Source organism: Drosophila kikkawai, chromosome 3L (genome assembly GCF_030179895.1).
Source record: "Drosophila kikkawai strain 14028-0561.14 chromosome 3L, DkikHiC1v2, whole genome shotgun sequence".
Lineage (NCBI taxonomy): Eukaryota > Metazoa > Arthropoda > Insecta > Diptera > Drosophilidae > Drosophila > Drosophila kikkawai.
Window position 1 is genome coordinate 28,339,904 of NC_091730.1, and position 71,387 is coordinate 28,411,290.

The following is a 71,387-nucleotide window of genomic DNA, read 5'->3' on the forward strand; positions in this document are numbered from 1 at the left end:
TTTCGGGGGCCCAGGAAACATACGTCTCCTGGCGGCAAGCGGCGGTAGGAGCATACTTTATTTTTAGGAAATTCGAGGGTACTTCACGCCATTATCAGGCAGTCATTATAATTAGGAGCAAAATAAGGGGATCAGCCGATTCCGTGCTATCCTCATTTGGCACAGTGCTTAATTTCGACGCGATTATAGATCGACTTGACTTCACGTATAGTGACAAGCGAACAATGCACGTCATAGAGCAGGAGATGGGTACCCTTAGACAAGGGAATCTCTCGTTGCTGCAGTATTATGATGAGGTCGAAAAGAAGCTCACGCTCCTTACCAACAAGGTGACCATGTCGTACGAAGCCTCGGCTGCGCAGGTTTTATACGAAAAATTCCGGGATGACGCCCTTCGCGTATTTATCTCTGGATTAAGACGCAGTCTCACTGATGTCCTCTTCGCGGCTAAGCCCAAGGACATGCCAACAGCACTTGCATTGGCCCAAGAAGTGGAGGCGAACCATGATAGGTACACCTTTGCTTCAACATTTGCCAGAAGCCAAGAAGATAAAGACAAAAAACAATTTCCGAAGGCACAGGAGCGTCATCAAACCGCCCCTCATGCCAATTCCCAGCCTAGTGGCTGTAAAAATCCCCACTATTCCAAACAACACAAAGTCCAGGTACACTCTGCCCCGCACAGTGATAGGCTTCGTAGAAATACGCCCGAACCCATGGATATCGACCCATCGCTGTCCAAAATGCTTAGGCCATCGCAGGCCCCAGCATACCAAAATAAGAAGCCGACCGCGTCTGACCGATCCGGCCCACCCAAAAGACAGCGAGTAAATCACATTGCGCAAAGCGCCGATACTACGGCTGACACCTACACCACCGCAGCTTCCAGCGCGGCAGTAGAAATAGACGAAGACGCCATCTGTGAGTACGACTCCGATGCCGTCCATTTTTTAGGGGAAAATCCTTGCTACCCGTCATCAGACGAAGAGTAGCGGGGATAAGTATGAAACTTCTTGTTGATACGGACGCTGCCAAAAATTTCATCTGTCCTCATGAAGGATTGAAAAGCGTACCAGTCGAAACCCCCTTTAAAATCCATTCCATTCACGGCGTTACCACTATCACCAGGAAATGCTTCTTACAACTTTTCAATTTTAAGGCCACGTTCTTCATTTTACCTGACTTGTCTTCCTTTGATGCGATCATCGGCCTCGACCTACTTAAACAGGCAGGGGCATCGCTTTGCCTGGCCTCTGGCCATCTCAAATGGGGCAATAGAGAAGAGAAAATTGAATTCCACTCATGCCCCGATGTTAATTTTACTGAAGTAGACTGCTCAGAGGCACCGCCTTTAGTTAGAAACGCATTTCTAAAAATGCTCCGCGACAGGAAAAAAGCCTTCGCGGACCCCAATGAGGCCTTACCATACAACACGTCGGTGGTAGCTACCATCAGAACTGTTGATGAGGAGCCGATCTATGCCAAACTTTACCCATATCCAATCGGAGCAGCCGATTTCGTCAATAACGAGATTCAAGATCTGCTAAGTAACGGTATCATACAAAAGTCGAAGTCCCCCTACAATAACCCAATATGGGTAGTAGACAAGAAGGGCACCGACGAGGCTGGAAATCGAAAAATGCGGTTGGTATTGGACTTTCGCAAATTAAACGAGAGGACGATACCCGATCGCTATCCAATGCCGAACATATCCATGATACTGAGTAACCTAGGCAAGGCCAGGTACTTCACTACGCTAGACTTAAAGTCTGGCTACCATCAAATTATATTAGCAGAGCGCGACCGCGAAAAAACTTCCTTTTCCGTCAACGGAGGGAAATATGAATTTCGCCGGATGCCATTTGGATTGAAGAATGCTGCCAGCATCTTCCAGAGAACTATAGATGACATTCTGCGAGAGCAGATGGGCAAGTTCTGCTACGTTTATGTGGATGACGTCATCGTTTTTTCAGAAGACGAAAACGCCCACATCCAGCACGTAGATTGGGTTCTTAAGAGCCTACACGATGCTAACATGAGGGTTTCAACACAGAAGTCTAAGTTCTTCAAAAAAAGCGTTAGCTTTCTCGGGTTTATTGTCACCAACAATGGTGCCACTACTGACCCGGAAAAAATTAAGGCTATTCAGGAATTCCCTGAGCCTAAAAACGTGTTTGAAGTCAGGTCATTCTTAGGCCTGGCCAGCTACTACCGATGCTTTATAAAAGATTTTGCGTCAGTAGCTAGACCTGTGTCGAACATTCTTAAAGGGGAGAACGGAAGTGTCAGTAGGCACAGATCCAAGAACATCCAGGTACAATTTGATGAGCAACAAAGGTCCGCTTTTCAAAAATTGCGTAACATTCTGGCTTCCGAGGATGTCATCCTCAGATACCCAGACTATAAAAAGGCATTCGATCTAACGACGGATGCCTCAGCTTACGGCATTGGCGCAGTGCTATCCCAAGAGGGACGACCTATCACTATGATCTCGAGGACCCTTAAGGACAGAGAAGTTAATTATGCTACCAATGAAAGGGAGCTATTAGCCATAGTTTGGGCACTGGCCAAGTTGCGCCACTATTTATACGCAGTCAAAGACATAAACATCTTTACTGATCACCAGCCCTTGACCTTTGCAGTGTCGGAATCCAATCCGAACGCAAAAATCAAAAGGTGGAAAGCTCGCATCGACGAGTCCGGTGCTAAAATTTTTTACAAGCCCGGCAAAGATAATCTCGTCGCAGATGCCCTCTCCAGACAGCAACTTAACGTTCTGGGAGAGGAGGAAGCTTTTTCAAGCGCAGCCACAATTCACAGTGAGCTGTCGCTTACCCACACAATTGAAACTACGGACAAGCCCCTTAATTGCTTTCAAAACCAGATAACTCTGGAGGAAGCACGCTTTCCGTCCAAGCGCAGCTTCGTTCTCTTCGGAAATAAGAGACGGCACGACATCAACTTCGTATGCAAGGAGTCGTTGCTGGAAGAACTCGCAGACATTATCGTCCCTAAAGGCGTAAACGCCATTCATTGCGATTTGCACACGCTAGCGATGATACAGGATGAATTAGTTCGGCGATTCCCAGCCACCAAAATTTGGCACTGCAAAAAGCGTGTCACGGACATTTTTGCGGTTGCTGAGAGACGAGAAGTCCTCACTGCCGAACATAATAGGGCCCACAGATCGGCCCAGGAAAATGTTAAGCAAGTACTCTCAGAGTACTACTTCCCAAAAATGACTAAATTGGCGAGCGAAATCGTCGCTAATTGTAGAACATGCGCTAAGGCCAAATATGATAGACATCCCAAGAAGCATGAGCTTGGCGAGACACCAGTCCCATCTCATGTAGGGGAAATGCTACATATAGATATTTTTTCCACGGACAAAAAGTATTTCCTTACATGCATTGACAAATTCTCGAAATTTGCCATGGTCCAACCAGTTCCATCTAGAACCATAGAGGATCTAAAACCGGCATTACTAATGCTGATGAATGTTTTCCCTAAAGCCAAAGTCATATATTGCGACAACGAACCATCGTTGAACTCGCACACTATTTTGACCATGCTGGAAAACCATTTCGGCGTCAGCGTTTCAAACGCACCGCCCCTCCACAGTGTCTCGAACGGACAAGTGGAGCGTTTCCACAGCACTCTGGTGGAGCTTGATGCCTTAAAATCGATAAAGGTATCAGTGACACCGTGGAGCTAATCTTGCTGGCCACAGCCAGATACAATAAATCTATCCATTCGGTCATCGACAAGAGGCCGGCCGATGTCATTCAAACACAGTCGGATGAGCCGCTTTATGAGGTTCAGGATAAGATAAAACTTGCCCAAGATAAGCTCAGGAACAGGGAAAATGCTTCCCGACAAAACAGGGTGTTCGAGGTTGGCGAAAAAGTCCTGGTGAAATCGAACAGACGACTAGGCAACAAACTCTCCCCATTGTGTGAAGAGAAAGTCGTGGAAGCGGACATGGGGACCACAGTCCTCATTAAGGGGAGGGTGGTCCACAAGGACAACCTTAGGTAGACGAAGCTTGATCTTACCGACATTCGTCTGATAATTTTTACTATCTTTTTTATATTTTTTATTCCTAGCCACTTGGCATAGTTTTTTTTCATTTTTTTCTATATTTCTTTTCTTTAGCCGCTTGGCATAAGTTTTGTTATTATCATGGTTTTCACGTTCATTATTCATTTATACCCATTTTTATTCACTATGCTTTATTCTTTACACTTTGGTGGTGGGCTACCCCATTTTAATCAAACACTACAATACATCCAATATTACAGGTTCGCATTCATATCCCTGTTAGTCCTGCTTGCCGTAACAGCGGGACATGTCACCGACTACTCGCAGGCCAAGTATATTCCCATCATTGATGGTAGAATTCTAGTTTGGCAAGAATTAGCGTTCGTCACACACTCAGCAAATCTCTCGGAGTATAGGCGCGTGGTGGAGGAAACGGGTAGCATGATTAGCATGTTTCCCCATTCACATATGCAGAAACTTTTGAGCGTCGATGTAGCTCATCTGCGTGACCTGCTCGATTCGTTGGGCATCCATCACAGAGTAGCTAGGAGCTTAGATTTCCTAGGGGCAGCATTAAAGGTAGTGGCGTGAACGCCAGATGCGGAGGATTTTGAAAAAGTTAAACTTAATGAATTTCAATTAATAAATGCAAACAATAGGCAGATAAATATTAATAATAAAGTACAAGATCAAATTAATAATATCACTAGCACCGTCAACCAACTTCTGAGGTCGGCCAAGGGAGCCCAAATCGACTCGGGGCATCTTTATGAGATGCTATTATCCCGAAATAGAATGATTAGTATGGAGCTGCAGAACCTATTACTAGCAATAGCTCTGGCTAAAGCCAACATCGTTAGCCCCAATATACTAGATCATGCAGACCTGGAAGATATATGGATAGAAGAGCCCACAGATACCCCCATCAAAGATTTATTGTCCGTTGCTTCCGTCAAGATATTACAATCCGTTAACCTTTTGCATTTTGTTATCAAATTCCCTAAAGTCAAGTCAGCTTGCGTTAAAATCACTGTTTTCCCCGTGTCACATCATGACACAATGCTTAGACTGGAGGACCAGATCATTGCGGATTGCAGCGGAGAAATTCATACAGTCCAGAATTGCTCTGTAACAACGGGAGCCACTTTCTGTCGTCTGGCGCAAAGAAGATCATGCGCCCAAGAACTCCACGCTGGACGGGTTGCACACTGCGACATTCAACCCAGCGACCTGCATCCGGTCACCTTCGTGGACGAAGGTATTATCATTATCAACGATCGCCCGGCTCATGTGTGCGTGGACAACGGCACTTGCGTTCACCTGCGAGGAACCCACCTTGTCACCTTCGCCGAATGCGCCACGGTCAATGAAACCCGGTACGCCAACTATGGCGCGGCCCAAAAGAGGGTCCCAGGAGTGGCTAGCGCGCCCTCTCTCAATATCACCCTAGAACATGATATACTCAGCCTCCCTTACCTTCACCGCTTGAGTGAGCGTAACCTGGAGCATATTAAGAGATTCGGGGAGGATATCAACGACTATCATTCACATCAGATAGTACTAGTGGCAGGAGCCATATGCTGCGCGTTGATCTGCGTCGGCTTAACCTATCGGCGAGTCATCCAGGCCAGGAGATCTACGGCCCAGATAACAGAGATGATTGCCCAAATAGGGTCGGCCGAGGGCGGCCTTGTTCCTGAGGGGGGAGTAGTTAACTAACTCAGCCGGGCAACGGCAATGACCGTCCGCCCGAAAGCTCGCTCCGGCCAAACTGCTGACACAGCGTCTGGCCGGAAGCTCATGCATAGCCGGCAAGCACTACCCATTGGAGTGGCCGCTATGATATTCACTTTTGTTAGCTTTTAAGTTCAGTTCTGATTTTATATTCATACAATAAAGAGCTGCTGCTCAATTTATCATACTCCAACTACCGTCGTTAAAGATTTATCATTTGAAAACTTTCTGAGTCTCTAGGCCAGTAGTTAAAGAAGGGTAGTCCCCCTTCCAACGTAATCTTCATAACTTGTTTGGGAGATTCGTCAGCCAACCGGCTAGTGACTATCGCAGCGGACACGCCCCCTGCGCCCAGTGGATCATCTGCTGTAACTTACCTTGGAGAAACCTAGGCCAACCGGCCTGCAACATAGCGGCGAATATTATCACCCGCTCCCCTATCTATATCTGCAACTGCGAGGGACCGTCTGAGGGATCTCTATTGCCGCCGGCAATACACAATTGAGAATTAATATATCAATTAATTTGTATGCCGGCAAGAGTATTTTAATTTTGTGCATGAGGCCATTGAGCCAGACGCGGTAGAATGCTTGAGAAACGTCTAGAAATTTTGCGCTGCAATATTCTCGATGTTCGAAGGCTGTGCGAATTTCTGATGTTATTCTGTTAACTTGCTCTATAGTTCCATGCTTTTCTCTGAAGCCAAATTAATGAGCTGGGATGATGTTGTGAGCTCCCAGATAAGGAATTATGCGCTTTAGTAGGCATTTTTCAAATAACTTGGACAAGCATGATAGTAGACTTATTGGTCGGTAGGATGATGGAATCGTGTGGTCTTTTCCGGGCTTCGGTATTATTATAATTATAGATTTTTTCCATTTAGTTGGGTAATGGCCGAGACTTATGATCCCATTGAAGATTTTACAGATGACCTCAATAGCACAATTCGGAAGTTCAATTATCATTTTTTGAGTTATTAGGTCATCGCCGGGAGCCTTTTTCGGCTTCAATACCCTGATGACCTTCGTGATCTCGTTCGGACGAAATGATGTTGGAGTAGATTCCGTTTCAGTTTGGTTTTGCGGTAGTTCAAATGGATGTGCAGCAGGGTTCGGCTGGAAAACGCCCTGGAGATGTGAGGCAAAAGTTTCGGCTGCGGGCCCAACAACCAGATGATTTTCTAATCGGGGTAATGGTTTCAGTCGGAGAGCTTAAGTTTGGGTGAGCTCTCCATAAGGGATGCTTTGTGCTGGTTGGCGAGAGTTTCTCAATATATCTTAATTGTGCATATTCGGCATCATGCTTCAGGGCCCGGCTTAGTTTGCGTGTAGCATCATTTAGACGTTGGTTTGAGCATGGCGATCTATGGTTTTGCCACAACCGTCGCAGACGCCTCTTTTCTTGGTTAAGCTGTTCAATCTGCTGGTTCGTTTTGAATTTGATTTTTTGCACATCCTTCTGTTGTGGTGTTGAGATCCTGGCTGCAGTCACAAGTACCTCTTCCAGAGCGGAGGTGGTGGAGTCGATATCGGCTTCAGTATTGAGCTGGAGGGCTAGCTCTAGAACTCACATACTTTTTGTATTTCATCCAATTGGTTCTGTGCGACGTCAACCAGTGAGAGCGATCCGTAGTTTTTGGGCTTTGAAGGAGGGTTATCAACAGCGGCGAGTGATCTGAAAAAAGGTCCGGAAGGGCCTTGGCGTTTATTAGATTGCGTGGGATGTTTTTTGTCACCGCAAAGTCAATTAGATCAGGTATTTTTCTGGGGTCTGCTGGCCAATAGGTGGGGCTACCAGGGGAAACGTAGTCGAGTTTATTTCTCACATTGATGAGAGCGTTATACAGTTGTCTTCCCTTGGGGGTCACGAGGCGGGACCCCCAATGCGTATGCTTGGCGTTGTAATCTCCTGCAGCTATGAAACGATCTCCAAGAGAGTTGTAAAAGTCCATGAATTGGCCTTCAGAGATTGTAAAGCGAGGTGGGCAGTAGACAGCAGCAATGCAAAGGTTGCTGTTACCTGACTGCACTTTAATGGACGTAGCTTGCAAGTAATTTGTTGCAAACCTTTGGTGGAAGTGGTGTTTAATGCGTTCTCTGATAAGGATGCCGGTCCCGCCGTGGGCTTTACCGTCTGAATGATCTGTGCGGTGGAAGGTATAACCTCTTATCTGAAAGTTGTATCTGCTTGTGAGGTGCGTTTCAACCTGTAGCATGGCGTCGATGTGGTTTTCGTTTAGAAATTGTGTTAGTTCAAGTTTATGCCGTGAGACGCCGTTGACATTCCACGTGGATATACTTAGATTGGACATTGATTATTTTGACTGTTGTGCTACAAGCATAAACTTTTTATATACAATTTTCTTCATAGGAACAGTATTTTGTTATCGGACCAAAAATGGTATCTATTATATTTTATGTAGGTGTAATGATTTTTCGGCTAGTGGATTGTCAAAGTATTAAACTTGTATTATAATTGACTAATAGTCGTATGGAGCTGAAAAATCTGCAATTAAATCTGTAATGGATGCGGCAGTGTCATAATACTATCAGTGTAGTTAAGGCGAAAGCCGTTATTTGGTATTTAACAAGCAAACGGCATTTTAGTTTAATTATTAATTTACTTTATAGAGTTTGTTAAAAAAAAAACTGCTAGCAATACGTGTCAGTTTTACCGAATTTTCTTCAAACTATTTGATTACATTGGCTTCCGACCGAAATGTATAGTAATTTCTCCCGAAATTTCTTGCAAGCAAATTTTTCTTATGTTTACACTCCTTTAATTTATTAACATACAATCAGACCTGCTCCGGTAATCGAAAACGGCAAGATTTTTTCGTATTCGTTTTTGAAAACGAGAAATTGGTGCTCCGGTAATCGAAAACAAAAGATTTTTTCGATTTGAAAAACGGGCACCTTTTTCTGGCCGGAATGAAAAGTAAATGGCTTTTTTATATGAAAGCAGATCTTATTTACAAAATGAAAAAAAATAGTTTACTTAGTGGTCTATTGATGTTTATTCCACACCACCATAAGATCATTCTGGCAGGTAGTTATTTTATAGAAAATTTATTTTTGACCCCACCTCAGATTTGACAACAAAATTTTTGCCGTGTTCAACCAGTTTTCTCGTTTTGGCGCCAAGGTTGCCATATTGGTTTGGTGGTGGTGTAACGTGGTGTAACGAAACAGCCAGTTAAAAATACTTATAAAATATAAATTAATACATTAATAATTTTAAAGGACCGCCAAAATGGTTCTTTATAAATAATGCTATTTAATGTGATTACTTAAATGGTCCAAATTAACCAAATAATTATTTGAGACCACCGGAATTAAAACTGTGAAAAGTGTGGCAGCATCTTAGATGCCTAGATTTACTTAACTCTAGCATTTTTTGCCATTTTCTGGCTTATAAAAAGGGCAATTGTAAATATAATAGGCAGTACTTTACGTTGATTGCTTATTACCAAAAACACAAGTTAGCTGCTTGAGCAGTGAGAAACGATGAGAAAACGAAACCTTCCGATATCAGAAATTTGCCGAAAACCGAAGCAGCTAAAAACGAAAACAGTTCGATTTCGCCCAAAACGAAATAGAAAAAATTTTACGATTACCGGAGCAGGCCTGTATATCTCGGTATACCTTAGGGCCTCCGTGCACGTCTCAATCTTAGAAGACCTCAGGGCCTCTAAAAACATCTCTCTTTTAGAAGACCTTAGGGCCTCTACAAACTTCTCAATCTAAGAAGACCTTAGGGCCTCTACACACTTCTCTATTGTTAGAAGACCTTAGGGCCTCTGCACACTTCTCTATTGTTGGAAGACCTTAGGGCCTCCGCTCATTTCACTAACTTGAAAGACCTTAGGGCCTTCACTAACCATAGCCTAACTTGGAAGACCTTAGGGCCTTCACTAACCATATCCTAACTCGGGAGACCTCAGGGCCCTCTCTTGCCCTCTAGAAAACCCGGCCACACGGAACCCCGGCACGCGAGCGGACAGCGGACCCCAGTGCGACGAAACGCATCTCGGGAAGGACGACCCACTCCGAAGTGCAGCGAGGCTGAGCGGATATTCCTAATTACAGATCAAACCCCGTCTCACCTCTTTCTCTTATCTATCTTATCTTTCTCTTATCACCTCTTTTTCCCTTATCTACAATAAATCGATCAGTCCAAGTATAACCTAATTATCGGCCTTCTCCTCTGGAACCCGGCTCGGGAATTTCCTTGCAGCAACCACCCAGACAACAAATAAATTTCTGAGACGAACCCTGGCCATCCTTGAGCCACAGGAATGACTAACCGTCACAGTGGCGCCCGAGCAGATTGAAGTGGTTGCAAGGAACAAGCGGATTAGCTCGCCGAGTTAACGATAAGGTACAGGAGGGACAGAAGTCCGGCAAAAGATATTGTTCCTGCAGGAGCTTATGTTCCCGCCCCCCGCGACTCCGAAGCGCTCCCGCTTCTTCAAAGCTCCTCAGCTCGCTCTCTCGCTCCCGCTCTTCTAGCGGATGCTTCGGCTCTGGCCGATCGTCGCATCGCTGAGCGGCCGCTCCCGCTCTCCTAGTTGTTTGATCTCCCACTCCAGCTTGTACATTTTAATTCCTAATTAGAACTCGAATAAAGCGGATCATACGATTCTATATATATTGAAAATTACCACGCCCCCCCCCCGGCCTACTTTCTTTGCATTTGGTGGTGATTTTTCTCTTGCGCGATTTCGATATTTCTACTCCGGTGTTCTTTTCACTGACTGCGGCGCGGGAAGTGGTTTTTTTTTGTGCCTATCTGGAAATTGAAGGAAGTCTTCCCCCCTCGAGCCGAACATTTTGGTCCTCCAGAGCCGGATTTGTGGATTTTTGGATTTCCGGATTTTATTGGATTTTTGGATTTTTGGATTCCGGATTTTTTCCTTCCACACCAGCAGTTCTCGGCGTTTTATATTTTCCAAGATAAGTACGAATTATTCCGTCGCCCCCTCACTGCCGGTCTTCAGCAGTAGTCCGAACAATTAATTTCGGTCACTCTGCTGCAAGATTAATTTCCGTGTCGACTCCAAGAGCGAGTTTTCCTGACAACGGCAGTTGAGGAATTTTCCATTTCGTTTTTCCATTTCCTACATTTTGCAATTTTCAATCCGTCTCCGTTTTGATCGTCGCCATATTCTTTTTCGTCCGCTTTCCTCTACATATTGGCATATATCCGTACATCAATGTACAAAACGGTTCCGACAGAAAATTAAAATTCATACATACATATGTCCATACATCTGTCTACATAAAGACATTGATTTTATTTTACACAATATAAAAAGACAAAATTATTAAGATTCCGATAATAAAAAATTACAAATAATAAAGAATACAGTCCGCTGCTAATATATACACATATATTATTATATTATTCCATATTATATTTTTCTACATTCCACATACATTTACATACAACATTAAAAAAAATAAAGAGAACCAAGAAAATAAACCATAATAAATAAAGAATAAAATATTAAAACAAAATTTTATAAGCCAGTGTCCGTCTTTTTTCTGAATTTTATTGGTGCGCTATATACATACATACATACATAACCAAGAGCTTTACATTCTTTACAACGAACATTGAATTGAGAAAAAAAGTGCCAGGTGTTCCGATCCCACCATTCCGATCGAATTACTTTTTCCATACAATTAATAATTTTTTTTTTGTTAATAATTAACGAATTAATTGCGCATTTAATAATTTTTAAAGTTTTGCACGCGATAAATATCCGCGACCATCAAGGGTACTCCATATATTTTCTTTGCATTTATTGGGTTATTATTAAGTACGAAAATAATAAACAAGTCGGCAATTCCATTCCGCAATTATTTATACATATAAATAAATTTCCATTCTCGTCGCATTTGCTCCAGCTAATATTGGCTCCACTACAAATAATTTTTCGATTATCGTCGCATCTACGTCAAGTAAATTTTTTCCACTGTATTTACTTGCAATTCTGAGATTGTATATTTCCACCATCTACCATCCGAATTCTACGGCATATTCTTGCAATCCATATTTGTTTCGATTTTACCGTCTCACATTGCTACTCCTTCGATTTAGTTGACGGTACTGGGAGCAAATAATTCTACCATTCGAATTCTACAGCATATTCTTGCGAACATCCTTTATTTTGAAAATTCTGCTCAATCCAGCAGCTTCATTCACCTACTTTGTTGGTCACTCCTGCCTACTCCCTAAGGAATATAAATATGTCAGAAGGACAAAGGTCAATTCCCCTAGACGCAAGTCAGAAGAGGGAGATATCCAGAGCCAACGGCCCTCTAGATGTTGCTATGCTTGAGTTTATAGCAACTAGCAACCGTCTCATCCAATTTGAAAGCCAGATCTTTGCGGCATCCACTTCCAAGCCCAATTCATTCACATTAAAGATCCGTCTAGATCAGATCCAGTCCTTATGGGAAAAGGTTGAACGGGAGTATGAGACCGTTTCCAGAGCAGCTCTTCACGAGGGAAGTAGCGGAAATCTTCCGCTACTTCAAAATAAATACGAACACTATTATGCGGTGTACGAAAGATGTGCTTCCAAGCTGAGCGAAGACATTGACCGCGTGTCCGTCTCCAATTCACAGGCAAGAGCAGCTCCGCCACCAGAGACATTCTCGAGGGGCTGCGATCTTCCGCCATGCAATACAGGAATCTTCGACGGAGATTATCTGCGCTGGCCCACATTTCGTGATCTGTTTACGGCCATGTACGTGAACAATTCCAACTTAACTCCAGTGGAAAAGCTTTTCCACTTAAACGCCAAAACTAGCGGCGAAGCTCACGCCATCGTTACGAAGTCTCCACTGACCAATGATGGCTTCCAATCCGCGTGGTCAGCGCTTCACGATCGTTTCGAAAATAAACGCGCGTTAGTAAACAATCAACTTAGGAAATTATTTAACATGGCGTCCATTGAACGCGAATCCTCGGCAGCCTTGAAGGAGCTGCAAAATACAATCCAAAATTGTCTAACATCGCTGAGAATTTCCGGCCTTTCTACTGAGAATTGGGATTGCCTCCTTGTCTATTTGTGCTCCACAAAACTTCCGAAGCTGACGCTTTCATTATGGGAGCAATCCATCGAACAAAAAACCGAAATTCCTACGTGGCCGGAACTTGATTCATTCCTAACAGAGCGCTATAGAACTCTGGAAGCCATAGATTCTCTCCAGCCTACTGTGACACGTTTTCGTTCATCTAAACCGATAAGTTCCAACCCATCGCCACGAGTACTACAATCCTTTAGTACGAGGATTCTACATACGTCCAAAAGATGCGATTTGTGTTCTGCAGAGAACCATCCAGTGCGTTTGTGTCCACGCTTCCTTCAGATGACGATAGTCGATCGATCATCTTATATCACGAAAAAGCAGTTGTGCTTAAATTGCTTTGCAAGCGGTCATCCACTCCGTAATTGCACAAGCGCCCACAATTGTCTTACTTGTCACGGTCGGCATCACACTTTGTTGCATCCAAGCGACTCATCTTCCAGTGTTCCGATTCCTCGTGATGACACCCGACAAATATCTCCACCTATCCAACGGATTTCGTCGTTCTCTACACGAGTGACCAATGCGGCCGACTCCTTCAACTACTGGGTTCCATACAACGACGGCAAAAGCAGACGTTCCCGAGGTATTTCATCCTACCAATGCCGAGTCTGTCAAGGGAACCATCCTCTTCGGAAGTGCCACCGTTTTCTTCGGCTTGATGCGAAGAAACGGCTCCAGGCAGTCATCGACAGGAAATACTGCGTCAACTGCTTGGCCCACCACCATTCTGGAGGATCTTGCCGTAGTAACGACCGATGCCAGTCGTGTGGACAGGATCATCACACACTTCTACATGCCGACGACCGCTCAGCGACTCCAACACTTTCTCGAGCGAAGGACTTCTGATATTTTGCTGCGTATCCTCGCAAGGGGGGGAGAATGTTCAGGTCAGGAGCTTATGTTCCCGCCCCCCGCGACTCCGAAGCGCTCCCGCTTCTTCAAAGCTCCTCAGCTCGCTCTCTCGCTCCCGCTCTTCTAGCGGATGCTTCGGCTCTGGCCGATCGTCGCATCGCTGAGCGGCCGCTCCCGCTCTCCTAGTTGTTTGATCTCCCACTCCAGCTTGTACATTTTATTTCCTAATTAGAACTCGAATAAAGCGGATCATACGATTCTATATATATTGAAAATTACCACGCCCCCCCCCCGGCCTACTTTCTTTGCATTTGGTGGTGATTTTTCTCTTGCGCGATTTCGATATTTCTACTCCGGTGTTCTTTTCACTGACTGCGGCGCGGGAAGTGGTTTTTTTTTGTGCCTATCTGGAAATTGAAGGAAGTCTTCCCCCCTCGAGCCGAACAGATATAATACCGGAAATCGTAATATTCGAGGAAGAGGAGCAAAGACAGCAACTCGCCGGATCAGCGGTGAGATACAGAAGGGACAAAAACCCGGCAGAGATAAGACCGGAAAGCAGAGAAGAGGAGCAGAGCAGCGAGGAAGAACAAACAACAAGCGCAAAAGCTCGGATCAGAGCAGCGAAAAAGGAGAAACTAAACAGAACGATGGAAAAACGAGAAAAAAAAAGAAAAATGGAGTGGAGAATGGAAACAGAGGTGGTTGACCGAGTACGAAGCTGGGGCATCCGGTACCAAGGAACGACGAACCCACTGGAATTCTTAAACAAAATGGAGCAGTGGGCGTCCGGATACGGTATTCAGGAGAACTAGCTAATTCAGACCATGCCGTACAAATTGGAAGGAGCCGCCATTAACTGGTGGAACCAACTAAAATCAGTACATGGAAGCAACTAACGGCGGAACTGCTAGAGTACTTCCTGCCTCTAAGATATGAGGAACGACTGGAAACACAGATCACACGGCGGGAATCAGAACCAGTAAGGGAATACGCGATGGGACTAAGGAAGCTAATGCGATTGACGAAACTGTCAGAGGAGGAAAAGCTCGACCGCATATTTACCTACTGTAGAAGCAAGATCAAGCTCTACACGCGGAGATCAGGATTTAGGTCGCTGACAGAGTTCCTCAAACTAGCAGAGGAAGTGGAGGAGATTGAAGCAGCGGAAAACCAGACGCGATGCGGCTGGAAAGGCCATGCGGGTCTGTGGAAGAAACGACATCAGAAGAATGGAGTGCTGCAGAACAGGACCGGGAAACGCAGGAGGCCTGATAAAGCTGGCAGCTCAGGTGACAAGTCTAGAGCCAGCACCGGGAAAACAACTGATTTGTTTTGAATGATCACAGCAGATATCCAATTCGCGGGAAAAGCATTCAGCCTGACATTCCTGATACTGAAACAGGTCGCAGGCGGGATATTTTTAGGAATGGATTTCCTGGCTGCGGTGCGGGAAGTTGGAATTGGAAATAACAACCATAGAGGACAGGGAAAGTGAGGTGGATCCTGCAGCCAATGGAACCGACACCGAGATGCCAGAACCATCAGATGCAGAAATACAAGCGTTCCTGAAAAGTCAAAGGCAAGTATTCCAGGGGTTACAGGGAGTAAGTAACATTACGAGACACACGATATACTTAAAGGACGACAGACCTATAAGGCAACGGTATTATCCACGAAACCCAAAGCAACAGGCAATAATTAAGCAGGTGGACGAGTTGTTGGCGTTAGGGCTAATATAGCCTTCGCGCAGCCCATATAGCGCGCCAGTGGTACTGGTAAAAAAGAAAAACAACACGTGGAGGATGTGGATAGACTATCGACTATTGAACGAAAAAACGGAGAAAGACGGTTACCCGGTACCAAGGATGAATTAGATACTGGACCAATTAAGGGAAGCAAGTTTCATAATTACGATAGATCTATAATCAGGATACTGGCAGATCCCAATGGAGAAAAACAGCCAGCAATACACGGTGTTTACAGTACCGGGGCGGGGGCTGTTCCAGGATTGACGACAGCACCAGCAACATTCCAGCGGGCACTAGACACGATAATAGGCCCGGAAATGGAACCGTTTGCGTTTTCCTACCTAGATGACAGTGGTCATTGGACGGAGCAAGCGAGAGCATCTAAGGCGCGGTAAGTAACGTGGAACGGACCCACAGCGCCACAGAAAAGGAATGCCTCGCGATATATTGAGGCATCAATAAGTACAAGATGTACTTAGAGGGCAATTAATTTGGACGTGAGACGGTTCGTCAGGGAATGCCAGTGCTGCCAGCGATACAAAGTATCTCAGCAGAAAACAGCAGGCAAAATGTTGACAAGGATCGCGGATGCACCCTGGGAAACGATGTGTGTCGATTTTGTCGGATTTTGTCGTTGCTAGTGATAGTAGATAAATTCTCTAAATGGGTAGAACTTGCAGCAATCCGACAGGCAACCGCAGATGCGTTCTTAAAAATCTTTAGAGAAAGGGTAATAGCAAAAATTGGGGCGCTAAAGATACTGATCTCGGACAATGGGGTCCAGTTCACGGGGCGGAAAACAAAAACCGCTATGGGAAAATGGGGCGTGCGGCAACAATTTACGGCGCCGTACACGCCCCAGGAAAACCCAACAGAGCGCACCAATCGCACCGTAAAAACGATGATAGCGCAACTGGCAGAAGAGAAGCATAAGAAATGGGATGAGCACCTACCGGAGCTAATGTTGGCGTACAACAGCAGCACGTCCGAGTCAACCAAATTCAGCCCGGCGCAGCTGATATTTGGGAAGGAGTTAAGGCCACCAACACGGTTTTCGACGCCGTAACGGCCGGGTCAGGACTAACGGCAGAAAGTGTGGTTACCAGATGGAAGAGGCTGAGCAACCTTAGAGAAGAAGCCACAGCGAACATGCAAGAAGCAGCAGAAAGACAGAGGCAGTACTACAATTTGCGTAAACGAGAGTGGAAGCCGGCACTTACTTTCCAAGGCGGCGGACAAGTTCAACGCCAAACTAGCGCCAAAATATGACGGGCCATGGAAGGTAGGAAAATGCATATCCCCGGTAATAACACAGCATGGATCACGCAGGATGGAGCGACAACTTGACAAGAGCCAACAAGGTGACGCTGGTGGAACACAGCGCCTACAAAAGGAGGGAGGAGTGTGACGTACAACGCACAAATAAGTAAATATAAACATGGTATATATATATTATATATGTTAGAAATAGAATTAAGAGACAAAACACATTAAGTCAAAGAAACAAGGAAAGAATATATATATGTTAGAACTAGAATTAAGAGACAAAACATGAAGTCAAGGAAACAAAGAAAACATTAAGAAATACAGTAAACTGCCCGCAAGTCAAGAGCGCTAATTCAAATTCAAATCAAATAACGCGCCATAATCAGAGACAAAGGGTCACACTGGCCCAATAGGCGTCTGGCCACACTATTATGGCAAATTCCTTCGGGTGCGACAGCCACACTCGACCGCTCCAGAGCTCTATACATATAAGGCGAGCTTCAGCCCTTGGGAGGCACAAGATCATTCTGGCATGTAGTTATTTAAAAAAATATTTATTTTTGACCGCACCTCAAATTTGATAACAAAATTTTTGCCGTGTTCAACCAGTTTTCTCGTTTTAGCGATAGGCCGATAAGTTCACAGCAAAAAGTTATCGCCAAGGTTGCCATATTGTTGGTGGAACGATACAGCCAGTTAAAAATAATAATAAATTATAAATGAATACATTAATAACTTTAAAGGAGCGCCAAAATGGTTGTTTATAAATAATGCTATTTAATTTGATTACTTAAATTAACCAAATAATTATTTGAGACCACCGGAATTAAAACTGTGAAAAGTGTGGCAGCATCTTAGATGCCTAGATTTGCTTAACTCTAGCATTTTTTTTGCTTTTTCTGGCTTAGAAAAAGGGCAATTGTAAATATAAAAGGCAGTACTTCACGTTGTTTGCTTATTACCAAAAACACAAGTTAGTTCTAACATGAGAAACGATGAGAAAACGAAACATTCTGAAAGCAGAAATTTGCTGAAAACCGGAGCAGCTAAAAACGAAAACGGTTCGTTTTCGCCCAAAAGTGGTAATGCTTGAATAGTGGAAACACCTTGTTGTCTTCTATACTAGGAGCCGATAGAATATTTTATTTTATCGAAATAAAATACAGTGCAGTTTTGTTTTATTTACAAAGATGGCGGACAGACTAACGCAGCTGCAAGACACTGTCAATCAGGTATAAATGTTTTTAACATTTTTAAAATGCATGTTAACCATTCTATTTTGCAGCAAGCGGAGCACTTTTGCAATGCGATAGGTGTTATTCAACAAACATCTTACCCAAGTAAGTTTGCCAATTTCGACAGAACTGGATCCCAAACGCCAACTTCTAATCAACCTCAAGAGGATTATGCTCAGCTATTTGCGCAATTAATTGCAAGATGCGCCAAGGATATTGACACTTTAATTGAATCATTACCAAATGAAGACAGTTCCATTGAGTTACAAAATTCTAGCCTTAAGAGACTAGAAATGGAAAATCAAGAAACAGCGCTTCAACTTGAAATTGTGGTACAAAAAGGAGAGCTTTTACTGGATAAAATACAGTCAGCTTTAGAAAATATTGCTCAAGCTCAGTTAGACATGCAAACACATAAATCCAGTTTTCACTAAAACAAAATTTATTACTTTCTAAAATTAATAGTTTTTTCATAACTTATGTATTCTTAATGTTAATAATTTAAATATTTACAAGTATAGGTATATATATATATATATATGTATCTATATATTATTTAGACTGTTTGTAACTTAATATATTATCATTACTCATAAAATTACGCATTTGTCTCATTTTACAAAGGAATTGCAAGTAAAATAAATATAGCTAGTATTTGTATATATATGTTTGCGTCTGAGTAAACACAATAAATTTACATTTGTCAAAAACTTTTAACATACGCGTTTCATTTATAGAAGTATTCACATATTTTATGCTTCAGTTAAGGGTACCACGGCATCCTTGGGCTCCACATAAACAAGGTATTTTTTCTTCTTCCAGCGGAAATTTGTAATCGTATGTTATTTCCTCATTAATGCCTATAGGTTGCTTTGAATATATAACAATTTTTTTTTCAGACTCTATAGTAATGACCTTTGCATAGCAATTTGGCTGAAATTAAAAAAAAAAAAAAATGCATTAAAAATTTTAATAGCAGATATTCAGCATTCTTACATTGCAACTGTGATTAATAAATCGAGCCAAGTTTCCACATTTAGTAGCATCGATTATAGTTTCCATGTCAATCCGGAATAAATAAGAACTACCAATTCCAATAGCTTCATATTTTGTTTCTCTTAAATCCGCAACCACAGGTCGTATCATTTGACCTACGTATTCAATAACCATTTCGTCTGCAGCTATAGGCTCCATTGCAAACAACCCCCAGTCATGTATAGCAGACTTAGCAAACTTCAACTGTTTTTTCCGAAACTTGAGCTGATTAAATTTCAAAAGCTCAGATTCGCCCATAGAACCAAACGCCGTTAAAAGTCGTCTCTGGTTTGACCGCGCTTCTCGGGATATGCCTTGCATTTTAGAAATTAATTTATTATGATGATGATTGGTAAGAGCTGTAGGATCATCAGTACGGTCTTCATTGAAAGCATCCTCTGTATTTGCTTTTGTATGATGGTACTTATGTTTGGCCTTTTCTCTGACATCCAATTTATAAAATCCTTCAGTCCGAGCGCAACCAGTTTTATGATGCATTAGTTCGTCATCTTTTCTACGCTTCTTTGGCGGTGATGGCCAAAAGGCGCGGTCAGTTGTACAATGATCTACCCAATGCGTATTGTTTAGAAACATACTAGAAAAAAGAGGCAATTATTATATTTCATGATTTGCTTATAAATATTACTTACGCATATGGTTCTTTTTGCAAATGCTCCGAATAACTCGTTTTTATATAGTTAATGTCTTCAGTATCAATGCCTTTTGTAAGGAAAGTGTATAAGATAACCATTTCCTCATTTTGATCACGAGCTCTATATATTTTATTTGGAACAAAATTCGTCGTCTGTCGCGCTAGCTCGACCAACGACTTTTTAATTGGTTCTATTTTCATCTTTACATTCGTTTTTCGTGGTATTAGGTCTTTCTTTTTTCTTTGAGTACGAGTAGAATCCTTCCGTGGTCTGCCTGGCCCTGATCGTGTTATTTGACCAACACCAATCATATTAATTTCCCGTTTATGATCCAACAGTTTTGTACTCTGATCATCAAGCTTATAATACGGGATGCTGGAGAAAACACACTGCGCTTGCGGAGGCAATGAGTAGCAATGTTCTAGCGCAACTTGGCTTGCCTGTGATGCTTGACTAGATCCTCCGTCTGATGAGGCCGGTGATTGATTTATTTTATTTTCTTCATTAGTATTTGTGCATATTTTTATGTAACCGTGATCATCACCATCGCAAGGTTTTAACGAACGCAAATCGTCCTTCAAATTTGATTTATTATTATATTCTGGTTTCTGAACTATTTCAATGCTAATATGATTTTGCAGATTCGTTTTTTTGGCAGAAAGTTGTTCATCTTGTTTATTTAAATTATTTAATAATACAATCGATTGGAGTTTTGAAATAACAGGATTCTCTGCGCGGTCGTCTAGCAGTGATTTTTTGCTGTCTACTGTTTCGCGGCTCTCATTTAAATGGTTTTCGTTCTTCCTCTCTTGTTCCTCCAAAAATTCCCGTTCAATTTGGGCCATGTACTCAGTATTTCGTCGTCTCTTCTCCTGATACTCACGTTCTTCTTCGGAGTCGCTGTAAATTCGATCATATTCAAAAGCGCATTTTTGTTTATAATCATCTATCTTTTCTATGTCCTCTTCATTGTAGTCTGGTGGGGGAACAGGTGTGGGAGACCGTCGACATTCTTTATCAATTTTTCGTGTAACCCTAACCGCTGACACAAATGTGGCGTCATTTTCGTTTTCCCCTAACCCAAAACTACTATCTTTGCTGATATCTTCGAGGTCAGAGGGAAATGATAATATGATCTTATTCTTTACAGCATTTTCATTTTCTTCATCAGTATCGGAATAAATATTATTTTTTTTCGTCCGACCTCGTCTTGTGAAGCCAAATTCCTTATTTAGTTTTTTGTCTTCATCAGAATCCGAGTATATATTTTTAATTGTCATATTCTCAGTAGGTGTTAGACTTAAACGACCTCTATTTTTTATAAGTTTTTGTCGTTGGGTCCGATCTTTTTGATGACGCTCTTCTTCAAAACTATCATCATCACTGGTCCTTTCGACTCCACCACCTTCATGGATTTCATTTTCAGCTTCACTTGATGACGATGACGACGAAGAAAAGAAACTTGAAATACTTTCCTTTCTTTTTAAATTACCAACAGCTGGCAGCAAATCTTGATTTAAAACGCTCTCCTTCAAACTGGAACGTAAAATATCAGAATTGCCAATATTAGAATCTTCCTTTTCAGAGTCTGAACATTGAACCATTTCCTCCTGATCGCTAAGATCTCTATCCATTGAATGACGTTCGTTCGGACTAGGAGGACTAGGATGTTTTCGAACACGTCGAAAAGATGGCAGCTTTGGCATTGCCGCTCTTATACCTATACTTGAGAATGATTGAAAATCTAAAATTTCACGTTGCGTATTTATGAATTGATTAATGTCAGGAGCCTTCTCATTCCAAACGGTTTCTTTCTGAACATTTGAGGTAGTATTAAATGTAGATTCAGTTATGTCTACTACTGTTTTGGAACGAGCTTTTAATGTATTCTCATCCCACCATGTTTCGAAATTTTTGAAAGCTATTACTTCAATCATCCGTTTATTTACATCTCGTTTTAAGATCTGCTTTAACTCGTCCACAATATAGTTAATAACTTTTTTTAATTTTGTTGTTATTTCATCATTCTGATCTGAAAAGGTATATTGATAGTTAAATGCTTTGTCATATGGATCCAAACTAAATGCAGTAACGCCTGCCAAATACACCGGCTGCATATAAGCGGCGTTTGAAAATAATCGGCTGGTTAAACCAGAGTCCGGTGGGAGAGTGGAAGGATAGTGTCCATAGCCTGTAGCTTGATAATAATAGGGGTGTTGATCAGATGGATTTTTATATATATAGGATGAGGATAAATTATGTTTTTGAGGTATCCCATCTTCCGAAGCCAATATATCTTGGGTCGGATCCTCATGAGAAGATAAGCTCGATAAAGACATGTCATCATTTTTGTCGTTTTGAGTAGTAATATTGATTTTAGATTTGTTTTTTTTAACAAGCAATTCATCGTCACTTGAAATATCACTTGCTCCATGTTGCTGTTGTACAGATATTACACTTCTATGGACTGATTTTGATTTATTCTCTGAATTATTTGAATCTGAATTAATGTCTATAGATTTGACTTGCTTGCCTTTATCTGTTTCGGAGTCACTACTATCCATCTGTAGAAACGGCGGTGCATTTCCAAACGTTTTCCCTTTAAATATTAATGCTATTCGAGTATCTAAGTCTACATTTTCTGGTTCTGAACTTACTTCTCTTTCAGTTTTTTCCTTTGACTCATATTCAAAATTCATCGACTTGGGCGATTGACTTTTCGCGGTCGATGATTGCGAAGATGACACAATCACATTTTTTCCCAGTTTTGAATTTAGATCGTCCCAATTTTCTTCCTCATCTTGAGGTGCGGGTGGATTTATTTGAGAATGGAAGTTTGTTTGAGACGCGCTCCATTTTTTATGTCCAGTCCATGAATGAACATTTTCGGTCGAAGAGTAAGAATAATTATTGTAGCTATAGTGTCCACCAGATAAAGTAGATCCTGAAGCTTCAGAGTAGTATTGATTCTTTTTTAAATTTGAAGAGCTGTTATCAGTTTCGGAATATTCATGATAGTACCGCTTATTATATTTAAGACTTATTCGGTCCCTTCTATCTGTTTCGGTATATCGGTCGCGATCTCTGTCTCGGTACTCACGTTCTTTTGGCGAGTTATATCGATGTTCTTTTTTTCCTCTTAATTGTTCCCTCGATCGTATTCGTTCCCGAATTGTATTTCTTTCTCCAGAACGTTGATAGTCACGATCCCTCCCAATATATACTCTGTCCCTTGGAACTTCAGGACTTTTATCTCTAGACCGTTGTCTATAATAATTTCGATCATATTTAAAAGAAGCGGAATGTTTATCACGTACTCCATGCTCACGACTATAGGTTCTTTCCAATGAATGTCGACTTCGATCTTTGAAATGACGATCTCCCTCTCTATTCCTCTCCCGATCCCAGTTACGTTCTCTACAACGTACATCAAGATTATTTTGTAAAGGGTTGTAACTAGAATTTGAATGATCTAAGGAGTCAGGTTCAGTACAACCCTGAGTGAAATCACCTTCTTTCTGGGATTGAGTAGATACATTGGTACCGGTTACAGGATTTCCCACATTTCGATTTGTTAGGCTTTCGAGAGTTTTTTTTAAAATAGCGCCAAAAGGGTCGCAAAACACATTTAATATCTAAAGTAAACATATTAGAGTTTGATTATGTAATTACATATTAAAGAACATTTTCCATACCTTTCCCATCACCGACTTTTCATTGTATTTTTCCACAAACTGTCTGGCTCCTTTTGCACTTTCAAACACGATGCGGGCAATGCCCATATGTTTGTTTGTTGTAGGATGATGGTAAATATTTATTTCGTCGAATGTTCCACACTTGTCCAACATACTAGACAGAAACTGCCTATCAATGTTGTCATTCAGGTTGACAACGGTAACTTCAATAGCAGGTGGTTGTCCAACGTAATCAGTATCAATTACAAATCTGTATGTGAAGTTTTAACAGTTAGTTTATATTTATATTAATTTATATCCTTACCTAGGTATAAGCAGCATTAGTGGATCAACCGGTCTGGCACGAATACGAATAAGCGGATTGCGAGGGTCCCTTGGCGTAATTGTTGGATAGGTCGGGTCTCCTGGCACAACACCGTCGTAGCGATATAACTTCACGCCGCATTTCACCAACTGTGGATCAGCTAGGAGTTTAAAATTACGGTGCATTTTTGTGTGTGAGAGAGATGAAACATTGTTGCTGATGTTATTGTTATCACGATTGTCCTGCATTTGCCCAATGTGCCTTTTTTTGTACCAAAATTAAACAGCGTCAAAGAGCACGCCTGTTTATGATCTTTTTTATATACGTTGTTCTCTCAGGCTCTATGCACAACCCTACGAGTAATTTCCTAAAATATAATACATGTAATATGATGATTATCAATCATCAATACCACAATCAAGAATCGAATGTTTTTGTTTCCTAAAGGTTGCCTTAGATCAATAAAACATTTATTTCGTTCAACTTCAAGAGGTTTGTAGTTAATATGAAACGGAGATTTGCAAACTCGTTAAGCCAAATTCTTTTGTGTTACTTAGTTCTAGTGTACTTAAAGCAATATATTTGTGCAAATGTAACTTCACATTTTATTGTTCCGAAGAAATGAAAAAATCTTAAATGATATTATTAATACGTAAAGCCAAAAGTTCCAATAAAAACGAGGCCTCTTTTTTGCAGTATCGATTATTTTAAAAATCGATATCGTGAATTTGTTGTCGTTATAGCCTATTCTCATGAAGTATTTTTTGATGAATATAATATACACCACTAATAACCACTTCACATTCCTTTTAAACAAAATGCCAATGGCCTTATTATTAAGTAATGCAGATTTCAATAATTAAAACCTTAAACCAGTTATTATTCTCCGATTTTTTTTTATCCGACTACGCTTACACCGCTCGGCAAACAATTTAATAGGCCGCGATTCGCAGCGTATAACTATGAATTTCTAAATTTATCGTCGAAGTATTCACGCAGTAATGTATGCCGATGCCCTTAAATGCATGTTTCTTTCTTCTAATGCAAAAAAATTTTATAATTATTACAAAAAAAAATTAATTTAAATTAATTTTGCAGTGTTTTGTTAACGGTCAAAAAAAGGTTTGTAGTATATGCTATGTAGATCTATCGATTTTTGCGGCCAATGCATTGGCGTATGCATTACAATTTTGCTCTCACTTGTGAACAACCTTTAATGAAATCTCTAAATAATGCGGTAGTGTCATAATACTGTATGATATTGGTACAACATATGACACCACTCGACACCATCTACCGTCAGGCAATTTAATTTTAAACAGGCAAAAATTTGATTATATATCCTCAAACTATTCCATTTCTTCATATTATAACATTTTAAATGAAGGTGATTCTATTGCTACATCTACATTAGTTGTCGACTTGTGAACAGCTGTTTTGTTTACAATTCGATGGAGACAGCTTCTATCAAGTGGTAATTTGATAGGGTCTTCCCACAGAGCTTGCATCTGCATCCACCGTTCGTTGAACAAACGGTCCATAAGGTATTACAGTTCCGAAATTTCTCATTTTGTAATACATCCCTTATGCATCAACACTTAACGCACGTCCGTTGACGTTAGGTAGGTTATAGTTTTTGGAGCAACTCCGAAAATGTAAACAAAGATGTCGAGGAACAATTGAATTATGGAATTTAAATGTTAAATGTCGTTGGTGTTTTCCGGTATATTCTTGAACAAAAACAAAAATTCCTACTTGTTAATATAAAACGTCTACTTCTACTTGATTGTATAACTTTAGGGAGCCTATAACACCTTGCACGCTCTTCGGAGCTTTTGCTCTTGGTTGGAGAAAAATCATTAGAGAGACTCAAATTCGTCATCTAATTCATTTTTTATTTTTTTGCGGATAAAATTTTAAGCAATCTGTGGTTTTGCTGTTGTTAAAAAGCCTAAATAGTTCATAAATTATTTATTTTTTTCCCACATCAGCCGCTTCAGTCATCTTTGTTTACGTTTTCAGTGTGATCGAACAGCTGTAATCCGATGTCGGATGCAGATGTAACTTTGTGGGAACACGAGTTTCACATCTGAGAAAAACTGCTTCACGCAGATCAACTAAGTGGGAAGACAGTAAATACTGTAAAAGGCTGAAACGACCGAATTTGGAGTAAAATGAATAGTTTATGAACTTTTTAGGCTGCTTAACAACAGCAAAACCAGAGATTGCGTTAGATTTTATCCACACTAACTTAACATGTATTAGATGACGATGAATTTTGAGTCTATCTAATGATTTTTTTTCTAAAGCCTAGTACTGAGACGACAAAAATCCGCTCTAACAATTGTGATAGCTGCCAAACTCCCTATAAAAATAACGCTGTGAAATAGGAAGAAGAAGAACTTTTTCCCTCGTCGTTTTTGCGGGTACGATGACGAAGAAAATGATACTTGGGAAAATTGAATGGCGTTGCCAGATCAAGAGAGTACACAGCTGATATCGTGCTATCACAAAAATTAATTTCATTTATTCTCACAGGCTTAATGGATGGAAAGTTGTACGAAAAAATAATTGTAGGACCGAAAAATTGTGTGCCCGCATGGAGAAAGTGGCATTGATAAGTGTTGTCATGGCGAAGACCATAATATGGGATATAACCCACAAAAGGCATTTTAATGCCATATTTATTAACAAATTTGTTTGCAAACAGCTGTCCAGTGTGACCAAAAAATAAAGAATAGCTTTAAGGGGTTATATACAGTTGTGATAGATGTAAAAATCGATTTTTTTTTTTATTGCATATAACGTAAACAAAGGCTGTCGAATTGGCAGTTGCGTGCGTGCGAAACTAAAAAGCGCGGGAAAGATTTTGTTTACATGCGAGCGTGACAAAATTGTTGTGGTTTAAGCAATTTTCACTAAAATTATGGAAAAGAAAGCATAGGTATGTAGAATATTTGTATTAAAATAGACTTTGTTCATGTTTGATAATGTGCTCTTTGTGTGCGTTTATTTGTGTTGTCCAAAAGTAGAAAAAAGCTAACCTGGTAACCCATCTGTTGTAGACTATAACAAATTTTGTGACAACTTGTGCCAAAAAGTAACTATGTGTCATTAAAGTGCAAAGTGTATATAAACTAATTTTATCAGGCTTTTTTGCATCTTTTTGCCCCTATATATATAAATCCGACATATCGTAGCTGTGATTGAGTTCGCCTATGAGCAACTGCTTGATGTTTATATAGCAAACAATCGTAGAGCATCTGCCGTAACGAGTTGGATCTATGATGAACTGAAAAAATTCGACTTAAGCACGGAACAATAGTGATAGTTTTTTAGATTCTGACTCTGAAAATCAGATTTAAATAGAACTTGATGTAGAAGACGACTGTTAGGAAAATTTTAAAATGAAAAATACTTATATATAGTTATTTTGAATGCATTGTCTTTTTTACTTATTAATATTAAGGTTTAGTGTAAAAAAAATGAATTTAAAACATTTGTTAAATTTAATTTATTTATTACCGTACAAGTATCAATAAGAGGAAACCTACCATATATGGGCGGCTAGGGAAGGCGTGGTCAGATCGGTCTGAAACTTACATATATTTTTAAGTGTGCTGACACTATCATATGTACCAAATTTGAAGAGTCTAGCGTTAAAACTTTAATTTTCGTCGAAATATCGGCTCGCTGGCCCAATGTGCGGTGGAGATATTTGCGTAGAGGCATTAGGAGCAATCGGAACACTGGAGAATAAGTTGCTTGTATGCAACAAAGTGTGATGCTTGTGGTACGTGAAAAAGCTATGTGAGCTCGTGCAATCACGGAATTGATGACCTCTGGCAAAGCAATTTTGGCACAACTGCCTTTTCTGGATATAAGACGATCAATCGACTATCGTCATCTAAAGAAAGCCTGGACACAAAACCACTGGATGGTTTTCTGCTGAACACAAATCGCATATTTTGGGTATTGGACCGATTTTCGTACTATAGGAATGTGGTATTTGTGGCGCCTGCTTGGAAATTGTCTGTTTAGACGATCGGAGGCATATCATAGGAGGCTGGCGAGAATCATTGCTTTCCAGAGTTCCTATGCGCTCCGTAAGGAATGAATCAAGTTCTAGCCACGTTGGAATTTCGATTTTATGTTGAATGGATTGCTCCCATAACGAAATCGTCAACTTTGGAAGAGTCGTTGATCACAAATAAACCAGGAGGCAGTCCCAATTCTCAGTAGAAAGACCGGAACTTTTCAGCGGCGTTAGACAACTTTGGATGGTCATATGCAGCTCCTTTAAGGCTGCCGAGGATTCGCGTGCAATGGATTGTATGTTCAGTAGTTTTTTCAGTTCACTTTGCCCCAATTATTACCATTTAATATAAACCGCCTGCCTCTACCTTATTTTAAAGATTTTGGATGCCTATACCACCTATACACACTCTTCGGGGAATTTGCTCTTTGTTGGAGAAAAATCATTAGAAAAACTAAAATTCCTTGTCATTTAAATTTAGTGCGGATATAGTTGGTAACTGCTCCATTTCAAATTTGCAACTGCCAATTCGACAGCCTTTGTTTACGTTTTCATGAGCCACAGCTGATCGATCATTTGTTCGGATGTTGAATGTGCTTTGACGTTGTGTGGGAACTCGAGTTTCACATTTGTGAAAAATCCCAAACGCTCCTCACAAATGTGCTGTGTGGGAAGACAGTATTAGATGGCAAGGAATTTTAGTTTCTCGAATGATTTTTCTCTAACAAAGAGCACCCCGAAGAGTGTTTATAGGTGGAATAGGCATCCAAAATCTTTAAAATAAGGTAGAGGTAGACGGTTTATATTAAATAGTAACAATTGGGGACATATTGGGCAAGAATATACAGAAAAACACCAACTATTTTGGGCATGTTTGTAGCTTTGGCGCCACATTTTAAATTTAATTTTTCAATTGTTCCTCGCCAACTTTGTTTACATTTTTCGTAGTGTTGGTCAATTTTGCACTGTTAAGAAGAAGATATCAGAGTTGCACCGAAAAACTATCGCCTAAAAAACCGTGGTTAGATTTAGATGGGTTATAACCGCGATCCATTTGAGAAAATTCGGGACAGCAAAACCTTATGGACCGTTTGTTCAACGGACGGTGAATGCGTTTTGACGGTGTGTGGTAGGACCCTATTATATTATTTCATAGCTTCGGTTTTATTTTATGAAAATCGGACGACTATATTATACTACTACCATAGAAACGATCAGTGGATGTACAGAAAAATGTAAAGCTGCGAGTGTAAAACTGTTACTGTCAAATTGTAAATATAATAAGTATATGTAAAATGTAATGAAACTTTGTTTTTTGTGCGTATTCAGCATTTAAATTTATAAGGTTGTTACATAAGATATTTAAATCTACAATAAGCTTTTTTTACATGATTAATACTGTCTTCCCACACAGCGCATCTGTGAGGAACGGTTGGGAATTTTCGCAGATGCGAAACTCGTGTTCCCACAGAGCTGCGTCAATATGCATCTGCATCCGAACAGCTGATCGATCAACTGTGGCTCATGAAAACGTAAGCAAAGGCTGTCGAATTGGCTTTTGGAAAATTGAAATGAAGCATTTACCAACTATTTTGGCTGTTGTACAACAGCAAAAGCACAGATTGCGTCAGACTTTATCCGTTTCTCTAATGATTTTTCTCTAACAAAGAGCGAATTCTCCGATGAGTGTGTATAGGTGGTATAGGCTTTCCAAATCTATAAAATAAAGTAGAGGTAGGCGTTTAATATTAAATATTAGCAATTGAAGACACTTTGGGGCAAGAATATAAAAAATAAACGCCAACAACTATTTTGGGCATGTTTGTAGCTTTGGCGCCACATTTTAAATTCCATATTTCATTTGTTCCTCGCCAAGTTTGTTTACATTTTCGTAGTGTTGGTCAAATGTTCACTGTTAAGAAAAAGAAATCAGAGTTGCACCGAACAACTATCGCCTAACTATCGCGAAACAAACGGTCGTAATAGGATCTTCCCGCACAGCGCATTTGGGAGGAACGGTTGGGATTTAAAAAAAAAAGTGAAACTGGTGTTCCCACAGATTTGCGCTAAAGCGCATCCGCATCCGAACAGCTGATCGATCAGCTGTGGCTCATGAAAACGTAAACAAAGACTGTCGAATTGGAAGTTGCAAATTTGAAATGGAGCATTTACCAACTATTTTGGCTGTTTTACAACCGCAAAAGCACAGATTGCGTCAGAGTTTACATTCTATTTTTAATTCAGTTTTATACATGTCCACCAAATTTAGTTTAAATCGGATGCCTATATCTCATAGCTCAAAGGCTATATAGCGTTGCTTTAATCTCAAATGCACTCGAAATAAGAACATGAAGACTATTCGGGGTTTTACGCGACGTGCGTCGGATGTAATTATTGAAGGAGTAAATTGTTACTAAATAAAAAAAAACTTAAACCTAGCTTGGGAGAGCGGATTGGAAGCTCTATGGACTTAAAGTCCCCCCCTTGCGAGGATACGCAGCAAAAGTACCAGTAAGGGATATCTCTGGAAAGCGTAGGATAACGCTGAGCGCTTGTGGATATGGAGAAGTGATTCTGTCCACACTACTGGCATCGGTCGTCACTGCGGCAAGATCCAATGGAATGTTGGTGGGCTAAACAATTGATGCAGTACTTATTTTGATGACTGCTTGGAGCCGTTACTCGCCGCTAAGGCGAAGAAAACGGTGGCACTTCCCTTGGCAGACTCGGCATTGGTAGGATATTATACCTCGAGTACGTCTTCCTTTGATGTCACGTATGGAACCCAGTAATTGAAGGAATCGAAAGAAGTGGTTAATCATGAGGAAAACGAGGAAATCCTTTGGATCGGTGGAGATATTTGCGTAGAGGCATTAGGAGCAATCGGAACACTGGAGAATAAGTTGCTTGTATGCAACAAAGTGTGATGCTTGTGGTACGTGAAGCAGCTATGTGAGCTTGTGCAATCACGGAATTGATGACCTCTGGCAAAGCAATTTTGGCACAACTGCCTTTTTTGGATATAAGACGATCAATCGAGCTATCGTCATCTGAAGAAAGCATGGACACAAACATATTTTGGGTATTGAATGTGGTATTTGTGGCGACTGCTTGGAGATTGTCTGTTTAGAGGATCGGAGGCATATCGTAGGAGGCTGGAGAGAATCAATGCTTTCCAGAGTTCATATGCGCTCCGTCAGGAATGAATCAAGTTCTAGCCACGTTGGAATTTCGATTTTATGTTGGATGGATTGCTCCCATAACGAAATCGTCAACTTTGGAAGAGTCGTTGATCCCAAATAAACCAGGAGGCAGTCCCAATTCTCAGTAGAAAGACCGGACATTTTCAGCGGCGTTAGACAACTTTGGATGGTCATATGCAGCTCCTTTAAGACTGCCGGGGATTCGCGTGCGATGGATTGTATGTTCAGTAGTTTTTTCAGTTGGGTGTTCACCAACGCTCGTTAAATTTTGAAACGCTCAGATAGGATTTCCTATGCTGAGCGGAAACCGTCGTTGCTCAGTGACGAATTTGAAACTATGAAATGAGCTTCACCACTAGTCTTGGCAATTAAATAGAACAATTTCTCTACAGGGGTCAGTGCAGAATTGTAGAAAGGGCTAGCGAAGATAATCGCCCAAGAAAAATGCACGGAGGAAGCCGACAGCCAGACGGAAAGGAATTTTGGGGTGCAGGGCATTAGACTTGAGCTGCTTTAGAAGAAATTGTATTGATCTGTTTCATAAAATACATAGAAATACTCGTATTTTGCCTTAAGAGTAGGAAATGTGTGCGCCGCGCCCTCTATAGTCGAAAGGCTATCGGTGCAAATGACAAATTTTCCTCTGTTTTTAAAGAGAAATGCAAGGCTTTGAGTATGACGACAGCGAAGGACGTTGCTTCTGTCGATTTTGAGCCGTCTGTATATAACCAGATTTGTTTGCCGATCGCTTCTTTTTCACAGAAAAATAGAGTCAGAAATACGGAACTCGAAGTTTCTGTTTTTGTTGAGATAGCCAGATTGGTGTTAATGTTGGACCAGATTGGTGGCGTTGTTATGATCTGATGTGCGGCAGGCCAAGCCGAGTGCAGTAGCTGGCACATCGCCGAAGCGTAGAGAGGCATTTGTACATGCATTTTTGCTTAAATATAGCACAGAAATCTTTATTTAATTTTGGGATGAGATGCATGGTGCATTCTAATATAAGATCAGATACGCTAGGTAGTACTGCTTCTTCCAAAATGCAACGAGTGGGAGAGGTGGGTAATGCATTGATTGCTCGCCGAACAGCTCCGTGGTAAGGTGGTTGTACTTTTCGTATGTGGGATTTTGCGCACCAACCGTAGATGGAAAGGCCATAGTCTATTTTTGAGAGCATTAGGGCGCGGGTAATGTTTATGAGCGTATTGGTGTGTATACAGGTGTACTTGGAACTTAAAAATTTGATAATGTTGAAGCGGGATTCAAGATGTTTTCTGAGATCTATGCAAGGGTGTTTAAAATTAAGCTTAGAGTCGATGGTTATACACAGTATTTTTAATTGGTCTATACTTTTAATAGAAAGAAAGAATTTTACATTTTTCTGTTGAAAGGGGAGCACCCGAGAAAGCTCCCCACTCGTCCAAATCTTTAAGAATTTTTATAAATTTCTCTTTGACAGTTACTAGGTTTTTTATTTTGGTAAATATGATAGCGTCGTCAGCGTTGATTGATATCTTTATGTTTTTTTACCTTTTTAAAATGCAATTGATTTGTTCGAACGCTATCATGAAGAGCACTACTGACAGTGGAGAGCCTTGTGGCATGCCGTTATATAAATTGTGCGTTTCGGAAGTGATGTTGTTGACTCGAACCTTGAACAGGCGGTTGGTCATAAAGGCCTTTACAAGGTTATAAAGCTTTGGACCGATGCCCCAGCGCTCGAGTGTACAAAGCACTGCAAGTAACCCCACGCGATCAAAGGCTTTTTCGAAATCAGTCGCCAGGAAGGTGACATGATTCCTTGTGGAAAGAGCGTTCGACGCGAAGTGTTGGATACGCAACAAGGCGTCTATTGTGGAGTATTTCTGCTTGAATGCTACCTGGTTATGGGAGATTAAATTATGACGGGCTATGCAATAGTTTTACTTAGGCTCATTGTTCGGCTTGCTTATTGAAATAATAATGGAGGACCTCCATGTATGTGGGTAGGAACCAGACTGCAGCATATTGTTGTATATTTCGAGTAGTTTTCGCTTGAGGGATATGGGGATATGTTTTAACATTGGTGTTGGAATATCATTCCAACAACAAAAAATTTGAAATCAGCTTGTATTATATTAAGACTAATAACTGAAATACCTTTACCTAATTGACACCATGAAAACCCTTTTAATTAGTTAAGACAAAAAACTGAAGACTTATACCTAGTTCACACCTTAGAAAGAAATGATCGTGAAATGGAAACATAACATAAATTTAACTTTTAGTATTAAGTCTTACAAATACTAATGTGCGTCAAATTAGCGTCGGTGAGTTAGCGTCGAAATGGAACGGTGGGAAAATGGAACACTGAGGGATTTTTTATTTTTTATTTATTTCGTTAATAAGGCACTAATTTGAACAAAATAAAGTTTATAAATGCTTAAAAATGAATTTACTATTGATTTTTACTGGGTTTGAGGGGATTTGACCTTTGCGTCTATTAAAAAAAAGCATTTGAAAAATCGTGCTTTCGCAATTTTGATTATATCTCGGCTCACAGAGGATATGCAGCTATACCCGATATGCCAGGATAAAGGATATTTATTGTAGTTTTACTCTGCAAAGTTTCATTTTCTTTTGACCGTCAGTTTTTGAGAAAATCGCTTAACAGTTAACTAACCTCGGGTCGGCTCCATACAAAAAATGGCAGAAAATTTTTAAAGTCTTATAACTCCAGTTTAAGAGGATATGCCAACATGCACGGTATATGGGCTTGTTAGGAGAAGTTTAAAGAATATTTGGTGAAAATTTCAATGGATTTTAACCGGCAGATTTCGAGAAAATCGAATTGCAGTGGGTGGTGTAATTGGGCTGATAACAGAGGCGCGAAGTATGAAAATGGAACCAGCTGTGAACTGGGAACTGTGAGCAGAGAACTAGTTGCTGATCCAAGGAACGGAACCATGTTAAAAAAATACTAGATTTAAAATCGTTAGCCATTTAAGCAATTTAAAATTAAATAAAATAACTGCCTATTAAAGGACATTAGCATTTTGAGCAATTTGGTAGCTGTTTCATCAAAATCGGTTGAGTCGATTAAGAGAAAACGGCAATTTTTCATTTATATACTTATATGTACCAGCAAAAAAACCCACCGACCGCCAGACGTGTGACGTCACACAACCAATGTTTTTAACCAATTGAATGCGCCAACCTTGTTTTCGACGCTAACTTTCAATAAATTATTTCTAGCTTAAATGAGGATATGCAGATTTGCACGGTATATCAAAAGAAAGGGAATTCTATTCTTAAATTTCTATAAAAATCTTAGGTCGATCTGACCGACAGATTTTGAGGAGTTCCTATTTTCCTTTTCCGACCTTATTATTAACTAGCACTGGCTGCATATCGATTAATCCCATATCGATTAATCCGCCCTATCGATTAATCCCAGTCTGGCAGCACCAAATTATCGAAAAGCCCGCTATTCCTGTAATTGTTAATTCTGCGAAAACAGGCGAAACAAACAAAAGTGAAGCTACAATAAGCTATTTTTTTATATACAACATTTCCCAATAAAACAACGTAAGTATGGTCCTTTATTATATGTATATGCGTTTCTTACATATTATTATTATTTCTTGTTTTTATTATTTCAGCGGAAAGAAGTTGTCGTTTTGACAATACATATATAAAAACAGATACTACAAGCTGGATAAACCACATACAATGTGTAAGTACTGCACCATATCTATCCATCTTTACTTGTTTTTAAATTATTTATATTTGCAGCGCACAAATTAATTTCGACTTCGCCAACAAATTCACAAGCTATGGGTAAGTGTAATACCACATATGTAAATACATACGTATTTATGCACATACATTCCTATGGTTATATTTTAATGGCGTACAAGAGCCAGCAGCTGGAGCGATTGCGCGAGCCCAGCAAGTGCACCGCATCTGCGAGAACTGTGTGCAGCAGGTGGAGCAGGTGGAGCAGAAGAATCGAGCCATTCTGGTTAAATAAATATACAAAAATAAAAGGATAACATATGTATAAAAATTGTATATTATGCATACCATGTAATAATTTGGTTTTAATATTTATATTATAAATTTATATGCTTAAAACACTAGTTGTCCGATTTTTATAAAATTTATACCAAAATTCTGTAATATTAAATTAGGCGCATTTCTTAAAGTAGATGAAAATCCGTTGAAAAAAAACGAAGTTATAGTTTTTTTCCTATTAATTTCCTGATCGTTCCTATGGCAACTATGAGATATAGTCGTCCGATTTTCAAAAAATTAAAACTGAAATTCTGAAATAATAACAAAAGCTCATATCTTAAAGTAGATGAAAATACGTTAAAAAACAACGAAGTTATAGTTTTTTTCTATTAATTTCACGATCGTTCCTATGGCAGCCATAAGATATTGTCGTCCGATTTTCATAAAACAGAAATTCTGAAATATTAAAAAATGGTCATATCTCAAAAAGGATAAAAATAAGTTAAAAAACAGCCAAATTATACTTTTTTCTCTTTTATTATTTTTTTGTTTGTGTTTATACATTGTTTTGTTGGGGCTGCTCCGGCTCCTGCTCAAGTTGGCGCTGCTCCTGCTGCTTCTTGACGGATATAAAGGCCGACACCGCCGCCTCTATCTCCTTTTTTTTATCTTCAGGGAGGTCCTTTAAGACCTCCTTGAGCAGCTGCTGCTGCTCCTGCTGCTGCTGCTCCAGCTGGTGCAGCTCTTGCTGCTGCTGCTCCTGCTGCAGCTGCTCCTGCGGCTGCTGCTCCTGCGGCTGCTGCTCCTGCGGCTGCTGCTCCTGCGGCTGCTGATCCTGCCGCTGCTGCTCCTGCCCCTGCGGCTCCTGCGGCTGCAGTAGGGCCAAAAAGGCTCTTTGCAAATTTTTCCGCTCACCGGCGGACACGGGGACGTTCCTGGCCGCCTGGTACGCCAAGGCAAAACGTTGTTGCCGGTTCAGGCCGCCGACTCCGCGGCCACTAACTCCGCCACGTCCAGCGTCGCCGCCATCTCCACCACGCCCGCCGCGACCGCCACGCCCGCCGCGACCGCCACGTCCGCCTCGTCCACCTCGTCCGCCACGTCCACCAAGTCCACCACGTCCACGACGTCCTCTGCCAGTCCCATCAATTATATAGACGTTTTTTACCATCTGCAATTTAAATAAAACACATAATATGTAAGAACATAATATATAATAAAAGAAAACCATTGTCGACAATGGTCAGTAACATATACTTACGTTGTTTTATTTAGAGATCGATCAAAACGCTGCGTACTTTCCTCCGTTTTTGGTCGCTTTCGCAGAATTAACAATTACAGGAATAGCGGGCTTTTCGATAATTTGGTGCTGCCAGACTGGGATTAATCGATAGGGCGGATTAATCGATATGGGATTAATCGATATGCAGCCAGTGCTAGTTAATAATAAGGTCGGAAAAGGAAAATAGGAACTCCTCAAAATCTGTCGGTCAGATCGAGCTAAGATTTTTATAGAAATTTAAGAATAGAATTCCCTTTCTTTTGATATACCGTGCAAATCTGCATATCCTCATTTAAGCTATAAATATTATGTTGAAAGTTAGCGTCGAAAATAAGGTTGGCGCATTCAATTGGTTAAAAACATGGGTTGTGTGACGTCACACGTTTGGCGATCGGTGGTTTTCTTTGCTGATACATTCATAAAAATAAATAAATGCAAAATTGCCGTTTTCTCTTGATCGGCTGAACAGATTTTAATGAAACATGTACCAAAATGCTTAGAATGGCGATTCCGTTTTTTGGGCATAATTGTTTAAGTTCCCAATAGGAGCTGATGTTTTGGCGGGGAATACATCGATGGGGCGTGTGACGCTCGTATCGATATGCAGCCAGTGTTAGTTAATAATAAGGTCGGAAAAGGAAAATAGGATCTCCTTAAAATCTGTCGGTCAGATCGAGCTAAGATTTTTATAGAAATTTAAGAATAGAATTCCCTTTCTTTTGATATACCGTGCATATCGGCATATCCTCATTTAAGCTAGAAATATTATGTTGAAAGTTAGCGTCGAAAATAAGGTTGGCGCATTCAATTGGTTAAAAACATGGGTTGTGTGACGTCACACGTTTGGCGATCGGTGGTTTTCTTTGCTGATACATTCATAAAAATAAATAAATGCAAAATTGCCGTTTTCTCTTGATCGGCTGAACAGATTTTAATGAAACATGTACCAAAATGCTTAGAATGGCGATTCCGTTTTTTGGGCATAATTGTTTAAGTTCCCAATAGGAGCTGATGTTTTGGCGGGGAATACATCGATGGGGCGTGTGACGCTCGTATCGATATGCAGCCAGTGTTAGTTAATAATAAGGTCGGAAAAGGAAAATAGGATCTCCTTAAAATCTGTCGGTCAGATCGAGCTAAGATTTTTATAGAAATTTAAGAATAGAATTCCCTTTCTTTTGATATACCGTGCAAATCTGCATATCCTCATTTAAGCTATAAATATTATGTTGAAAGTTAGCGTCGAAAATAAGGTTGGCGCATTCAATTGGTTAAAAACATGGGTTGTGTGACGTCACACGTTTGGCGATCGGTGGTTTTCTTTGCTGATACATTCATAAAAATAAATAAATGCAAAATTGCCGTTTTCTCTTGATCGGCTGAACAGATTTTAATGAAACATGTACCAAAATGCTTAGAATGGCGATTCCGTTTTTTGGGCATAATTGTTTAAGTTCCCAATAGGAGCTGATGTTTTGGCGGGGAATACATCGATGGGGCGTGTGACGCTCGTATCGATATGCAGCCAGTGTTAGTTAATAATAAGGTCGGAAAAGGAAAATAGGATCTCCTTAAAATCTGTCGGTCAGATCGAGCTAAGATTTTTATAGAAATTTAAGAATAGAATTCCCTTTCTTTTGATATACCGTGCAAATCTGCATATCCTCATTTAAGCTATAAATATTATGTTGAAAGTTAGCGTCGAAAATAAGGTTGGCGCATTCAATTGGTTAAAAACATGGGTTGTGTGACGTCACACGTTTGGCGATCGGTGGTTTTCTTTGCTGATACATTCATAAAAATAAATAAATGCAAAATTGCCGTTTTCTCTTGATCGGCTGAACAGATTTTAATGAAACATGTACCAAAATGCTTAGAATGGCGATTCCGTTTTTTGGGCATAATTGTTTAAGTTCCCAATAGGAGCTGATGTTTTGGCGGGGAATACATCGATGGGGCGTGTGACGCTCGTATCGATATGCAGCCAGTGTTAGTTAATAATAAGGTCGGAAAAGGAAAATAGGAACTCCTCAAAATCTGTCGGTCAGATCGACCTTAGATTATTATAGAAATTAGAGAAATGATTTCCCGTTCGTTTGAGATACCGTGCAAATCTGCATATCCTCATTTAAGCTAGAAATATTTGGTTGAAAGTTAGCGTCGAAAAACATCGTATGGAGCACGTGGCGTTAGGCTCAATATGCAGCCAGTGTTAGTTAATAATAAGGTCGGAAAAGGAAAATAGGATCTCCTTAAAATCTGTCGGTCAGATCGACCTAAGATTTTTATAGAAATTTAAGAATAGAATGCCCTTTCGTTTGAGATACCGTGCATATCTGCATATCCTCATTTAAGCTAGAAATATTTGGTTGAAAGTTAGCGTCGAAAAACATCGAATGGAGCACGTGGCGTTAGGCTCAATATGCTCCAGTGTTAGTTAATAATAAGGTCGGAAAAGGAAAATAGGATCTCCTCAAAATCTGTCGGTCAGATCGACCTAAGATTTTTATAGAAATTTAAAAATAGAATTCCCTTTCGTTTGATATACCGTGCATATCGGCATATCCTCATTTAAGCTGGAAATAATTTGTTGAAAGTTAGCGTCGAAATTTTCCTACAGCGCATTCAATTGGTTAGAAACACGGCTCGTGTGACGTCACACGTCTGGCGGTCGGTGGGTTTTTTTGCTGGTACATATAAGTATATAAATGAAAAATTGCCGTTTTCTCTTAATCGACTCAACCGATTTTGATGAAACAGCTACCAAATTGCTCAAAATGATAATGTCCTTTAATAGGCAGTTATTTTATTTAATTTTAAATTGCTTAAATGGCTAACGATTTTAAATCTAGTATTTTTTTAACATGGTTCCGTTCCTTGGATCAGCAACTAGTTCTCTGCTCACAGTTCCCAGTTCACAGCTGGTTCCATTTTCATACTTCGCGCCTCTGTTATCAGCCCAATTACACCACCCACTGCAATTCGATTTTCTCGAAATCTGCCGGTTAAAATCCATTGAAATTTTCACCAAATATTCTTTAAACTTCTCCTAACAAGCCCATATACCGTGCATGTTGGCATATCCTCTTAAACTGGAGTTATAAGACTTTAAAAATTTTCTGCCATTTTTTGTATGGAGCCGACCCGAGGTTAGTTAACTGTTAAGCGATTTTCTCAAAAACTGACGGTCAAAAGAAAATGAAACTTTGCAGAGTAAAACTACAATAAATATCCTTTATCCTGGCATATCGGGTATAGCTGCATATCCTCTGTGAGCCGAGATATAATCAAAATTGCGAAAGCACGATTTTTCAAATGCTTTTTTTTAATAGACGCAAAGGTCAAATCCCCTCAAACCCAGTAAAAATCAATAGTAAATTCATTTTTAAGCATTTATAAACTTTATTTTGTTCAAATTAGTGCCTTATTAACGAAATAAATAAAAAATAAAAAATCCCTCAGTGTTCCATTTTCCCACCGTTCCATTTCGACGCTAACTCACCGACGCTAATTTGACGCACATTAATTTTGCTATGATCGATGTAAAACTTAGACACAAAATTCTTAAGATATGGAGCCTTTAAAATAAGAAATAAAACAAAATTTACCAAAAATAAATGAAATACCTTACCCCCCCTTAAATAGTAATAATTGGGGACATTTTGGGGAAAGAATATACAGAAAAACACCAACAACTATTTTGGGCATGTTTGTAGCTTTGGCGCCACATTTTAAATTTCATTTTTCAATTGTTCCTCGCCAACTTTGTTTACATTTTCGTAGTGCTGGTCAAATTTTTACTGTTAAAGCCTAGTACTCTGACGACGAAAAACTATCGCCTAAAAACCGTGGTTAGATTTAGATGCGTTCTAACCGCGGTCCATTTGAGAAAATTCGGAACGGCAAAACCTTATGGACCGTTTGTTTAACGAACGGTGGATGCGCTTTGACGGTTTGTGGGAAACCCCTATTAATGGTATTATGTTTAAAATGGCATTCAGCTCTTCTGCGGGGACTAGATAGTCTTTTATTGTCGTCAGGCAAGATTCCATTATCTGATATTATATCTCGGGAACTTTCTTCGAGTTCGCTTTGGCAGACATAAAGTCTAGACATGAGAAGTATTTCGGTCTTCCTAGTTGATCCAAAATATCATCAATTCTAGGTAGCGGGAATTTATCCGACCACAGTAGTCAATAATTAATTGCCATTTTTTCTTGTCAAAACCGGGAAGAGATTTCTTCGAAACTAACAAAAGTGGGCTATTGTGAGGGAATACAGACGGTTCGACTATTTTATTATCAATTTACTTTTGTACCTGTAACTGTATTCGATCCGAATATATCGCTATATTGAGTGCATAGTGGTGTAATTTCTATGTGATATTGTGGAGGAAAATTGTTTGATAGTTGTAATAATACCGATTTTTTGTATACATTCGGAATCAGTTTGAACTATTTCGTAGTTCGAAAGTGTTCAATATTTTATATCAATAATATTTATTATTTGATCGCTACTCGTTGTATTTAGTAATCGGACAAATGCATTTTTGGTAGTTGTAACATAAATGCCATTTTGAATTTCCTGGTTGGGAATTACACTATCTTCATCTTGCTGGCAGAATTATGGAGTTGTTGCCAAAACTGTAAAACTGTAAGATTAAAATTTAATTCTCTGCGAACTCTAAACCTCAGTTGACCGCGTCGCTCCGCAACAAAGTTTTTAGGAAAAAGTTTTTAGTCAAAATGTTAAAAACCGCGTGGCCGCGCTGTGCAAAAATATCCTGACAGGATACTCATCGAGAATACGGGCACGAGGCCCAGGTAAGCATGGCCGCCGGCCAATAAACTAAGTCGGGATCAACCCCGCCCCCAGTTAATCGTAAAATTTTTTCGTTTTCGTTTTGGGCGAAATCGCTCGTTTTCGTTTTTAGCTGCTCCAGCAGGAAAATTTCTGCTATCGTTTTGCTATCGGAATGTTTAGTTTTCTCATCGTTTATTACGCTCAAACAGCTGATTTGTGATTTTGGTCAAAAGTAAACAAATTAAAAAAATGTAATATGTTTAATTGCGTGTTTTGACGCCAGGGGGAGGCAGAGATTGCTGCAATTAACAAAATATGGGCATCTAAGATGCAACTTCTTTGGTCGGAGGGCCAATGCTATTCAAGGCGCTGCAAAGTTCAGCCTACTTATATTTAAAAAATGAATTCAACTTAAAACAGATGTTTTCCACAAGGGCACAAGGGCTGCCACATTTTTTGCAGTTATAATTCCGGTGGTCTCAATTAATTATTTGGTCAATTTTAACCATTTAAGTAATCAAATTAAATAGCATTATTTATAAACAACAATTTTGGCGCTCCTTTGAAGTCTTTAATGTATTCTTTTATATTTTTTAAGTATTTTTAACAGTCTGTTTCGTTCCACCAACAATAACCTTGGCAACCTTGGCGATAACTTTTAGCGATGGACTTATCGACCTATCGCCAAAACGAGAAAACTTGTTAAACACAGCAAAAATTTTGTTGTCAAATCTGAAATTGGGTCAGAAATACATTTTTTATAAAATAACTCCTGATGCTTTTGGCCGGCAAAAATCCTCCATCTGAACCCTCCCCAAAGGTGCCGGTTGGGCAATGGGCACTGTATTAACCGGACAAGGGTAATGCATCGCTGCTTGCCCGTATGCGATAATACAGTGTCTAGCAAAGGCTACGGTTCAATCCTTCTGCCCTAAAAAGCCGAAGGAAGTGAGCCGTTAGCCATGGCTGGAGGTGCCTGGCGAAAGGCTTAAAACGCAAGTGGGCTGTACCCCCGAAAAGGATACCATTCTGGAGGGTTTAAATGATGAAACCAGGGCTAAGATGTCAGCCCAAAAGTCGGTGGAAGGCGTGACCGCTACCACCGGCGGGCACGGGGGGAGCAATCCTCTCTGCGTGTCGCCAGCGGCTACACCTCTGATGTGAAGGGAGCAGGACATGTCAGTTGCAACGCTAGTGTCGGAAAAACAACGCAGGGGAAGTTAAGCCGCTCAGGTGCCATACTCGATACAGACTCGGACCTTAAGAGCGTGATGCTCTCCAAAGAGATGGAAGAAAGTCTTCTCCACTCGCCAAAACCAGGCACCAGCTCCCAGCGCAGGGACGAGCCAAAGCGGTCAATCGAGGGAATGAAGGCCAATGCGCTGTACAAGGCTGCCCTCCGCATCCAGGATCAGCTCCAGGAAAAAGTTTCCCTATCCCCAGAGGAAAAGGTAAAGCTTTCCTAAGGGGTTGAGGAGAAGATCGCTGAGGGGAGGCTTCACTTCGCCAAACTCCCCCACATGATATCGACTGGCGGATTCGCCAACAAGGTGGAGGAGACGCTTGCCAACAAAAGGCAACGCTTAGCCGAAAGCGCCTGTATGGACGCACCGGGAAGCAAGCGGCAACGCTAGCCTAAGGAGGCAGGCCCTCCCCAAATGGCGAAAATGCCCAAAAAGACCGCAAAAATCAGTGAGGTGATCAAACGACATTTGATCGTGGTCCTCATTGACAGAAGCGATGAAGCCGGCAAAATGACCGAGGCGCAGTGGTGCATGCGCGGCTCGTTGAGTCATTGTACGCACAGATGGAGGATGATCCCGAAGCTCCAATGCCCACCTTCGATGGCGCTGGGTGGCTAAATGGGGTCAAAATCCTAAAGTGCATGGATGACCTGACGAGAAAGTGGCTGACGCAAGCGGTCTGCCAGTTGGAGGCGCTGTGTTAGGAAGGTAGAGTCCTTGAGAGACCATCCTTCTCAGATCATAAGTACATACGGTTCTAATACGCATTCGAACACTCTCCAAAACATTCAGTCTTCAGGGACCCCCGGAATACTAACTGGGGAAAGTTCAAGGAGACTATCGCGATACAGCTCGCGATCTCTCCGGGCATAGTAGAATCTGCGGAAGACATAGAAAAGCCCCTAGAGACCCTCTCCAAAGTACTGCTAGATGCGTACCACGCATCATGCCCAATATCGGACACGAGAAAGAGGAGTAGGCCACCCTGGTGGAATAAGGACCTTTCACTCAGACGCAACAAACTCAAAGAATTCTTCAAAATCGCCAAGTAGGCGAAAGATGACATCATCAATGAGGAATACAAAGTCCTACTTAGACACTACAAGAAGGAAATACGCAAGGCGCAGATAAACTCATGGAGAAACTTCTTCTCCAGTATAGAGACTGCCCCGGAAACGGCTAGACTCCGGAAGCTGCTATCGAAGCAGCCAACCATACAGAGTCAGCTCAAACGCGACGACGGACAGTGGACTGAGAGCAGCGAAGAGGCCCTAACAGCACTAATGCGGGCGCATTTCCCAGGATACACTGAGCTACCCGATGCGAATGAGCACCGGCACTTAGCAACTGGAGAAGAGCATCTCCCAAAAGATCTAATATCCTCTAGAAGAATCCACTGGGCTATTGACTCCTTTGCGAGGATAAAAGCTCCAGGACTAGATGGAATATTTCCAGACAATAAGGAATATGCACTCGGAATGTTCGTGGATATATCCGGGGCATTCAACAACGTTAGCACGGACGCAATAATAGATCGCCTAGAAGCGACCAACCGCCTCCGCTATCAACTTCTGGATAAGAAATCTTTTGAGTTGCTGGCGGGTACAATCAGATTGGGGCACCGCTTTCATGGTGAGAGGTGCGCACAGAGGCACGCGGCAAGGTGGGGTCCTATCGCCCCTCCTATGGAATCTGGTGGTAGACGACCTAATCAAGACATTTCAGATTAAAGCACCAAAGATAACAGCTTATTCAGATGACATAAGCATAATTATCACGGGAGTCTGTCCATCGACTCTCAGCTCGATCATGGAAACAACGCTCAGGGAGATATGTGAGTGGGCGGAGAAGGTAGGACTCAATATAAATGCGGATAAGACGGACCTTATTCTCTTCACCAAGAGATACAAGGTGCCGCAATGGATCCCCCCAAAAAATTTACCGTGCCCCACCAGCAGCCCCATCGGGCAACCCTATCAACCCTATCGCACGGTAAATTTGGGACAGCTGATGCCGTACCATGAAGAGCGAGCAGATGCCCACGCCGAAGGCGTGAACGACGACAGCGACTACGAAGACGCTGAGAGCACGCACAGACAGAAGCAGTCATATGCTGACAGCACGAGACACGGGGAGAACCACCCCACTCCACGCCTCCGCCACTAAGCCGCGCCCAGACCGAAAGATGGCCATGATTCAGAGGGGCCACTTGCTGACAGGCGGGCCTGTCCAACGCCCCTAACCTTCTAGGGAGGAAAACATTGGCCCTCTCTTTCACAGAGAAAACTTAGAAGCCGAGCAAAACTCGGTTAGGTAGGGTCATACGAAAGCGCCTCCTAACGACACAGTCTCTTTTTCTCTTTTCTCTCCACAGGCACACCCATCGATCACCACACGGTACCGACGCCAACTCGACGCACACGGTGTAGCAGATAAAAGCGGATCAACGTCGCCAACAAACACCAACAGCGTCAAGTTGACTTAGTCAAGATGGGAAAGTACTCTTCCTCTAATAAAGGCTATCGCTACCTGCTGACAGTAATAGATACATTTTCCAAATTCGCTTGGGGTGAAGCAATTAAATTAAAAACTGGTAAAGATGTAACTGAGGAAAAAGTATTTAAGACTGGGAAAAGAGTACCTAAGAATCTTCAAAGAGATGATGGAAAAGAGTTCTTTAAAACACATTTTAAAGCATTAATGAAACAAATAAAATTAATCATTATTCAACATTTAGTACACTAAAGGCTTCAATTGTTGAACGTTTTAATAGAACATTAAAAGAATTCATATGGAGAGAATTCAGTTTCATTGGGACATACAAGTGGATTGAAATGTACAAACGCGTAATTTCCGATTATAATAATACATCACATAGAACAATAAAAATGGCTCCCATTAATGTAAACAGTGTGAATAAGAAACATATTTTAAAAACTGTATACAATAACATTAAAATGTTTAAAGGCAGCAAACTGAAAATTGGCGATAAAGTTCGAAATTTTAAATATAAAAAAAATACTCCTAATTGGAGCACCGAAAATTTTAAAATTATCAAAGTACAAAATACTAATCCTGTGACATACTTATTGCAGGATTTAAATTCTACTCAAATTAAGGGCGGTTTTTATAAAGAAGAACAGAAAAAAACCTGTTTCCCAGATTAATACCTAGTTGAAAAAGTCTTGAAAAGAAAGGGTAACAAAGCTCTGTCCGCTGGCTCAATTTTCTAAAAACTGATGATAGTTGGATTGAAAAATTTGAAATGTTGTAATAATTTAAACACTTGGGAAAACTTTATTTTTTTCCCCATTTAAGGGGGGATATACATGTAAACCAAAATTTTTTTTGGCAAATTTTTTTTTGTTTAAAAAATAGTTTATTACTTAAAAAATATACTGTGTAAGTTTCATCATCGAATTCCAACTTAAAGTGCCTCAAATTAAGTATGCAAGCAATGTATACAAGTGTTACCGTGGGCGCATCAAAAACTTTAAAAGTCTTTTTCTCAGCTTTAAATTTATGCATTTTTACCTATGCTATGGACACGATTCACAAAAAACTACGTAACATATCGGAGTGAATCAAATTTTATTATGATCAGCATGAAATTATCTTCTATTTGAACCTAAATGGTTGTTATAAAACTGAGTATTACTAAAGGAAGTGAAAACTGATCACCTGAAAATGTCATTTGTTCCTTCAAATCAAAATTTAATTTTTTTGTCTTGATTTCTTTTGGGTTTTTTGGGTTCAAATAGAAGATAAAGGTGTAATGAATACAAAAAAATTTAGTTTTCGGATTTCGGACAGGAATTACGAGCTCTATCGTGTCCATAGCACGGCAACTCAAAGCTCGAGGCGCTACGGCATATGTTCCATAAGTCCGCCATTTTATAAAATATTGTTTATAACTAATTTTTTTAATCATCTCTGATTCTACTTTTAACTATCCCCAAAGTTTCACGACGATTGCTTGACTATTTCTTATAAAAAAAAATTCTCCAAAAAAATGGCACAATTTTGACCGCTTACATGTATATCCCCCCTTAAGTAACGAACACCGAAACACTGATCAAATCAAATTGTAATAATAAAATTTAAATTGTTGCTACTACCAAAGAGTAAAGAATTAGTATACAACTTAGAATGCACATGTATTTATTTATTTTTTATTTTTATTTTTTTTTTATTTATTATTTTTTTTTAATGTATTTATTATTATTATTTTTTTGTTTTTTATTTTACTTACTTTTACATATTTTTTATCCACATGTAATATCCCGGAATGTTGACAGTTGGTCCATCCACAAATAAGAAATTGATGTGGAATTCCTTTTCCACAGCATCTGTATAAAGTGGTCCAAACACTTTAGCTCGTTCTTCATCATACCCAAGCACATTTATTCGAATGTGAGGGTTCTGAGCAGTGAACTTGCAACCTTCACGTATTCCCATTGGGAAATTTAAGCCAGTAAAATCTAATTTCGTCGATGGTCCAAAGTAAATGACGTTTGATGAAATGTTCACTTTATAGGTTGAACTCCACGTTAATCACAGCATTTTTGCTTTATAGTTTTTTTGGGGAGTTGAAAGGGTTCGCTTCCTTTTAATGGGTCTCATTTTAACATATTCAACTCAACTCGAATTATGCGGGTTAGAGTCCATCCCCTGTCTCTTTCCTGGAACTCACTAATGTGGGATTGATTTCCTTTTTAAATGAGAAGTCCCACTAGTTTTAAGTTTTATTATAGTATTTAATGATATTTTATAGTAGATAATTTAGTTAAGTATAAAGTGATCGTTTACATGTATTTTAGAATAGTTTGAAATAGGTTTTAGTCGTTTTTAAATTTGTTTTGTCACCGTCGTAAGCTCGCACGTCTTTTCGTCGTTGTCTCTTGTTCCGAACTCCTCGCTTTTCACCTTCCGTCTCTCCTTCTTCTGTGGTGTGGTGGGTTAGGTGGAACGGAGTTGCCAGACCCATTCCCACAACTCGGCCATCCTTCTAGACATTCGTCCCGAATGCATTGCTGTCGTCGTCCTTGGAGCTCAGATAAGCCCACGGCTTCATATACTCGGCACAGGTAGTAGTATGTCTCGGCCCATCAGCAGATACAGTATCTTTAGAAACGTCATACGTATCTTTCGGCTTCACCTTGGTAACTCGGTACGGACCCAGAAACTTCGGCTTTAACTTAAGTCCGCCACCAAGTTGAGTACGCTTTATGGCAACAAGATCGCCAACTTTGCAGTTCTCTGCAGGTCTGCGTCTCAGGTTGTACGTGTGCTTATTCTCGTCTTGCATGACAAGAATCTGTTGCTTGGCTGTCTTTCGTATCTCGTCTCTTTGATCCTGAAACATTTGGATCAATTCCTGATGAACAATATCTTTTATCTGTACGTCGGTTTTAGTTCGCATCTTTACGCCTACTAGTAGCTCAAATGGAGTTCTAGAGTATGTTGAGTTAATAGTTTGCTGAACACTGCTTACAAACTTGTACCACTTGCTGGGATCTTCGATCGATAGCTTCGACAGAACTGATACAATTGTAGCATTAAGACGTTCGACCTGTCCCTTTGCTCTTGGAAGGCCAGTCGTCATAGCATGAAGTTCTATGTTCTCGTTGGTACAATACTGCTTGAACTCGTCGGATGTAAATGCGGTACCACGGTCAGAGATGATTTGCGCAGGATTACCAAAAATTGCGCTTTGAGCCTCCAGTCTAGCGATGACGTCCTTTGTAGATGTTGATTTCGTTGGATACAGCCAGCAGAATTTAGTAAATCCATCAATGACAGCAAGAATATGTTTATACGCTTTATGAGTTGATTAGAGCGGTCCTAAGAAGTCAATGTGAAACGTTTGAAGTGGCTCCGCTTCCTTCGGTAAAGGATGCAACTCTCCTTTTTGCCAAGCTTGCGGTTAGAAACAATGCATGGAATGCAGCATCTGATCTGTCGTTGTATTTTCTCTTCTAGTTTTGGGATAAAAAACTCTTTGGCGATGATTTCTTTCGTTTTCTTTACAGAAAAATGTCCCTTTTCATGTGCTTGTCGAATAATTTCGCGTTGAAAGGCTGGTGGCACAACTATCAGGTCATCGTCGTCCACTAGTTTGTATAGGAGACCAGAATTCGTAAAGAAATTATTGTGACTCGGCTTCTCATTTAGGATATCAATAATAGCTTTTATTTCTTCGTCCTGCGACTGAATGTATTTCAATTGGCTGTGCAAGGTTTCGTCGGAGATCATCATTACAGGGTATCTGCTTAAAGCGTCAGCATGTCGTATACGCGTTCCAGATCTGTGCTCAACATCAAAGTTAAACTCTTGCAGTTCGAGAATCCAACGAGCGACTCTAGAGCACACTTCTCTTTTCTCCATCGTCTAGGTAAAAGCATTGCAATCGCTAACCAACTTAAAGCACATACCTAGGAGATAAACTCTGAATTTTCGAAGAGCTTCAACCACTGCCAAGATCTCTAGCTCGTAACTGGAAACTTTCGTTCGGCGTCTGTCGTTTTCTTACTCATGTAGTAAACTGGATGAATAAGACTATCGTTTGGAGATTTTTAAAGTAGAACTGTTCCGAAACCATCAATCGACGCATCTGTATGCAGCTCCGTTTCGTGTTGTGGATGAAAAATCTTAAGCACCGGCTTCTGCGTGAACAAGTTTTTGAGTGTATCAATAGCAGCTATCTCTCTTTCAGTAATTACAAATTTGGTGTCGTGCTTCAAAAGATCAGTCAGGGCCTTCGCTATGATTGAAAAGTCAAGAATAAACTTTCGAAAATATCCAACTAAGCCCAGGAAGCTCTGCAATTGCTTCTGGTTTATCGGAACAGGGAATTTCGTCACGGCTTTGGTCTTTTCGTCAGATATAGTAATCTTTTGGTCTTCAATCACGTGTCCTAAAAACTCGATTTTCTTCTTCAGAAAGCAGCATTTCTTAAGATTGATCACCAATCCAAATTCTTCGCATCGTCTAATAACTGTTTTCAGATACGATACGGCTTGTTCTTCGTTTGCAGCAGGAACTATAATATCGTCGACATAAGGGATTGCTATACCAGAACGAGTCAAGTCTCGAAAGATGGCGTTAACGTGCCTTTGAAATACGCCTGGAGAATTCGTGAGGCCAAATGGGACTTTTAAGAACTGGTACTGGCCATTGTGGGTTACAAAGGATGTAAACTTGCGACTATCCTCCTCAACGTTTACGTGGAAAAATCCGTTTTTCAGATCTAGAGTGCTGAATATTTTTGCATCTTGCAGGCGGTCTAATTGGTCTTCAATCAAGGGCAAGGGAAATAGATCTCGTACAATTACCTTGTTAATCCTCCTGTAATCGATACATAGCCTTGTTGAATTATCGCGTTTTTTCACAAGAACGACCGGACTGCTGTACTCAGACTCAGACTGTTCAATAATACCGTCTTTAAGCCACTGCTCGACTTGATCATCAATGGTGCATCTCTCGGAAAATGCAAATCTACGCGGACGCGAGTGCACAGGAGTGTCGTCCTTTAAAACGATACGCATCACAACGTTGGTTGACTTCGTGCTCACAGGCTTATAGTTTTTAATTAGGTCAGTTACTTCACGCTTGGCTTGAAAACTCGCACTATCGTCAATATTAATGCTTACATTTTCTTCATTTTCCACGTTGATTTTCATTAGCGCACTTATTTCCACATCAGAGTCATGTTTGTCTGGATTTTTGATTTTTATTCCGTCGCGATTTATTTGAATTTCCGCATTGTTTCCAAATTCTGCACCTAACACAACTTCAACGTCCAAAAAATCAGATGAAACCACCAGAAAATGTTCTTGAAACACCTGGCCGTCAACTTCGAACTCTTCTTTGAATGAACCAAACAGCTTTACTCTGTTTTGATTTCCGAAACCGACAAGAACAACGTTTACAGCATTCAGCTTTGGCTTATTCAAACTTATGTACGTTTTTTCACTTATAATGTTGTATTTGCTGCCAGTGTCAATCAGGGCTGTATACTTCGTTTGCTTCATTGTAATCTTCTTGCACATATGTTGATAGTTTTTCTTCAGAAACTTTATGCGTATTACTCGAATTTGCTACCGGTTCGATTTTGCCAACAGGACAGTCTTTCGAAATATGTCCATAATTGTTGCAATTAAAACACTTTCGACCGTTGCTACGATTAGAACACTGAGCGGCTGTATGTCCAAAAGCACCACAATTAAAGCAATTCACTTTTTTTCGGAACGGTTACATCTTTATGACCACCACTGTCTTTCGCACCTGAATATTTCAGCTTTTCCTCTTGATATTTCGATTTCCCAGATTTTTCGCGAATTTTTTCGTAACACTTCAGTTTGCCTTTAAACTCCTTCATGTCCTTCGCATTGTACAATATTGATTTATTGACATTTAAATCGTTTATGCCATCGATCACGTACTGCATAAGCGCACTACTGTCTACACTGCCACGAGAAGCTATCTCTTTCATTTTGAGAAGATATTCTTGCACGCTCTCACTGTTCTTAATTTTTCGCTCGGACATCATTTTATGTTGAGCACCGTTTACTTCCGTTTTGAACTCGTTGATCAGGGCATTTTTCAACATTTGCCAGCTTCTTATGCCACGCTCACTCATTATAAACATTTTAACTAGCCCTTTCAAAGACCGTTGTGCGAAAATGAATTTTTGAAGATCATCCCAATACATGATCGAAGCCATGTCCTCAAAATCATACACCCACACCTCCACTGCCAACGTGTCGTCACCGTTAAAAGGTCTAATCGAGTTCTCAACATCCCGGAAGTTAACCGAAAATCGCGGCGAACCCGTGCCAAAACTTTACACTGAGCTTACATCATTATTATCGGACGCGACTGTAGAGGCCTTGACATTGGCATTGGCATTGACATTGGTATTCATCTTCTTCTTTCCTAGTTGTTGTGTGTTGCTTCTAAAAGAGCGAAAATGCTCCTCTTCGCTGCTCGCACTCATTGCCTTGCTATCAGCTCTCTCTCTCTGTCCTGCTCTAGTTCTCATACGGTTCTGTATACCACTCTCTTCGTTTTCGTCTTCTTCCTCATCTTCGTCATCTTCGTCGTCCTCATCACCGATATCTTTCAGCAAATTTCCAGACCGCAAATTTCCAAAAATATGAATCATGAGGTCATCTTTGTCATGTTGGAGTCCCAATATGTTGCAGATTACAGCAAGATCGTTGTTGGTCAAGTTCTCAGCCACGTACGAAACTTTTTGAGCAAACAGATCATCCTCTTCCGTAAAATCGAATCCATCGAAGTTACGCAATCGTTTACGATTATGCCGATCGCCGTTGTTTTCATACGCAAACATGTGCAGAAGGTCTACATTCTTTTTCTTCTCCGTTTTTAATGCCTGAAGCACTACATCAAAATCCGCTAGTTGAGTCATTTTTGTATATTGTGAAATACGTTCCTTTTCAACACGTCGTTGCACGTCGCACAGTAGCGCCTTTTCTCATTTAGCGTTGCAAAAATCATATCTTTTTAACCAAATAAGGTAATCGAATAATTTAAACGGCATTAGACAGGTAATTGTTGTAAAATGTATATATGTACTGCATAATGTGCCACGTCCACAAATACGCCTTTTTAAAGGGTATCAAAGTGAAAAAATATTTTTTTTTTCAAAGAAAACAATTTTTAAAAAATATTTTTTTAAAATTTTTTTATGTTTATTTTTATGTATTTGCTCAAATACAAATAATTTGAAAACTGAAAAAAAATTTTTTTTTTAATTCAAAGTGTAACCGCCACGGTTATTTTGTATTTTGGTATATTTCACCATGAGTAGTTTTGGTTTATGTCGTTGCATTTTCGCAGACGCAGCTCGACGCAGCCGATGAAAGTTAATTCTGGTCCAGGAAAGATCCACGTAACTTGTCGACATAGTGTAGTCGGTGGCTTTCATCGGCTTCAGAAGTTATAGACTACTTTGGGCAGAAAAAGGTGAAAAAAATGGACACCTGGCAGGTAGCGATTTACCTGTACAAGCCCGAACCCGTGCCGTTTTTTTTTGGTTAATTAATAGTTTATGAATGTATCTATCATTTAAAGTAAAAACCATGACCATTGCTTTTATGGTTTTTGTGTAATATTACCTGAAAGTCGACCAATTTACCCATTTTTTTTTGGTATGATGCAAAAAACGAAAGAAAGTTCAACTTTGAATGCTCATATCTTCTAAAAAAAAATCTTAAAATAGATTAGATAGTATGGTTAAAATCGTTTTTGCGAACATGACTTTTTCGATTTTTGCAACGCTAATTGTTCGAGAGGCGCTACTGTGCGTCGTTGCTTCACTACCGTTTTCGTCGTTCTTTTCCATGTCTTTTCTGCCCGTCGTTTACATACACTTATGCGTCGTTTTAAATGTATGCGTGCAAATCAGCGATGTGTGTGTAAAGTCGTCTTCGTTTTGAATTTCACAATCCCTCCACTTGTCCCTACATACACGTAAGCGTCGTAGTGTGTGTAGCGTCGTCGTCGTTTTTGATTTCACAATTTAAAATTTACACACTTTTTAATCAATTTTTTTCGTCGTTTTAAATCAGTTTTTCATCGTTTCTTTAATTTCACTTTATCACGTAGGTTGAGCCCCCATATTTGTGGGATTGGTTTCCTTTTTAAATGAGAAGTCCCACTAGTTGAAAGTTTTATTATAGTATTTAATTATATTTTATAGTAGATAGTTTAGTTAAGTATAAAGTGATCGTTTACATGTATTTTAGAATAGTTTGAAATAGGTTTTAGTCGTTTTTAAATTTGTTTTGTCACCGTCGTAAGCTCGCACGTCTTTTCGTCGTTGTCTCTTGTTCCGAACTCCTCGCTTTTCACCTTCCGTCTCTCCTTCTTCTGTGGTGTGGTGGGTTAGGTGGAACGGAGTTGCCAGACCCATTCCCACAACTCGGCCATCCTTCTAGACATTCGTCCCGAATGCATTGCTGTCGTCGTCCTTGGAGCTCAGATAAGCCCACGGCTTCATATACTCGGCACAGGTAGTAGTATGTCTCGGCCCATCAGCAGATACAGTATCTTTAGAAACGTCATACGTATCTTTCGGCTTCACCTTGGTAACTCGGTACGGACCCAGAAACTTCGGCTTTAACTTAAGTCCGCCACCAAGTTGAGTACGCTTTATGGCAACAAGATCGCCAACTTTGTAGTTCTCTGCAGGTCTGCGTCTCAGGTTGTACGTGTGCTTATTCTCGTCTTGCATGACAAGAATCTGTTGCTTGGCTGTCTTTCGTATCTCGTCTCTTTGATCCTGAAACATTTGGATCAATTCCTGATGAACAATATCTTTTATCTGTACGTCGGTTTTAGTTCGCATCTTTACGCCTACTAGTAGCTCAAATGGAGTTCTAGAGTATGTTGAGTTAATAGTTTGCTGAACACTGCTTACAAACTTGTACCACTTGCTGGGATCTTCGATCGATAGCTTCGACAGAACTGATACAATTGTAGCATTAAGACGTTCGATCTGTCCCTTTGCTCTTGGAAGGCCAGTCGTCATAGCATGAAGTTCTATGTTCTCGTTGGTACAATACTGCTTGAACTCGTCGGATGTAAATGCGGTACCACGGTCAGAGATGATTTGCGCAGGATTACCAAAAATTGCGCTTTGAGCCTCCAGTCTAGCGATGACGTCCTTTGTAGATGTTGATTTCGTTGGATACAGCCAGCAGAATTTAGTAAATCCATCAATGACAGCAAGAATATGTTTATACGCTTTATGAGTTGATTAGAGCGGTCCTAAGAAGTCAATGTGAAACGTTTGAAGTGGCTCCGCTTCCTTCGGTAAAGGATGCAACTCTCCTTTTTGCCAAGCTTGCGGTTAGAAACAATGCATGGAATGCAGCATCTGATCTGTCGTTGTATTTTCTCTTCTAGTTTTGGGATAAAAAACTCTTTGGCGATGATTTCTTTCGTTTTCTTTACAGAAAAATGTCCCTTTTCATGTGCTTGTCGAATAATTTCGCGTTGAAAGGCTGGTGGCACAACTATCAGGTCATCGTCGTCCACTAGTTTGTATAGGAGACCAGAATTCGTAAAGAAATTATTGTGACTCGGCTTCTCATTTAGGATATCAATAATAGCTTTTATTTCTTCGTCCTGCGACTGAATGTATTTCAATTGGCTGTGCAAGGTTTCGTCGGAGATCATCATTACAGGGTATCTGCTTAAAGCGTCAGCATGTCGTATACGCGTTCCAGATCTGTGCTCAACATCAAAGTTAAACTCTTGCAGTTCGAGAATCCAACGAGCGACTCTAGAGCACACTTCTCTTTTCTCCATCGTCTAGGTAAAAGCATTGCAATCGCTAACCAACTTAAAGCACATACCTAGGAGATAAACTCTGAATTTTCGAAGAGCTTCAACCACTGCCAAGATCTCTAGCTCGTAACTGGAAACTTTCGTTCGGCGTCTGTCGTTTTCTTACTCATGTAGTAAACTGGATGAATAAGACTATCGTTTGGAGATTTTTAAAGTAGAACTGTTCCGAAACCATCAATCGACGCATCTGTATGCAGCTCCGTTTCGTGTTGTGGATGAAAAATCTTAAGCACCGGCTTCTGCGTGAACAAGTTTTTGAGTGTATCAATAGCAGCTATCTCTCTTTCAGTAATTACAAATTTGGTGTCGTGCTTCAAAAGATCAGTCAGGGCCTTCGCTATGATTGAAAAGTCAAGAATAAACTTTCGAAAATATCCAACTAAGCCCAGGAAGCTCTGCAATTGCTTCTGGTTTATCGGAACAGGGAATTTCGTCACGGCTTTGGTCTTTTCGTCAGATATAGTAATCTTTTGGTCTTCAATCACGTGTCCTAAAAACTCGATTTTCTTCTTCAGAAAGCAGCATTTCTTAAGATTGATCACCAATCCAAATTCTTCGCATCGTCTAATAACTGTTTTCAGATACGATACGGCTTGTTCTTCGTTTGCAGCAGGAACTATAATATCGTCGACATAAGGGATTGCTATACCAGAACGAGTCAAGTCTCGAAAGATGGCGTTAACGTGCCTTTGAAATACGCCTGGAGAATTCGTGAGGCCAAATGGGACTTTTAAGAACTGGTACTGGCCATTGTGGGTTACAAAGGATGTAAACTTGCGACTATCCTCCTCAACGTTTACGTGGAAAAATCCGTTTTTCAGATCTAGTGTGCTGAATATTTTTGCATCTTGCAGGCGGTCTAATTGGTCTTCAATCAAGGGCAAGGGAAATAGATCTCGTACAATTACCTTGTTAATCCTCCTGTAATCGATACATAGCCTTGTTGAATTATCGCGTTTTTTCACAAGAACGACCGGACTGCTGTACTCAGACTCAGACTGTTCAATAATACCGTCTTTAAGCCACTGCTCGACTTGATCATCAATGGTGCATCTCTCGGAAAATGCAAATCTACGCGGACGCGAGTGCACAGGAGTGTCGTCCTTTAAAACGATACGCATCACAACGTTGGTTGACTTCGTGCTCACAGGCTTATAGTTTTTAATTAGGTCAGTTACTTCACGCTTGGCTTGAAAACTCGCACTATCGTCAATATTAATGCTTACATTTTCTTCATTTTCCACGTTGATTTTCATTAGCGCACTTATTTCCACATCAGAGTCATGTTTGTCTGGATTTTTGATTTTTATTCCGTCGCGATTTATTTGAATTTCCGCATTGTTTCCAAATTCTGCACCTAACACAACTTCAACGTCCAAAAAATCAGATGAAACCACCAGAAAATGTTCTTGAAACACCTGGCCGTCAACTTCGAACTCTTCTTTGAATGAACCAAACAGCTTTACTCTGTTTTGATTTCCGAAACCGACAAGAACAACGTTTACAGCATTCAGCTTTGGCTTATTCAAACTTATGTACGTTTTTTCACTTATAATGTTGTATTTGCTGCCAGTGTCAATCAGGGCTGTATACTTCGTTTGCTTCATTGTAATCTTCTTGCACATATGTTGATAGTTTTTCTTCAGAAACTTTATGCGTATTACTCGAATTTGCTACCGGTTCGATTTTGCCAACAGGACAGTCTTTCGAAATATGTCCATAATTGTTGCAATTAAAACACTTTCGACCGTTGCTACGATTAGAACACTGAGCGGCTGTATGTCCAAAAGCACCACAATTAAAGCAATTCACTTTTTTTCGGAACGGTTACATCTTTATGACCACCACTGTCTTTCGCACCTGAATATTTCAGCTTTTCCTCTTGATATTTCGATTTCCCAGATTTTTCGCGAATTTTTTCGTAACACTTCAGTTTGCCTTTAAACTCCTTCATGTCCTTCGCATTGTACAATATTGATTTATTGACATTTAAATCGTTTATGCCATCGATCACGTACTGCATAAGCGCACTACTGTCTACACTGCCACGAGAAGCTATCTCTTTCATTTTGAGAAGATATTCTTGCACGCTCTCACTGTTCTTAATTTTTCGCTCGGACATCATTTTATGTTGAGCACCGTTTACTTCCGTTTTGAACTCGTTGATCAGGGCATTTTTCAACATTTGCCAGCTTCTTATGCCACGCTCACTCATTATAAACATTTTAACTAGCCCTTTCAAAGACCGTTGTGCGAAAATGAATTTTTGAAGATCATCCCAATACATGATCGAAGCCATGTCCTCAAAATCATACACCCACACCTCCACTGCCAACGTGTCGTCACCGTTAAAAGGTCTAATCGAGTTCTCAACATCCCGGAAGTTAACCGAAAATCGCGGCGAACCCGTGCCAAAACTTTACACTGAGCTTACATCATTATTATCGGACGCGACTGTAGAGGCCTTGACATTGGCATTGGCATTGACATTGGTATTCATCTTCTTCTTTCCTAGTTGTTGTGTGTTGCTTCTAAAAGAGCGAAAATGCTCCTCTTCGCTGCTCGCACTCATTGCCTTGCTATCAGCTCTCTCTCTCTGTCCTGCTCTAGTTCTCATACGGTTCTGTATACCACTCTCTTCGTTTTCGTCTTCTTCCTCATCTTCGTCATCTTCGTCGTCCTCATCACCGATATCTTTCAGCAAATTTCCAGACCGCAAATTTCCAAAAATATGAATCATGAGGTCATCTTTGTCATGTTGGAGTCCCAATATGTTGCAGATTACAGCAAGATCGTTGTTGGTCAAGTTCTCAGCCACGTACGAAACTTTTTGAGCAAACAGATCATCCTCTTCCGTAAAATCGAATCCATCGAAGTTACGCAATCGTTTACGATTATGCCGATCGCCGTTGTTTTCATACGCAAACATGTGCAGAAGGTCTACATTCTTTTTCTTCTCCGTTTTTAATGCTTGAAGCACTACATCAAAATCCGCTAGTTGAGTCATTTTTGTATATTGTGAAATACGTTCCTTTTCAACACGTCGTTGCACGTCGCACAGTAGCGCCTTTTCTCATTTAGCGTTGCAAAAATCATATCTTTTTAACCAAATAAGGTAATCGAATAATTTAAACGGCATTAGACAGGTAATTGTTGTAAAATGTATATATGTACTGCATAATGTGCCACGTCCACAAATACGCCTTTTTAAAGGGTATCAAAGTGAAAAAATATTTTTTTTTTCAAAGAAAACAATTTTTAAAAAATATTTTTTTATGTTTATTTTTATGTATTTGCTCAAATACAAATAATTTGAAAACTGAAAAAAAATTTTTTTTTTAATTCAAAGTGTAACCGCCACGGTTATTTTGTATTTTGGTATATTTCACCATGAGTAGTTTTGGTTTATGTCGTTGCATTTTCGCAGACGCAGCTCGACGCAGCCGATGAAAGTTAATTCTGGTCCAGGAAAGATCCACGTAACTTGTCGACATAGTGTAGTCGGTGGCTTTCATCGGCTTCAGAAGTTATAGACTACTTTGGGCAGAAAAAGGTGAAAAAAATGGACACCTGGCAGGTAGCGATTTACCTGTACAAGCCCGAACCCGTGCCGTTTTTTTTTTGGTTAATTAATAGTTTATGAATGTATCTATCATTTAAAGTAAAAACCATGACCATTGCTTTTATGGTTTTTGTGTAATATTACCTGAAAGTCGACCAATTTACCCATTTTTTTTTGGTATGATGCAAAAAACGAAAGAAAGTTCAACTTTGAATGCTCATATCTTCTAAAAAAAAATCTTAAAATAGATTAGATAGTATGGTTAAAATCGTTTTTGCGAACATGACTTTTTCGATTTTTGCAACGCTAATTGTTCGAGAGGCGCTACTGTGCGTCGTTGCTTCACTACCGTTTTCGTCGTTCTTTTCCATGTCTTTTCTGCCCGTCGTTTACATACACTTATGCGTCGTTTTAAATGTATGCGTGCAAATCAGCGATGTGTGTGTAAAGTCGTCTTCGTTTTGAATTTCACAATCCCTCCACTTGTCCCTACATACACGTAAGCGTCGTAGTGTGTGTAGCGTCGTCGTCGTTTTTGATTTCACAATTTAAAATTTACACACTTTTTAATCAATTTTTTTCGTCGTTTTAAATCAGTTTTTCATCGTTTCTTTAATTTCACTTTATCACGTAGGTTGAGCCCCCATATTTGTGGGATTGGTTTCCTTTTTAAATGAGAAGTCCCACTAGTTGAAAGTTTTATTATAGTATTTAATTATATTTTATAGTAGATAGTTTAGTTAAGTATAAAGTGATCGTTTACATGTATTTTAGAATAGTTTGAAATAGGTTTTAGTCGTTTTTAAATTTGTTTTGTCACCGTCGTTAGCTCGCACGTCTTTTCGTCGTTGTCTCTCGTTCCGAACTCCTCGCTTTTCACCTTCCGTCTCTCCTTCTCCTGTGGTGTGGTGGGTTAGGTGGAACGGCGTTGCCAGACCCATTCCCACACTAATTTTTTATTCAATTTCCCCCTTATGGAAATTGAAAAGTATCATCAAATTGGAGGCTGATGAAATCAATGTCATTTTACTTTTGTAAACGCTCAATATCCGATGCTTTATTACTTGTACATTCAGGCCTGCTCCGGTAATCGAAAACGGCAAGATTTTTTCGTTTTCGTTTTTGAAAACGAGAAATTGGTGCTCCGGTAATCGAAAACGAAAGATTTTTTCGATTTGAAAAACGGGCACCTTTTTCTGGCCGGAATGAAAAGAAAATGGCTTTTTTTATATGAAATCAGATCTTATTTACAAAAGGAAAAAAATAGTTTACTCAGTGGTCTATTGATGTTTATTCCACACCACCACAAGATCATTCTGGCACGTAGTTATTTTTTAAAAAATTTATTTCTGACCCCACCTCAGATTTGACAACAAAAATTTTGCCGTGTTCAACCAGTTTTCTCGTTTTGGCGATAGGTCGATAGGTTAACCGCAAAAAGTTATCGCCAAGGTTGCCATATTGTTGGTGTAACGAAACAGCCAGTTAAAAATACTTATAAAATATAAATTAATACATTAATAATTTTAAAGGACCGCCAAAATGGTTGTTTATAAATAATGCTATTTAATGTGATTACTTAAATGGTCCAAATTAATCAAATAATTATTTGAGACCACCGGAATTAAAACTGTGAAAAGTGTGGCAGCATCTTAGGTGCCTGGATTTGCTTAATTCTACCATTTTTTGCCTTTTTCTGGCTTATAAAAAGGGCAATTGTAAATATAATAGGCAGTACTTTACGTTGTTTGCTTATTACCAAAAACACAAGCTAGCTGCTTGAGCAGTGAGAAACGATGAGAAAACGAAACATTCCGATAGCAGAAATTTGCCGAAAACCGGAGCAGCTAAAAACGAAAACGGTTCGTTTTCGCCCAAAACGAAATCGAAAAAATTTTACGATTACCGGAGCAGGCCTGATTAACTTTATTTCCAATTAATTCTTCTTTTCAAACGCCAGCCACCGAATGTCGCGGCATCGTTTCTTTTCCTTTACTTATGCCTTTCGATGTGTAAGTGAGATAGGTGTACATATTTATCTCTTAATACTAATGTGCGAGATAGACAGAGATGACAGTCTTATACTTAACTCTAACAGGGATTTTATCTTGTATGCCTCTTCGGTACAATGGGCTTCATGTTGATCCTATGCTAATACATTGTACAGTGGGCCATATCCTACTACAACTCGGCCGTCCTGACTAGCTGATCCCCTGATCATGGTTTATGTTACCGCCGTAAATTAGATACCGAATATTTAGCAGGGCGATAAAAGGTGTGACCATTGAGTTTCTGTTCACCCAAAAATTAAAGGTATTTTTTCCTGGAAATGTATCTGGCCACTTGAGAAAATACCGTTTTATTTTTTTTGCTCAAGCATAATGATTATTTGTGATTTTTACTTTTTTTTGCTCAAAAATAATTATTAGTCTTGATTTAAAAAATTAAAAATCGATAAGTTGTGACAGGATGTTTTATTAAATATGTCGGATCACGTGAAACAGGGCCTACTTTATTCCTATGGTTAGAATATGTGAAGCAGGGCCTTTTGAAATATGGAGCAGGGCCTTTCTGAATTGGTAAGAATTGAATGAAACAATTAAAATGAAATGTTAAGTTGAGACAAAAGAGAGAAACAAGAGAGAAAAATAAATGAAAATTACTGTTATGTTTAGAGCTATTAGAAGACACGTCACGCGAGGACGCGTGAAATGTCAGCCGTGTCGGCGAGTTGGTTGCTAAGTGCAAATTTGAAAAGCTTGTTGCTATGGCAACAGAATTATTCGGCATGCTCAGGTATTGGTAGTCTGTAGGTGTCGCTGGCGCGCAGGCGCAATGACAGTTGAGTCGGTAACAGGAAAAGGACAGTAGACTGTCTGTTACTGAGTGAGGTCTGTTCGTCTGTCGCAAACAATAGGAAAGAGTGAGAGAGACAGCTAGAGATTGTCTAGGATTGACGTTTGAGTGAAAAGTAAGAAAATGTGAAAAGGCAAAAGGAAAAGTGACGTGATGACAGATACGTTTTGAGTGCGCAGGCGGACAGAACTCGCTGGCTCGACTACGGTTAAATTAAAAACAGGTTATCTCCGACATCAGAAGTGGGATTCACCATAGCCTCGCGGGCATTCTGATAACGTGATTTTCGGTCGATATTAAATTCAGTAGCGCATCGAAAGCTTGCGCAGCCGCGTGGTGCGAGACACCGGAGTCGTGATAGGCAGTCAAATGCACTGGTCGCGTGTTGAGCCGGACGGTTGCAAGTGTCATCATTGTCGGCCAGAAAATTTGGGGAAGAATGGAAGACAACAACAACAGCACACTGGCGGAACTGCGGCTGAAGTGCGGAGAGCTGGAGTGACGCACTTCAGGCGTGAACGGTGGTCACATTGCATCTGTGTGCACGAGATGGGTATCAGCGGCTGCGAGCGGCAGCGGCAGCTGCATGTAGAAGCGAGTTGATTTGTGTGATTCAACAGTGACAGTATCGGGTGAGCCCTTTCCAATTATTTTTTGATTTGGGAGCTGAATTGGCTAAAAGATGGGAATAGAGATGTGTTTGATTGCAGTGTTGTTTGCCCATCTGCCTTCCCATTGGCGAGCCCTGTGTTACGATAGGTTGTGCTTAGACTATCGGAAGCAATATTCGAAAATGGTTTCGGACAGTGGCCTTTGCCGCTTATGTCAGACCCTGTGAAGGAAAAATGTTTCTGTTGAAAAATAATTAATTAAAAAAATTACGAGTTGCCGTCTGTTTGGTCTGCCGTGCCGTTTGGTTTGTAGAGTGCATCTTCTACCTTCATCATGCAATTGTTAAGGCGTTTGGAATTTATCATGATTATTTGCGATAGTTTACATAGATGACGTGTTAATCATGGCAAACTCGGGAGAAAAGGTTTTCCGAAGGCTGAAGGTTGTATTAAATGTGTTGACTGTACCAGGGTTGCCATTTAACGTTACCAAATGTGGGTTTCTTGAACCTACTACGCAGTATCTGAGCTATGAGGTGTGCGGTGGAGAAATCAGACCCAATTCCTAGAAAATCCTTACGTTAAAGGTCCGTCCTTTTAATCGATGCAATTAAGAGACCGTCGTAAGACCATTTATTGAATTGGTGCCTTATTTTCAAAAACGTGTGCCTCGATTTTCTCAGATCATGAGACATATTCTTCGGCTTCAAGTATCTTTAAGTGAAATGACGATATTCAGAAATTGGAACGAACGTTTTTAATATTATTACAAGTGAGCCTGTAATCGTTATTTGTTGGTTCGCAACATCCGATAAAATGTGAAACAGATATAAGCTCTTGTGGATATATTGGTAGAATTATGTGTCTTGATATCTATCTCTATATGAATTGGAAATATTGGTTGGCGTGCAATTATTCTGATATTTTTGGCATTATTTGCTCAGATGAGAGTTATTAGTCTATACTTATTGCAAATGTAATCATTTCAAAAAAAAAAAAAAAAATTAACTGAAGTGCATCATAGAGTAGAGGAAGAGAAAGCGCAAGGCAAATGTGGAATTCTTTTTGTGTCCAGAATTCACATGACTGATTTCAACTCCGATAAATAAAAATAAATTGACACAAAAACGTCTGAACTTAGAATGGAAATCTAATAACTGAATGATCAGAGTCAGGATTCAGGATTGATTGATATAGTTTATAAACAACTCAAAATAATTGAAATTAAATTGAGCTATGAAGGGGGGTTCTTAAAAATACACAGAGGTGTGAGGTAATGTTGTCTGCCAGTAGTGTCCCTTCAATTTTGTTGGATAGTTATTAATCCAGGTTATAAATCCGTTATGTATTTGGGTTGGAAAAAATAGACTCAGCAATACTTATCAGAATTGTTGGAAATTACTAAGTTTAAAGATTGTTGAAAATTGTATCATGTGTAAAGCTGTAAAGTAGTCATCTGGCTGGATACCAGGACCGCAGAGGTGATGGCAAGATGCTCTTGGCGGAGTGCAACTTGCGGCGAACTGCACAGTTAGTAGTGCAACCAATGCAAGCCCTTAAGAGATGTCAATCGGTCCCACCCTTTGGGCTTGATACCACCACATGACACAGAGAAAAGTATAAAGAAAGAGAAATTTAAAGTTACGTTATGCTGGTTCGGAAGAGCACTAATTTTGATAAGGCAAGATTAATTTAAAATGAAAAATGAAAATGGAAAATATGTTAAGAATGAGAGAGAAAAGAGAAAGAAATGAAGATGGAAAATGAAAATGAAGATCGGCACCAAACAGAGTTTATAGAAAAGCTTGATGGTGGCTGATATGTTTTGAGATATCTGTCAAGTAAGCGAACTTTTATAAGTATGCGCATGAGTTTTTGAGGGCATAGCCAAATAGACAAAATAAGCAATGATGTTGATTGATTAAAGATTAAAGTTGATTAAAGATTTAGACGACTCAAGTGGAGATGCGTCTGATTCCCATGTGGGGAATGATGATATGGATGGCACGGTTGATGCCTTGGAATCCCAAGAGGGGATATAATGACCGCACCATAACAGAAGGAATTGTTATGGCGGGGGTCAGTATGTGGGTGTAAAAGGAAATACACCAGTTGATAAAGCTATGTAATTAGAGGAGTCTGAATTGTAAATTATGATTAAAATGAAGATGTAATTTGTTATGTTATCATGAAACCAAGATGCTTATTTTGTCTAAATGCCTCAATACTCATGTTTAGAAAATTAATGAAATGTTTGTTAACAATAAAATGTAACGAGAACTGAAATTTGAGAATACTGTGATTTAAAGTTAACACACGAGGACGTGTGATTTGTCAGGAAGGCCGTGTCGGATCACGTGAAACAGGGCCTACTTTATTCCTATGGTTAGAATATGTGAAGCAGGGCCTTTTGAAATATGGAGCAGGGCCTTTCTGAATTGGTAAGAATTGAATGAAACAATTAAAATGAAATGTTAAGTTGAGACAAAAGAGAGAAACAAGAGAGAAAAATAAATGAAAATTACTGTTATGTTTAGAGCTATTAGAAGACACGTCACGCGAGGACGCGTGAAATGTCAGCCGTGTCGGCGAGTTGGTTGCTAAGTGCAAATTTGAAAAGCTTGTTGCTATGGCAACAGAATTATTCGGCATGCTCAGGTATTGGTAGTCTGTAGGTGTCGCTGGCGCGCAGGCGCAATGACAGTTGAGTCGGTAACAGGAAAAGGACAGTAGACTGTCTGTTACTGAGTGAGGTCTGTTCGTCTGTCGCAAACAATAGGAAAGAGTGAGAGAGACAGCTAGAGATTGTCTAGGATTGACGTTTGAGTGAAAAGTAAGAAAATGTGAAAAGGCAAAAGGAAAAGTGACGTGATGACAGATACGTTTTGAGTGCGCAGGCGGACAGAACTCGCTGGCTCGACTACGGTTAAATTAAAAACAGGTTATCTCCGACAAATATTTCTTTATTCTTTAGTCTTTTACACACACGTCTTTACAATTTGTTCGCTTTAATGACAGTGATCTTGCTGCACGTAGGCAGCTCTCTTTAACCCCGAAAACCAGTAGCGACGCTCTCTGAGAGAGAGAGAGAGAGAGTAACCTGCTCTCTCAGAGAGCGTAACTCATCGAATCGTGTGCCCAGACCCCACTTATGGCAATTGGCCTGCTACAACTCGGCCGTCCTGACCTTGAGATAGCCCACTATCTCGGCTAAGAATATCTTAAATTTAGTCTTAGAATTAGTTAACAATTTCATATAGTTTGTACAATTTTTGTTCCACTTTTAGTTTACAATTTTGTTGATTTTTATCTTTAACATTCTCTTTCAATTTTATTTATCTAGATTTACTATCATCTTTCATCCAATGCCGAATATTATTAGCGCTCCAAACTCCTTGATATGGATTTCGAGATAATTGAAACCCATCGATGTCTTTTAACAAAAATCTATCATTTCTCAAAACTTTTCCAATAATGTACAGTCCTTTGTTTTTGGGTATTAACTTCCTACTAACTCCTGCGGTACTATCAAAATTCTTTACCATTACATAGTCACCTTCTCTGTATTCTGAATTCAGCTTTCTTTTCGAATTGTAATAGGTTTCGTTTCTTAACTGCGACTTTCTTTGATTTTCTTCTGCTTTCTGTCTAAGTTGTTCTATTTCCTATTTCTCCTATTTTCCTCAATGATTTCTTCTTCACTTTCTAAGTTTTCTCTAATTTCTTCTTCACCTTCTAAATTTTCTTCAATTTCCTCTTCGCCTTCTAATTTTCTTCTTAGTTGTTCTAAATTTCTCCTGTTTTCCTCAATAATTTCATCATCATCCTCTAACGTTTCTCTAACTTTTTCTTCCTCTTTTAACTTTTCCTTAAATTCATCACTATCTTCTCCCCTCTGGGCTATTCCGAATAAAATTTCACTGGGAAACTGCTTAATGCTGCTATGCAGTGTATTATTCAACGAATACTCTACCTTCTCTACTACTACATCCCAGTGTAGTCCTCGTTCTGGTTCTGAAAGTTTCGCAATCATCGGTCCTAAACTTCTATTTACTCGCTCCACTTGACCATTGGCTTGTGGTGATCCCGTAGCAATTTTTATGTGTTTTATATTCCTTTCCTCAACAAAATTTGCGAAATCCGTTGATGTGAAGCAACTTCCTCGATCTGATATAATACACCTTGGTCTGCTATATGCCCGAAAATAGTCTGCTAATGCGCTCAAAACTTCTTTTGTGTTTGTTGTTTTCGTAGTATAAAGCCAAACAAATTTCGTGAATCCATCTATCACCACTAATATATGCTTCTTTGATCTGCTATTGTCTACTGGGCCATAATGATCAATATGTATCACCTCAAATGGCTTATTGCCTTTCGGTATACTGTGTAGCAATCCATCTCCTTTACCTACTTTAGGAGAGAACGCTATACACTTCAAACAGTTTTGAATGTGTTCACAAACCTTATCTTTCATGCTCGGGAACCAATAACTTTTACTAATAGCGTCTAACATCTTATCCCGTCCAATATGCCCTAATTCGTCATGATACTTGTACAAAACATGTTGCTCCATTCTACTTGGTACATAAAACAGTAATCTATTGTTATTATCCTTTCTATATATAACCCCATTCCTCATCTCAAACCATTTATGTTCTCTGTTCTCTAAAATTTCCCTAATTTCTTTTAGCTTCGTATCTCTTGCCTGACAAATTATTAAGTTATCCTCAAAAGTATTTGCGTCTATTATCATAACATTATTACATCTGCTAAGTGCATCGACATGCTGCATTTGCCTACCTGCTCTGTGCTTCAATTCATAATCAAATTCCTGTAGCTCTAAAGCCCATCTCGCAATTCTTGGGTTTAAGTCTATCTTATTCAGAGTTAATGTTAACGAGTTACAGTCTGTGACGATTTTGAAAGGTTTACCCTGTAAATATATCCTAAACCTTCTAAGTGCATAAATAATAGCTAACGTCTCTAACTCAAAGCTATGATATTTCGCCTCAGTCGGAGTGGATCTCTTCGAAAAGTAAAATATTGGGTGTAGTTCTTATCTTCCTTCCTCTGCAGCAGTACAGCTCCAAAACCTAACGTACTCGCATCGCAATGAAGCTCAACATCATCTCTATGATCATATAGAGCCAGCACTGGGGCTGCTACTAATTTATCCTTCAAAAGTGTAAAACAATCCAACTCTGCTTTCCCAAACTCGAACGTCTTATCTTTTCTCAACAAGTCATATAGAGGTTTTGCCAATATCGAAAAGTCCTTTATAAATCGTCGAAAATAAGAACACAAACCTAAGAAACTTTGTACAGCTTGCACTTTACTCGGAATTGGAAAATTTTTTATTGCTTCTAATCCCTTCTCATCAGCTTTTATTCCTTCCTTTGAAATTAAGAAACATAAATATTTTACCTTATCTTGTAGAAACTTGCATTTATCCATTCTAAGTTCTAATTTATTTTCCACTAATCTCCTAAATACTTCTACTAATATTTCTAAATGTTCTTTGATATCGTGACTTGCAATTAAAATATCATCCATGTATATTATAACCTTATTTTCTCGAATCATATCAGAAAAAATATCATTCACAAATCTTTGAATGCAACTAATTTAAATATACACCCACACCTTGCTGGCCCTTGGCAGAATGTTCAAACATGAACACGGTTATAAATAAGAACGCATCTGTTAACGATTAATTCCCGGCCACAGTGCACTGTCTAGCACTTGTGTGCATAGCTATTTGAAACCGCCACTTGAGCCTATGTAACAAGTAACCCGAAATATGACCTCCTGTGAGCGGTCTGGCTTTGTTTAGGATATTTACGATCGGGTTGACATGTGCACCCTTATCGTTTAGAATATTTCTCACGATCGGGAACTGTCCGATGCGTGGGTCTAGAACTAAGATCTACAATGTACATTCTCATGTTAGCTATATAAGCTAGGGTTTGAATGAAATAAAATCAGTTTGTAACAATAACTCCGTATGAAGACGTCCTCTAATTCGGGCGGTCTTTCATTTTGGTCCTTCGAGCCGGATGAAGACTTCTCAATTTATTTGGGGTTTTCATTTTGGTCCTTCGACCGCTCTGCAACTTTCCCCCCTGTGGTAAGAGGTTCAGAGTTTTAAACCAGCACCTTAAAATGTAAAGGCTGCAAAAATAATTATCTCTTGTTTCCCCCCACCCGTGGTAAGGAACAGAGAATAATATTATAAAGCAAAAAGACACAAAAGAGTCTTTTATGTTTAAATTGAAGCACCATTTAGGCTTGACATAGCTTAAGGTTGCTATAATACCATTAAAAGATATGGTTTGGAGGCATACTGAGGCCTTTTTATGAAAAAAATATAAAAAAACATCAGTACCATTGAAATATATGGTTTGGAGGCGTACTGAGGCCTTATTTTCAAAAAACTCAACACATGATGACTTCTAATTTATTTGGAGCTCTTCCATTTTGGTCCTTCGAGCCGGATGAGGACTTCGAATTTATTTGGGGTTTTCATTTTGGTCCTTCGACCGCTCTGCAACTTTCCCCCCTGTGGTAAGAGGTTCAGAGTTTTAAAACCAGCACCTTAAAAGATTAAGGCTGCAAAAATAAAGATCTCTTGTTTCCCCCCACCCGTGGTAAGGAACAGAGAATAATATTATAAAACAAAAAGACACAAAAGAGTCTTTTATGTTTAAATTGAAGCACCATTTAGGCTTGACATAGCTAAAGGTTGCTGTAATACCATTGAAATATATGGTTTGGAGGCGTACTGAGGCCTTTTTATGAAAAAAATATAAAACAACATCAGTACCATTGAAATATATGGTTTGGAGGCGTACTGAGGCCTTCTTTTGAAAAAAATAAAAGAAAACATCAGAAGTGAATAAAATACTATGGAAATATATGGTTTGGAGGCGTACTGAGGCCTTTTTTTGAAAAAAATAAAAGAAAACATCAGTAGTGAATGTGCTAAGGAAAGAAAAGTGCATTAAATTGGAAAATAATAAATAAAATTATTTTGTGGCATTTGAAATTGCCAAAAGCAAAAGGATAAAAAAGAGTCCTTTTTGTTAACAAAAAAAAAAAAAAATTGTTCCACCTCCATTGGTTGGTTTTTTAAGAGAATAAAAATGAAAAATTTTTTATTGTCGAGTAATCGACAAAATATAAACAAATTTTGTGTGGAAGTTACCCAGCCCTTGACGGAGAATAAGGAGAAGGAGGGACGACCGCACGGCAGCAACTACAAATAAGTCTGCAACAACCACTACAGCCGCAGCGACGACAAGGCGGCAGCGACGACAGCAGCAGCGACGACAGCAGCAGCGAGGATTCAGGCGGCACATCAACGCATCCAACGCTGACTGCAGCAGCATTCAGAAGGTTTGTCGCAAGAAAAGGAAAATGCGCTACTAATTATTCCGATAAGCGGAACAAATTTTGTAGGCGCAGCTAGAAAGTTGGCAAAGGCCACTAAAAGAAGGAATTGAGTGGCATTTTATTCCACCTATTCCGCCGGCAGGACCTCACTTTGGAGGTATCTGGGAGTACTAAAGGCACTCCGCTAATAATAATAAAAAATTATTATAATTTCGTAAGCAGGCAATTACAAGCTGATGCTTTCGATGTCCGTAAACAAAATCTTAAAATTTGTAATTCGTAAAAAATCGTTTTGAATTGTATTGTATTTGTTTGAGAAATTGATAAGCTAAAATTCTACAGCTTGCTGGCCCTTAGCAGAATGTTCACACAGGAACATGAATTAAAAATTAAAATGAAATTGTAATTGTTTATTAAGCCATGATACAGAGGCGTTGTAAAATATTAGTTGCAAAATGAATTATATCGAGTTAAACAAAAAAAATACAGTCCACTTATTTTTAATTGCAACTAATTTAAATATACACCCACACCTTGCTGGCCCTTGGCAGAATGTTCAAACATGAACACGGTTATAAATAAGAACGCATCTGTTAACGATTAATTCCCGGCCACAGTGCACTGTCTAGCACTTGTGTGCATAGCTATTTGAAACCGCCACTTGAGCCTATGTAACAAGTAACCCGAAATATGACCTCCTGTGAGCGGTCTGGCTTTGTTTAGGATATTTACGATCGGGTTGACATGTGCACCCTTATCGCTTAGAATATTTCTCACGATCGGGAACTGTCCGATGCGTGGGTCTAGAACTAAGATCTACAATGTACATTCTCATGTTAGCTATATAAGCTAGGGTTTGAATGAAATAAAATCAGTTTCTTACAAAAACTCAACACATGAAGACTTCTCATTTATTTGGGGGTTTTCACTCCCATTGGTTCATCTAACTTTTTTGTACCTAAAAGTTGCTCATCGAAATTGTTTGTTACACCTATCCTTACATCTTCCTTATATGCATTCCACAATGAATCTTTATTCCAAACTGTACCTTCAAAATTCTCATTCCAAATTGTACCTAAACTTTGTTTACCTAAGCTTGTACCTAAACTGTTTCCAATTAATGTTGTACCTAAACTCTTTCCCTCTGATGTACCTAAATTCTTTCCCTCTAATGTTGTACCTAAACTCTTTTCACCTAAAGTTGTTCCTAAATTCTTTTCACCTAACGTTTTACCTAACTGTTCATCCAAATAACTATCTCCTAATCTTGTACCTAACTTTATGTCGCCTAATTTTATTCCTCCATTTTTTAGTTCCATACAATTATTGGAAAGCTCTTTCGCTTTTTTCTCGACATCAGTTTCAACACACTCTACAGTTACAATTTTCAATGCTTCCAAATCAATTTCTAAACCAAAAACTTTCATAAAATCTCTACCCAGCACAATATTACAGCCCATAGATTCATCAGCCACTACAATTAATTTAAACCAAATCTTTATTTCATTTTTAAATATAAAGCATAATATTTTTCCAAAACTTTTCAATGAGCTTTTGTTTATTCCAAAATAACTCTCTTCTTGAGGTTCTAATTTAATATTCGCTGGTACATATGAACGTTTAATAAATGAAACTGGGCTTCCCGAATCTATTTGGCACTCTGTAATAATAGGCTGGTTAGGATATTCACTGCAAAAAATTTTCAACAATCTTACATAATTGTTTTCTGCCTTCTTATTTCCGGGGCATTCAGCTATCCGGTGATCCTCTGCGCCGCATCCGTAGCACGAACCTGGCGACCTCTTTGGCTTAGTGCACTCCCTCTTCCAGTGCCCCTTCGCGTTGCAATTGAAGCAACGAGTCTCGCTGCTCGCTGGAACCGCCTTCGCTGCCGCCAATTTCGCCATGGTTGGCCCCCTTGCTGGGAGCCTAATGTCTGCAAACGCCCTCAGCATCCTCTCCGGGCCATCAAAACATATGAGCTTGGCCTGTGTACGCAAGCTTAGTACTGGAATGCCCTCCACGAGCTCATCCAGTAGTTCGTCCTCGTCCATTGCGACATCTCGAGCCAGTCTGCATTTCTCGCCAAAGTATGTGGCAAACTGCTCATTTGGAGACGAACTACGCGCTTCGAACTTGCGACGTAGTGCAGACTTGGACTCGATGCCTCCAAACGCCAACTTGAGTTGTTCCAGCAACTCATTAGCAGGCTTCGCAAACCGCCCTGCATCAGCATGCATCCATTCCAACGAATTTCCCTTCAATTTGCTGATCAGCAAAGCACGTCGCTGCATGTCTGACAGAGAATATAACGCTGATATATTCTCGTATTGCGCAATCCACGACCGCACAGAC

The 71,387-nt window shown here is 39.9% G+C and overlaps 5 protein-coding genes and 2 long non-coding RNA genes across 8 annotated transcripts in view; 2 read left to right on the forward strand and 5 right to left on the reverse strand.

Annotated features, from left to right (window-relative positions):
* Positions 1-10,623: 10,623 nt before the first annotated feature.
* Positions 10,624-11,692, reverse strand: LOC138928351 (uncharacterized). The gene is made up of 2 exons (XR_011444874.1): positions 11,034-11,692; positions 10,624-10,962 (listed from the first exon to the last, which is right to left on the reverse strand). It is a non-coding gene; the product is annotated as an uncharacterized lncRNA (long non-coding RNA).
* Positions 11,693-17,866: 6,174 nt separating this feature from the next.
* On the forward strand, positions 17,867-18,699 carry MED21 (mediator complex subunit 21). Its single transcript, XM_017164241.2, has 2 exons — positions 17,867-17,979; positions 18,033-18,699. The coding sequence occupies exons 1-2, from the start codon at positions 17,938-17,940 to the stop codon at positions 18,414-18,416; spliced, it is 426 nt and encodes a 141-aa protein (XP_017019730.1). The 5' UTR covers positions 17,867-17,937; the 3' UTR covers positions 18,417-18,699.
* A 42-nt stretch (positions 18,700-18,741) lies between these two features.
* On the reverse strand, positions 18,742-46,668 carry Set1 (SET domain containing 1). 2 transcript variants are annotated; one of them, XM_070284974.1, is made up of 6 exons: positions 46,486-46,668; positions 23,670-23,829; positions 23,366-23,615; positions 19,668-23,305; positions 18,979-19,612; positions 18,742-18,915 (listed from the first exon to the last, which is right to left on the reverse strand). In XM_070284974.1, the coding sequence occupies exons 2-6, from the start codon at positions 23,684-23,686 to the stop codon at positions 18,742-18,744; spliced, it is 4,713 nt and encodes a 1,570-aa protein (XP_070141075.1). In that variant the 5' UTR covers positions 23,687-23,829; positions 46,486-46,668. The 2 variants fall into 2 exon arrangements, with proteins under 2 accessions (XP_070141075.1, XP_041632422.1); XM_041776488.2 differs by lacking the exon at positions 46,486-46,668 and having other exon boundaries at positions 23,670-24,337.
* Positions 34,373-34,971, forward strand: LOC138928521 (uncharacterized). The gene is made up of 4 exons (XR_011444939.1): positions 34,373-34,475; positions 34,550-34,623; positions 34,683-34,727; positions 34,808-34,971. It is a non-coding gene; the product is annotated as an uncharacterized lncRNA (long non-coding RNA).
* On the reverse strand, positions 34,978-36,237 carry LOC138928520 (probable basic-leucine zipper transcription factor Q). The gene is made up of 2 exons (XM_070285697.1): positions 36,166-36,237; positions 34,978-36,075 (listed from the first exon to the last, which is right to left on the reverse strand). The coding sequence occupies exon 2, from the start codon at positions 36,073-36,075 to the stop codon at positions 35,461-35,463; it is 615 nt and encodes a 204-aa protein (XP_070141798.1). The 5' UTR covers positions 36,166-36,237; the 3' UTR covers positions 34,978-35,460.
* Positions 46,669-70,635: 23,967 nt separating the features above from the next.
* On the reverse strand, positions 70,636-71,138 carry LOC138928499 (DNA-binding protein HEXBP-like). Its single transcript, XM_070285622.1, has 2 exons — positions 70,748-71,138; positions 70,636-70,692 (listed from the first exon to the last, which is right to left on the reverse strand). The coding sequence occupies exons 1-2, from the start codon at positions 71,084-71,086 to the stop codon at positions 70,681-70,683; spliced, it is 351 nt and encodes a 116-aa protein (XP_070141723.1). The 5' UTR covers positions 71,087-71,138; the 3' UTR covers positions 70,636-70,680.
* A 166-nt stretch (positions 71,139-71,304) lies between these two features.
* The window catches only part of LOC138928401 (transcription termination factor Rho-like), a 625-nt gene continuing 542 nt past the window's right edge, over positions 71,305-71,387 (reverse strand). Inside the window, exons 1-2 of the mRNA XM_070285472.1 lie at positions 71,384-71,387; positions 71,305-71,328 (exon numbers count right to left, since the gene is read on the reverse strand). The exon at positions 71,384-71,387 is cut by the window's right edge and continues 542 nt beyond it. Of these exons, the coding sequence (XP_070141573.1) occupies positions 71,305-71,328; positions 71,384-71,387 (28 nt within the window). The remainder of the gene's footprint in view (positions 71,329-71,383) is intronic.

What these genes read in the sequence shown, in the direction of transcription:
- LOC138928520 (XM_070285697.1), bottom strand. Translation starts at nt 36,075, where the DNA reads ATGGTAAAAAACGTCTATATAATTGATGGGACTGGCAGAGGACGTCGT.
- LOC138928499 (XM_070285622.1), bottom strand. Translation starts at nt 71,086, where the DNA reads ATGGACGAGGACGAACTACTGGATGAGCTCGTGGAGGGCATTCCAGTA.
- MED21 (XM_017164241.2), top strand. Translation starts at nt 17,938, where the DNA reads ATGGCGGACAGACTAACGCAGCTGCAAGACACTGTCAATCAG. An exon ending in TGCAAGACACTGTCAATCAG is followed by an intron (nt 17,980 to 18,032) that starts GTATAAATGTTT and finishes TCTATTTTGCAG; the next exon opens with CAAGCGGAGCACTTTTGCAA.
- Set1 (XM_041776488.2), bottom strand. Translation starts at nt 23,917, where the DNA reads ATGCAGGACAATCGTGATAACAATAACATCAGCAACAATGTTTCATCT. An exon ending in CTAATGCTGCTTATACCTAG is followed by an intron (nt 23,616 to 23,669) that starts GTAAGGATATAA and finishes CTTCACATACAG; the next exon opens with ATTTGTAATTGATACTGATT. An exon ending in TTGCAAAAAGAACCATATGC is followed by an intron (nt 19,613 to 19,667) that starts GTAAGTAATATT and finishes TCTTTTTTCTAG; the next exon opens with TATGTTTCTAAACAATACGC.